Genomic DNA, 72,089 nt, shown 5'->3' on the forward strand with positions numbered 1-72,089 from the left:
CATATAATAATCAATAGATGGAAGTGATTATTGTAATTATTAATATTATGTTATGGGTTCTATTTGTCCTATTACCAAGCATCAACCAGGCACTTACAGACCCTGGAGAGAGAAAAGATGTGTATATAAGTTTTATCACACAACAGGGCTTGAATGGAAGGCCCATTTTTGTTTAAAAGTTCATTACAGCACCAAAAATAGACCCAGAAAGTCACAAAACACAAATGTTCAGCTCAGTGAGTATTAATTAGTGTGTGAACGCTGCTGCACCCCCGCCCGTCAAGACCAGATCCGCGGGCACCACAGAGACCCTCCTGCCAAAATAGCTGTTACCTGACTTTTACGGGCAAAACTGCCTTGTGTTTTTTCTTTTTTTCCAAAGTTCATTTTATGTCTTTTAAGTCTCTTTTATTTGACACAGTCCCTATTCGACCATTCTTCTCTATTGAAGAATCCAGACTATTTGACCTGTAGAATTTTGCAGAGAAACCACCTCTGCATTCTCTACAAATTGGAAGCTAGCCTCATATTTGATACCTTTTTTGCCAAATTATCGTTTTCTTTTGTTGGGAGGCCTGTCGTGTCTGGCTAGCAGCTGTTGAAGTGCAATGCCTAGATCCATCATTCCATCTGAGGTTGATAGATGCTGATATCCTAACTCTTTCTCAGTGATTAGCAAATGTGAAGAGAAAATTCCACTAATCTGTTATTTGCTCACCCACTGGTAGTGCGCTTGTGTAGGAAAGAGAACAAATGCTTGATTCCTTCCCTTTCTTCACCAGTTTTCAAGAGAAATAATTAGTTCTTAATAATATCTCAAATTAGTCTTTAAAAATATTATTAAGAATTTATCCATTAAACCTGTTTGATGGGCCTCAACAAATTTTAATTATTATCCCTTTTGAGGATTAAATTATTCCAACTTTGCCAGTGGGTTCTTCAAGGTATGAATTCATTATTGCAAATTGACCCCCAGGTGACACACAGAAGGAGGAAAATTGGCATTGGAATTTATTTTTGAAAAAGAAACAAGTATCATGTGAATCATCAAAATACCCTGTTAACTGTTTCTACTATGTGGTATGTGTGCATGTGTGTGCACGCACACTTTTTTGTGGGTCCGTGTGAGCACATATACTTGCATGTGGGTTTTGTGTAAGGGAGGAACTCCGGGGCACTCTTCCCACAATGATGCACCACGTGACCTCAGAGAGCTTTGTTAGCATTTTCTTCCCTTGTGCTTTAAAAATTCATTCCATTTTCTTCTGACCTAAACCATCACTACTAAAAACAACTGGTAATTTATTTTTTTCATTTATAAATAATCAGCTATGTCAGCTAGTGACGTAAAAAAAATTATTTTACATTCTAGCACTTTGTAGTTAGTAATGATTTCCTGAGTTACTCTTATCAAGCACATGGTGTGCTCAGACTATATATACATTCAATTTTTGTAAGAAAACCTTAAAACGTTCCGTTTAGTTCTAGTCTGTTCTATTTCATTTTTTTTCTTCAGGGACTCCCATTATCCATATGTTGGATATATTTTCCTGTCCTTATTTTTATCAGTTTCTCTCAAGTCATTTTTTTTTAAAATCTTTTTCTTGTTTTCTCTTTAGTTTTGGTCCTTATTATCTTATCTCCTATTCTTCTGAAGGCATGATGAGCTATGTTTATGTTTTTTTATTATTTGTAATGTGTCTTTGATTTGTTCTGAAACAAGAATTGTGGTCTGGATGTGTTCCCTGGGCATGTCTCCCTGGTATGCTTCTATTTTCTGAATTATCTTTTTCTTGCAATGATCGGATACTGTATTTAATTTCCGTGTTGCCATTTTCGTTTGCAATTTACTTTTCTGAACGTCTAGGAAAAGCTGTGATTTGGAGTAACTCTCCTCACAGAGCTCCCTCTTCTGTTTCCTTGTGATATGAAGAGACGTGGTATCCTGCCTGGGGACTATCACTGCTCTGCCCCTGGTTTTCCCCGAGCTTCTGTTTCCATCATTTCCTTCCCACACCAGCAATGTGATCCCACCCCCAACATCTCAGTCTCCCAGACCTCAGACCCTGGGCTGGAAAGGAGCTGATGGAATCACTCCCTCCCCAGAGAGGCAGCACTCCTACCCCCCTGTTCTGGCTGACTTTCCTAGACTACTCGTGGAAACTTCTAGAACTGGCCTGCAGGCAGCCTGCAGTCTCAGGATCTCAGGACCCCCAGACGCCCTGTGGTTCCCTTGGGCTTGTCTCCTGCAGATGCAGAGACTATGCTACCTTTGTAGCATTGGTGTTCGTACTTTGGAGCTTGTGGCTTGCTCTGTCATAACTGCTATCCATTTTTAAAATATTTCTTTTTTAGGGACTCCTGGGTGACTCAGTGGTTGTGCATCTGCCTTTGGCTCAGGTCGTGATTCCAGGGTCCTGAGATCAAGTCTCACATTGGGCTCCCTGCAGGGATCCTGCTTCTCCCCCTGCCTGTGTCTCTGCCTCTCTCTTTTTATCTCTCATAAATAGATAAATAAAATATTTAAAAAATATTTCTTTTTAGGATTTTTCTGTATTTATTTCAGAAAGAGAGAGAGAGAGAGAGAAAGCAGGAGCAGAGGGAGAGAGAAAAGCAGACACTCCACTGAGCAGGGAGCCCAATGCAGGACTCGATCCCAGGACCCTGAGATCACGGCCTGAGCCAAAGGCAGACGTTTAATCAATGGAGCCACCTAGGTACTCCATTTGTTTTATTTCCAATGCCCAAATGTCTTATCTAGATATTCTGTGTGATGTAAAATCCTCCTGTCACCATCTTCTGTCTTGTAAGTGTATTACTAATAATTAGCAAATACCTGGCATAGTACTTGGCTTATAAAGACTTAATGAAATACTTATTAAATCCACAGTTTAATTGATTTATGAATTCTATCATATACAAATAGATGTTTAAGTATTTGGTTTCAGTACTTTATCATTTCCAGTACCTAAATAGGAGATGGTGAGTCTTACCTTCTCAGATTGATGTATCTAAGATGACTATGCAATTTGTCTTCCAAACCAAATGTATTTAAGTGTGAAAGGAAATATTTTTAGGGATCTCTGGGTGGCGCAGCGGTTTGGCACCTGCCTTTGGCCCAGGGCGTGATCCTGGAGACCCGGGATCGAATCCCACATCGGGCTCTCGGTGCATGGAGCCTGCTTCTCCCTCTGCCTGTGTCTCTGCCTCTCTCTCTCTCTGTGTGACTATCATAAATAAATAAAAATTTAAAAAAAAGGAAATATTTTTAGTAATCATGCTGGCTTAACAGATGGAAATAAAAAATAGGGGTCCATGGTCCTCATCTATACATTAGGTTGTTTATAACGGTCCCCTATTTACACATAAATAAGCACTTCACCTGTTCCAAGAGGGTAATACATCTTTCCAAAATCACAACCATCACCTTCCCACATTTGCTGCTTTGAAATCTTGTCTAAAAAAACTGTAACAAAATCATTCAAAAAAATATGCATTAAATTCAGAAGTACAGGAAACAATGAATTTCCAAGTGTGATCCTAAGATATCTTAATAGACATAGATTATATTAAATTTCAAGATTTAAATTTAATTTCAAGTTCTGTAACATTGAAGAGTAAATATTGAAGGAAATACTATAAAAGAAATACATCAACCTGAAAAAGAATAAGAAATGGCTCCTATGAATAGTGTCTCTTGTTGCTGGGATACCTTGGGCAAAGTGGAGTTAAGACAAGACTGGCAAAGACTGTATACTTATAATTCTGTCAAAGAGCTAATTATGCTCTGATGTCTATGCTATCGACAAAGAAATGCCTAGTGGAGCTACAGTACAACAAATGCCTGTACTGATCAATTGATTAGCATAAATGTTGTAGATGTCGTTGACTATGCAAAAATATACAGCATCAAAAATCAGTATGGCATCTGGAGGGCCTGTCGCCTCATAGGAACATTTATGTTCTTCTAACCATGTTTCTGTACTCGTTAGCTCAGAAAAGCTACTGTTATATGCTTAGGTTTTAGCTCTAAGGAAATATTTAATACTTGGTAACAATGAAATTTAACGACTAATTTTCAGGGAATATAATTTAAATTTGCCTGTATATTTTAATGGTACAAATCCTACCTTTATTTAAAGTCCTAGGATCCTGAGTGTTAATTTAGAGCAAGATACTTATGATTTATGTGGAATGGGAAATCCTCTCTAGAATTTATAATAATAGCTACTGCCTCGACATTTAGGTTTTCTTGGAGTTAAAATCTAGACAAATATTAGAATAGTAGGCCATCCCTGATTTTTATCTTAGATACTATTCCATAATATATTTTTCCTTTTTATCTTAGACTACTTAGGTATTCTCTCAGAGTCTATTTTTTGGATAATAATTAGGCCCTCTTTTTCTTACAGGAAAAAGAGAAGAACATACCCTACTGGCATAATTATGTCAAAATTTCGAAGATTACAAGAATTTTAAAAATATGGGGTTTCCTGGACCCTGACACTTTTCCCCTTGGTAAACATAGCTGCATTCAATCTGGCTCCCTTCGTCTGGCAGCCCTGGAGTACAGGTGGCTGCTGTGCCTTTGCTTTGCCCTTTCCAGTGTCACTAGACCAAAACTCAGTGCTTTGCTTTTTTTTTTTTTTTTTTTTTAAGATTGATTTATTTATTCATGAGAGACAGAGAGAGACAGAGACACAGACAGAGGGAGAAGCAGGCTCCAAGCAGGTAGCCCGACATGGGACTTGATCCTGGGTCTCCAGGATCACACCCTAGGCCGAAGGCAGCGCTAAACCACTGAGCCACCCGGGCTACCCAGTGCTTTGCTTTTTATTCATCCTACTGACATAGTCAAATGCTCCCAGATGCGCTCCTGAGTGGGATCAAAATGCTGTGGCGCTCAGCCAGGAGCAAGCCACCTGCACGTGGGCACCCTACCCCCTCATGCCCACAGACAGCCTACCACCCCGTTCAGGGATTTTTGACCATGTTCACAAGCCACCCATGTCCTGTGGGTGGGGGTGTCTAAGGGTATCTAGAAGGAGATGTCTTATGGAAAACAACATGTCAAAACTCACGAATGATTCTCTGAACCACCTTTCAGGGAATGCTCAGCATCATTGGGTCTGAGCTCCTTAAAATGGATTTAAGATTGCTTCTACAGACAGAGGTCCATTGTTCACCTTGTAGCCAAATGCTGTAGGGACTTCGTCTGAGCTCAGGATTTCAGGGAATGGCTTGATAAGAAAGTGGGTTAGGAAGACGGTCTCAGGGAAGAGCTGCCGCGTAATTTCCCAGCTTCCCATGGCCACTCTCAGGATGTCAGCTTTCCACAGGTCAAAAGTGAAGTAATTTGTTTGAACCAAATGTTTAAAACCTTGAACTTGAAAACTTAGTGCATATATCCTATTTCTCTTCGAAGAAAGAAAAACACTGTTCTGTTCAGATAGCGTTTTTACCGGAAAATCTCTGAAATAAGAAAAAGTACTAAATTGACATCACACTTAAACTATACTATGTAAGAGGGCTATTGTGGCGTCAGCAAGAGCAATCTAAGCAATTAAAAAGTATTAAATTTAGAGATGCCGTTTTAAGCTCCGTGTACCCAAGAAAGAACTCAATCAAAGCTGTGGCCCTGCTGGAAAAAAAAAAAGTCAAGGAGAGCATGCAGGGCACATGGCACCCAGGCAAGGCTCTGCTGATGACAAAGCTGCATTATCACTCAATACACTTCAGTTCTCCATTTTTGAGGTAGGATTTCCAGTTCCTTCTGACCTCCTCACAGAATGTTTCTACATATCAGATGAAATCAAAGTATGTCATGGATTTAAACAGGTGATGGGGATGAAGGAGGGAGCTTGTTGTGGTGAGCAGGGGGTGACATACTGTTGAATCACTACACTGTGCACCTGATGCTAACATGACACTGGATTTAACTATCTGGAATTTAAATAAAGTCTTAAAAAAGAAACCTAATGAAACAACAGCAACAACAGCAACAACCCAAAAGTGTGTCATGGGGAAATGCTCACAATAAGATAAGTAAGAACAAAAAGGTAGGATATAAAATGATAAAATTGTATTTACAAAGCATATTCAATCTTATAGAAATAGAAGGTATATATCTGAAAATCTGCATTTAAGTAAGAGCAAATATATGAGTGACATTTATTTTTTGTTTGTACATGTCAATATTTCTGAAATCACCGCTGAAATCAATGTTTAGTCATGATGCTGCTAAGACTGTATTTTAAAAGTTAGGAGTATTATGTGAAAGGAAATGCATTGTTACCATGAGGCAAGAAGTAGATTATAGTGAAAGCACAAGATTTAACCTCACGTACATTGGTTCAAATCCTAGGTCCGTCCTGTCTTCACCGTGTGCCCCGGAACTCCTCTCAACCAGTTTCATCATCTACAAAATGGCAACAAAAATGTTGATTCATTGATTATGAATCCATTACTGTAAACGATAATCAATAGATTGATAATCCCCAAGTACTATTCTTTACTAGTTTTATGTCTCAGATTTCCAAGGAAGGATTCAATTTCAACACAGAAGTTCCAAACCCATTTCAATGAAATGTAGTTAAGAAAACAGATGCTTTCTCTCATTGATTCGGTTGAATTTACCATGTGAGTCCTTTTGTCTACGCAATGATATTTTAAATTTTGTTTACCTGATATAATGCTTAATGTTGTTCTCTGAGATGCGGGTGATGTTGTTCTCGCTCATGTAGGTATTAGGAAAACAAAATCGAATGAGACACCGTATGTAACATATCTGACTTGAAGCAGGCACTCTTGTTACAGAGGAAGGGTCAAGACAGATCCGGACAACTCATGGAGGTGACCCCACCAAGGGTCGCCCAAAATGCCCATCTCAGCCCGACTCAGCAATCAGGTAGGAAACGACCAGATCCAGGAGCTACTCAGGCAACTTGCTGAGTGTATCTGCACTGAGTAAAGAAAGAACTTCTTAGATTTTCTTTCAATGCTTCAGTGCAGTGTCCACACGGGCTTATAAAACATCCCTAAAGAAAGTAAATCTTTGGGATCCCTGGGTGGCGCAGGGTTTGGCGCCTGCCTTTGGCCCAGGGCGCGAGCCTGGAGACCCGGGATCAAATCCCACATCGGGCTCCAGGTGCATGGAGCCTGCTTCTCCCTCTGCCTATGTCTCTGCCTCTCTCTCTCTCTCTGTGACTATCATAAATAAATAAAAATTAAAAAAAATAGAAGGTAAATCTTTATTAATTATGAAATGATTTTCTCCTTTTCAGTTCAATGAGGACATAGACTTCAGAGATGTACGGTAAACGATCTTTGGAAATATCTAAAGCAAGCTACCTTTCCCAGCAATAATAGCTTTATCAAAATTTGCCTGAAAGTGGAGCCTGAATTCTGTAAAATGAAAGCACATTATGAAACAAGGTACTTGCCTAACACTACCGACTATCTACTGCTCTTGTTTTCCTCTGGAGATAAAACATAAAACAGTGTCTGATGGGCTATTGTACGCTCGTTCAATTATGAAAGCGTTAAAAATCAGAATGCGGAGAACCAGCGCGCAATCCCTGATCATCCGCCCTCGCGTGCCCACCATATGCTGGGCCCCTGCAAACTCAGCAATTCTCAGAAGGCCCTACCTCCCTCTTCTGTTTTTGAGTTTGCCTAAAAAGCCCAACAACTAAACTCTGAAATTGAAATCCGGCCCATAGTTTACATGAGCTTGGCTCTCTTTCCAATAGAACAGCCTCAAAGATGGGGAAACTTTCTCAATGCACTAGGTTTTCCTATCCATAGCCATCCTTGGAAAATACACCGTGGACGATGAAGAGTAGAGACTCGGTGTTCTTATCTGCTCTTCATCGCCGTCGATGACTGTTTGCTTAAATGCATCCCATTAAATGACGTTTCAACAGAGTTATGATAAAATGGACTGATGTCCATTCAATAGCATAACCAAATCAATGTCCTTAAAATTAACCAAATGAGCCTGCTACCTGTCCCTCTGGTCCATCTACCTGTCCATTTACTTAAAGGGGATGGAGCACAGTTGAAAAACTGAGTCAGGCTGAAGGTCCCGCCATCCTTCCTTTACTGCTCTCTCCTCCCCAGCATGCGTGAATGGGTTTAGTTCAACCAGACCAAATATTTGCAGTGTGCCTTATAGCCCCTCCATGTTATGCTAGGTGCTGAAGGGGATTCAAGGATGAGTGGGTCTCAGGACCTCGCCTCATCGATTTATGAGGATTAGAGAAAAACAGAAATATCAGAATATGAGTGTAAGAAAATTACTGTATAAGTGTATGGAGAGGTCAGTCAGGATCCAGAAGGAGAGAAGCCAAATCTGTTAAGGATAAGAACATTTGGGGGATCCCTGGGTGGCTCAGCAGTTCAGTGTCTGCCTTCGGCCCAGGGCTTGATCCTGGAGACCCAGGATCGAGTCCCGTGCCAGGCTCCCTGCATGGAGCCTGCTTCTCCCTCTGCCTGTCTCTCTCTCTCTCTCTCTCTGTGTCTCATGAATAAATAAATAAAATCCTCAAAAAAAAAAGGTCCTGAAACTGTGTGGTACAGATGCTTTGCTGAGGCTGAACACACCGGCCACAGGTGAACATCTTGAGAACAGGACCAGGGAGGAGTGTTGGGACACAGGGCAGTGGCGTCCTGGACCTTTGATAGCATGATGGAAAACAAGAATAAAAACTTCTATCTCAGAGATATAGGAGAGCCTCTTACAGTTCTGTTCCCAGGGCACCGACAGCGACAGCCAGCCCTGGCCAGGGCCTGCAGTGATGCCCATCACCCATGTCTGCACATTTCTGTAGCACCCGTCCATCCCAGCCACTTGGTCTGTGAGGCCAGCAGAACACGGAAGGTGGACGCACACCTTCCAAGCACTGGCTGCACAAAATGCTGCGGCTCCTGTCTTGTCCTTCCATCCCTTTGTCCCCCTTTCCTATCACCCGTTCTCAGGGAAGCCATGCCACGAGAAGTCCTACAGGGGATACATGGAGAAGAACGGAACATTCCCGCCAGTGACTACAGGAGTGAGTGTGGAAATAGGTCCTCCCTCTACAGCCAGGGAATCCCACCCACTGCCCCGCTCAGCAGCCACAGGATAAACCCTGATCCCAACCTTGGAGCATCTTCCTCCAGGCCCATGACCTCAGACATGCTGTTGGTACCAAGGCTGCCGTGTTTAAGGCAGCACGTTTGGGACTATTTGTTATGCAGCTGTAGACAGCTACTACAGTTACTGCTGGGCGTGGTGATGGACTCTTAGTCACGTGGCAATAAAATTCAGGTATATTAGAATTTAGTAACTTATTGTTACTCCTGCCATGTGCTTTTTAGGTATTTCCTCATTAAGTGACCCAGGTATTCCTTAAAGAGCAGTACCACTTGTATTTTTATTTTATAGAAACTTAAACCACCAAGCAGCCTGGTCTAGAGCTAGTACGTGATGAGCCAAAATCCAAACCCTTACTTGTTTACACAAGTAAATGTTGGTTGAACGACTGCACAAACACGTGGGTACACACTTCATGTGCTCTTCTGAGGTCCTGCTAATATGTTTCTCTTGTCTTCAGGAAAATTTAGAAAGATTCTGAATTAATCCTATGGACATTTTTTTGTAGTTCCTCCATAAATGGAATCAAAGAAAGATTTTCAAGTAAATTCATGGTTTGGCATACTTCACTGGCTCAAATGTAGTTAAAGATTTCGCAGTGCAAATTTTTGCAAAAACCATCTTTAAAGTACCTTCTCGGGCCCTTTATGTATGAGTAATTTCTGGGAAGTGCTTGCTTATGACCTCTTTTGAGGTTTCAAGTGATAATAACAAAAAAAAGAAAAAAGAAAAAAGAAAAACCACTCCAGAAGAAAGTTTGAACTCCTGAAATAGGAGTCATTTTGACACAGTTAAAAGAAGTTTTCATGTGAGATCCAAGCAAAGGTCAAATAAACACTCAAATGGAGGAATTGGAGGGGTTGGAGAGGAGCAGCAAGCAAGTAACAGCAGCATTTAAAGAACTCAACAAATAAACATGCAGCTAAAAATACTGAGATCAACATTAATACTTAGTGTAAAACCCCAACAACAAATTGTCTTAAAGATATATTTTAAGAGGCGATGCAGCACAGATGCCCAAACTAGCTAGCCTGCCTGGGTTTAGGTCACAACCCCACACTTTATGGAACAAGTGACTTTAGGAAGTTACTTGCCCTGAGCTCATCTTGAAAAGAGGTTAATAATTGTGCTTAACTCACAGGGTTGTTGTGAAATTAAATGAGACAAAATACGCATGGTGTTCTCAAGAGTGACTAGGATGGATTATCTGTTCCATATCTATCCTGATGGGTCTGGGGAGTTAGGGGGTGGCATTTTCAGGACAACCCTGTTGCTTCTTACCTCCAGTAACATGTGTAACCCATGTATGTTTGTGACGCTTGATGATGCTTACAGGCAAATTCTGGTATCATGCATGCAGCCAAAGCTTGAAAGAGATGCATTTTTTAATGTGAAAGATTTTATTTAATTCATTAATTAGGGGATCCCTGGGTGGCTCAGTGGTTTGACGCCTGCCTTTGGCTCAGGGCACGATCCTGGAGTCCCGGGTTCGAGTCCCGCATCTGGCTCCCGGCATGGAGCCTGCTTGTGTCTTTGCCTCTCTCTCTCTCTCTCTATCATGAATAAATAAATAAAAAATCTTTAAAAAATAATTCATTAATTAGTGCAGTAACCGATCATGTATCACCAGATAGAAGGGAATTTCAAGTCACCACACATATGGAGTCAAATAAGGGATGACAAAATGAATTACAGGCTGATCAAAAACGTGTCGATATCCATAGGACAATAACGGATGAGAGGCTTCTTCACATAAATTACATTTCAATGGACAAGAATAATTTGTGTTACTCGTAGCTTTCTACAAAATTGTAAAATTTTGTACACAGTCATACAAAATTTCTACACAGTCATAAAATAGCTACAAGACAATGAAACACTTGTAATCTGAAAACTATAGGATACTGGTGGGAAGAACTGAAAATAAATGGAAAGAGATGCCAATATGAATATTCATTTGATCTGTTCTAAGCAGAGTTCTCCCTCTCTCCTATAGTTTTTCCATCAGCATTTCTCTGCAGAAATTTTGGCTAATGAGGAATATCCATTTTTAACTTGAAAATAAATGTCTATCTTTAAAAAAAATCAGAGATCACCAGACTGGAATGTGTCTTTTAATTAATGTAAATAGTATTGTGTTCATAGTTAAAGCACACAATACAGTGAGGCTCAAACACTTCTAGTAGGAAACACCTTTTGAAGTACCATCCAGTGCAAAGGAGCTTACAAAACTCAATGGTTCTCCAGTGGATAACGAGAAACTTAACATATATGTGGGAGGGAGGGAGGGAGGCAACTGTTGAAGTCCAATGGGGAGAAACTTTCTGAAAATGGAGTCATTCAGAAAGAAGAATACAATTAGTGAGCTTTTACCAAGCAGACACCACATGCCAAATACCGTGTTCAGAACTTTATTATTGCTGTTTAACTGTACAAAAACCTGTAGGGTAACAACATAATTTTCATCTACATATGAAATAGCTGAGGCTTAGAGAGAGTGATGTGTGTCAGTGGCTAAGTTTTGCTGTAGTTACTACTTGAACACGGATGTCACCAAAGCCACTGAAACAATGCACAAGTCTTCCTCTAAGAGCGTGGACTACTGCATTAGGCTCATAGGTGTGAGGGGTGGGGAGGCCACTGGAGAGTAAGTGGGACTCTGAAAGACCAGAGTATAGGAATGATGGAAAGAAAGAAATCTTGGGGTCGGGCTGACTGTTCCTAAGGTCACTGAATGACGAAAGGAAAAGATGAATGAGAAATAGTACACCACCTCCTATGCTTTGATTTCTATGACTGAAGTGTCAATAGCCAGCACCAGGTGAGGGACTCTGTGGCCATGGCGCCATGTTAAGTATTTCACATACATATCTCCAAACATCTTACACTACCCGGGGGGGGGGGGGTATCAAAGGTCACCTCACTTTGAAAAGTGAAGGAACTAAGATTTCAAGACTGTGGATACCACCCCCAGCTGCACAGCCAGTGAGGAAGTCTGGGCTGACGCTGGGTCTATGGGAATGCAGGTCCCATCTAGTCAACCCCCCAGCTGTGTTCATCCCATTATTTTATATTCATGCATTCTTTTGAGTCTCATGACAGCCTTATAAAGGTGACTAAAGTAAAAACTGAAACTTAGAAATGTTATGGGACAACCCCAGGTCATACAGCCAATAGTCAATCCCACACCGATCGTTTTGATGGCTAAAGGGATATGAAACATTGAACTAAAAATCAAGTACTTTCAAAGCAAATAATTTCCCAGGAAAATGTCTCAGTCTTGCTTTGCTGAAAGATTATTCCTAATTACAGACCAAATAAAATGTTCTTTTGGAATGTCTGCAGTTGTTTGTTTCTCACTAAGATCATTTTTATTTATCATTTGAGAGCTTGCAGGTACTGCTCATTGCTGTTCATTGTTCCATTGAAGAGTAGCATCTATGAATTATAGAATTAATCAGCATTTTGTTGTTTGTTATTCCAAAAGAAAAAAAAATAATCAAAAAGCATGCATAGCAAATTATAATGCCTTTTTCAAACTGATTTAATATTAATTGCATTAATGATTTCTATGTAAGGGCCTATAAAAGGCTATATTGGCTTTGCATGGGTTTATACTGCCTATCAAACGTTGATCAATGTAACACGAATACAAAATTCTATAGCAAGACCTGGCATTAGTCCTAACGAAGGTATTCAGGGAGAATGAAAATAAGGACATGAAACATCACTCCCCAAGATGAGAAGATTTGGTTGATATCAGCAGGGGTAGGTCCACGGTAGGAGAAGGCAGATAGCATTCGCTTCTCCTTCATTGTGGTGAGGATTCTCCTTGTGCCCACTGAATGGATATTTCTTTCTTTTTCTGGGCGTGAAAGAATGAGGAAGTCTGAAGGGCACTCTGCCATCATTGATGGACCAGTCCATCCAGATTCACTTCCTTCCCCAGGAGAATGGCTGTGGTTGGCACTCTTGGCTAACAGCAGTGAGCATGACCACAGATCTATCCAGACGCTTGACCCAAGGTTTTCTTGATTTCAACTTTGCTACCAGGGTAACGTTTTTCCCTTTGCTTTTTTTTACAGTTGAATTCAAATTTTAAAACACATTACAGGATGAGCACATATATTACAGCATACCACTTCAAAGTCAATTAAAGAATATCAGAGGAATGTCTGCAACAAAAGTGACAACAAACGGACTCTCTGTATAAGTTAATATGATCACATTCCAAGTGTCTTTGAGAAATGTAATGTGTTCACATTGTCTTTCCCCCTCCTACAACCATGACACACATAATAGATTTTATTTTTCTACCCATTTTCCTTTTGGCCTGGGTAGTCATTCCCAAACATCTAATGTTGGCCATTTCCTGTCCCTGCTCTAGGCCATGCTAACACGTGATGGGCAAAGATGTAACTGGCCTGACGTAATTGCAAAGCAAACCTTTGGGTTGAGAAGTCCTCAGATAAAAACCAGATTATCAGTGAAGTTTGGGAATTGCATTGAATTGATCATTTTTTATGTCAACTCAGTAGTTCTTTTCTTTATACCAAATGAAGGAAGTCTCTCTGCTGTTGAATCACAGTTACAGACAGATGGACAGACAGACAGGGCATCCAAGCTGGCTACATCAAACCTTCTGCAAAGTGTGGATATTGCACATCCTAGAGGCTTTACTGACGAGGTTTCCAGTGCTTGCTTCTGGGGCTGCGGGGATATTTGAGAAGCTGTATTGTCCACAGAAATCAATTAAAAATGATCAATACTAAAAACAAGTACATTTACAAAGTGTAGGGCTCTGTAATAATTGCCTGGAGCAAGATGGACTTTGAGAAATCACCTGGCAAGCATTCAAACTATTACTCCTGCTGGACTAGTTGAGGAAAATTAAGCCTAATGGCAATAAAAACAGGTACTGATATCAGAAATGCTAAATTAAAAAAAAATACATTATTTAGCTTAATCTAAAAGGGTACATTCAACCTTTTAAGCAATTTTAACATTTTTTTCTCTTTAATTTCCTGAGTTATGAAAGCTCCTGAAAGTGATGGCCTTCATCTCGCTGTTTGAGAGTCACGATTCTGGGGTTTGGGCTGAGCGAGTGTGAGCCATTCCCTATGAATAATTCTGCATCTTTGAGGGCTTATCTCCCACAAGTGCCTGTGGAGCTGGAATTGGTATAAGCAGCTGATAGGAAGGAAATCAGAAAGAGAAATCTGACAAGGGAAATCTCAGTTTTGAGCAAATGCATGGTCTGCTGTGTCTCTACAGTTCCTGGTACGAGAAAAGTGCACTGGTTTCTTCTTCTCTGTGTTAATTGAGGAAGTACTTAGCACTGGCAGGCAATGAGTACTGACTCTGGACAACACCCTGAATCCTAATGTCTCTTCATAACTATGGTTTTAGGAAAACTATCCACCTCTTCTGATCTTCAGTATTCTCGTTTTTGAAGTGGCAGGAATAATGACACGGTCCTGGGGAGGCTGATAGGGGCTTAGATGAGGTTAGTAGAGGGAGTACTTCACACTCAGGGAGGGGAGGCTAGTTTCTGCTACCAGTAAGCATCATGTAAAACGTGCACCAGGCTCCTCAGCCAGACTCCGGCATTCTTCTGGTTTGTGCTTTGTCTGCACATTTGATCCCTCCTCTGGTCATAACTCATCCCCAAGGGAGCAATAGCACATGTGCCCTGGTCCCTCTGCTGCAGGAACAGCACCTTCTTTCTCTCCCTACTCGTGTGAGCAGCATGTGGCCCTGGGTGTGCAGCCTACTAGCTCAGGGGCCAGGACCCAGGTAAGCATATGGATAGAACCATCTAGAAGAGGGATGTGGATCCTGGACATAACCAAGTTCACCAAAGAAAAAGAAAATGCTTTATTTCCTTATGCTATAACAACAACCCCAACGAAATCCAAAGCTAATGTGGGAAATGTTAATTTATTTTTTGTTCAGACTTAGTAGCCACCTGAGGTGTCAGAGGGCTTTGATTGACTTTTTTTTTTTTTTTTTTAATATGAGATCCAGGCTGATGAAACATCCACATTTGGAACTTCATCTGTTAGCACATGCAGAGTCAAGGAACTGTCATCACAGAGAAGTCACAGCAGATACTTGGGCTCCCATTTCATTCACAGGGGCAGGGCATGTGTCCCTCGCTTCATGGCCAGGGGCCCAGTAGTCCCGTCGTACTATTTGTCTCAAATATTAGTGAGCAGAACCGATGAGAACAAAACTGTAAACCAATATAATAGACTGTGAACTCCTGACAGCATAAAATGTATTTCATGAATCTTCATATTCACCTCGTCGAATGAAAACCTTGCCCATCGTAACGATACAGTAAATGCATTTGTAATGAGCAAATAAATGGTCTCATATATCGTATTATAAAACTGAATCCCAATGTTGATTATGCTAATGGATGCAATACATAATGCTAATAGAACTAACAGTCCCTGAGAAGTAATTTACCTAGAATGTTTATTCACACGGTGCTTTTGTTTTTAATGTTTTTTGATTAAAATTCTTCCATCCCAACCTTGAGAATATTGAAGTTCTCTCTGACATCTTCTACTGACACAATGTGATGTAAAACCCTCTTGAGACTTTGCCAATGCTTGCCATTGGGATCTTCTGAAATTGCTCTAGATTTAAATTGCTGAGCGTGGTCTAGGAGAACGCTGATATTCCAAGCTGTTAATCATGCACACTGTAGGATCATGAAGATGTTTAATGGTTTTCCCCATGGATTATTGGTGTCCTGATTGCACATCGTGATCATTACTTTGAGTGCACGTTTTAATACTCTTCTCTCCCCACCAATGCACACCTCCTTCTAGCCTTGTAACCTCCATGTGCCTCTTTCATTTTCTGAGGAAACTGCTGCATAGTACAAATAAGGAATTTCTTCAAGGTTTCATTCCAGTGAGTTTCAGGCTCACATGCTTGACTGATTGAATGTGTCATGAATGGATGGAAATGTACCAAACGGGCTATGAGTGGATGTTGCAAGCTATTAAGACTAAGTATTGATGAAGAACAAAAGTTTCTTGAGTTAGGAATCCTGAATATTTCTAAGTTATGAGAAAAGATGGATTATGATGAAAGAGGAAGAAAATCAAGACATCTTTCTTAAATGTTAATGTTATATTAACAAAACCAGTTTTACAATAGAAAATGTTTAAATGAACACTTTCATAAATGTAGACTTTTCTATGATAGTCTATATCCCAACACTATTTTGTTGACTTCATAATTACGTCACTTAATTTCTTAGTCTCTCCTCTGAGTAATCCGCCTTCTAACAGAGTGACCTAAGGCTTGCAGAATACTTATATATTTTTTCTCTTTATAAGTCTAGAGGTAAGGAATGGACAATTTATCACAGGGCAAGATGGAAAATAAAATGTTCCCCTTTTCCTCACTGAGTCCTCTTTACCATTTATCAAATACCAGGTCCTTTCTTTTTATTTACTTTGGAGTCCTGCTCTATTTTCACTTCTGTGAAGAACGACTGTGTCCTCATTAAAACTTCCATGATTTGTTTTCCTTCTTCCTCTCCCTGCAGATTCTATTTCCCAAATGTGTCTGAAAACTCAAATTGCGACATATTGATGAATAGTACTGCCTTTTGTTATTCTTTCCATACATAAATTTTACTAGGAACATTTGGAATTGTAGTCTAACCATGACAGGGATAAAAAGATGTTCGATGGTGCATGTTCATAATTCTAGGATTTCTAAGGAGGATGCTTCTTGCTCCCAGGTTAAGGCCCCCCAAATTTTTGTGATTCTGGGATACCTGGGAACAAGGGGAAAGGAATAGATCGGTATAGTAAAGAGCTAAACCAGGGAGGGCAGAGACAGTAGACAGGAGACTCTGTAAAGGTTAGAGTGGAGCAGGTGCTGACAAATAATGGAGGAGAGAGCTACAGGAAGAAGGAGAGGAAGAAGGAGAGGGAGGAAAAGGAGGATCAAGAAGAGAGGGGAGAAAAAAAAAAAGAAGAGAGGGGAGGAGGGAGGAAGGGGAAACCATCAGGAATCAAAGATGGGACATCACAACAGACCCTGAGGACATTAAAAGATGATGGTGAAAAACTGTGACCAACGTTATGGCAATAATTTTGGCGTCTGAGTATCTGTGGAAACATACTTGGTGGTAGAAAGCTGAGCCATGTTTTCAGCTTCATGAGGGAGATTAGGGGGCCCCAGATAAGTTTCCTGAGGGGACCCACCAGGAAGGGCACACCCAGCTGCATGTGACAGCCCCCTGTGCTCCACATCCCAGCCCAAACTGAGTGTGTCAGAGCCGAGCACCTGCTCTGAGGGTGTGTGCACGGGGAGGACTGCGACTCTGCCCTGTGCCTCCCTGAGCTGTTGAGGTTAAGCACCTGCACATGCGTGTCCTGCTGCTTAAGCTCTCCTTGTCAACAGCGTTAATCCTCATCTCTTGCCCATTGTCTAGCACATTGTCTGTCTCCTTACTGATATGCACAAGTCTTTTCCACATAATTGACACAAGTCCTTTGTGAATCTTTTCAAACTCTGCAGATTGGTTTTTTCAGACCCTAAATCATATCTTCTGGTGAATTGATATACTAATTTTAATGTTGTTTATTTTATCAGTCATTTTATATGTAATTATTGCTGTTTTGTATCTTGTTTGGGAAATCTTGGCCTATCTCAAGGTTATGAAACTTCATTTTTTAAAATTTAAATCTTAAAAACTACATAGAAATGGTTTTTGTTTATGATATAGAGAAGGGTGTTAATGGTTCATACAGAACTTAGACTGCCCTTACCGACTGGGTTCTTCAGGACGACCATGATGAGAAATCACATGCTCCCTATACACAACATCATTTCTGGACTCTCTTCTATCCCACTGTCTATATTTCTATCTAGTGCAAATGATGGGGAGCAAAAGACTAGCTGAGGACAAAGCACAGCCCACACCCTGCAACCCTCTCTCCTGGGTGGGATCTGTGTGATGAACTCCCACTTGTCTCCATGTGGATACCTTGCTGGAGGGAAAAATCACCTCAGCTTGACAATGGCCAGGCCTCCAGCAGCCTGTGTGTGCTCTTTAGCATAAGAAAGTCCTTTTAGAACCTCCCTGTGTCCTCACCTCCCCCAGCTCCCAGGTATGTAATCAGCCTCCCCTTATAGGCCCTGGGCAGCAGCTCTTTCTGCCCATGGGTTCTGTCCTCCTGTTTTAATAAACCACTATTTTGCACCAAGGACCTCTCCAGAACTCTTTCTTGGTCATAGGCTCTGGACCTCACCCCATCAACCTCACCTACATTCCTAAACTACATCACAATTACCATAGCTCTTGTATTACCATAGGTTTATCATAAAACTTTATATTGGGTATTTCAAGTGCTACAATTTTTTTTCTTCTTCAAAATTACCTTAATTATTATTTCTTTATTTTGTATAAATCTAAGATTTAGCCTTTCAATCTTTGTGGGGAAAAAAAACAAAACAAAACATGAGATTCTGCTTGGAATTCCATCTTGTTAACAGATCAAATTTGGGAGAATTTTTTTGATGCTCTGAAATATTTTGCTCCTGTAACATTATATTTATCTCCATGTATTTAGTTCTCTCTAATTAAATGTTTCATAACCATGGTCTGACACCACTCTGCTATCTGGGTGAATCATTCCAGGCAGTGAATCAGGATTCCTGTGAACTCCCCCAGTGGGGGCTGAATTATTGCTGAGGCAGAAAGCTTGAGTAGAGTCAGTAAGTCAGTGGGACAAGGGGTTGGGGAGGAGACTGGGGGAGGGCTGGAGCTCCTAGGGGTGGGGGAGGGGAACTGAGAGGAGGGCTAGAGTCCCTGGGGGTAGGGGAGGGGACTTGAGGGGAGGGCTAGAGCCCCAGGGGTGGGAGAGGAGACCTAGGGGAGGGCTGAAGCCCCTGGGGGTGGGGGAGGGGAACTGGGGGAGGGCTAGAGCCCCAGGGGTGGGGGAGGGGACCTGGGGGAGGGCTGGTGCCCCTGGGGGTGGGGGAAGGGACCTGGGGGAGGGCTGGAGCTCCTGGGGCAGGGGACCTGGGGGAGGGCTGGAGCCCCTGGCACCACTTGAGGAGGACTAGGGGAGGCCATCTCAGAAACTGGAGGAGCTTTAGTGTGTGACTCAAAAGTGTTGCTGTAGGATGTACTAATTTATGCTATTTGGATATAATTATTCAAACTTTCATGATGATTGCTTATCATGGAACAGTTGTAATAGACAGCATAATGATAATCTATATTTTTCTCAATGTCCAAATTATTCTGTGTAAGATATTATTGCTAGGGATCTATTTAGGCATTTTTTTTTGTATTATAAAAAAAAAAGAAAGAATGTATTGCCATTTTGCTGAGTTAAACAGAAACTTCTTGAGCCCTGATATAGTCAATGTATTTTTCTAAGCACTTAATTTCCCAAGAGAGAGATTTTAGTCCTCGTGATAACAGACTCTCTAACTTAATATCATATAGTTTGTATATATGTAGCACTCAAAAAGATAAAATATATATAAAGATAAGCTGCATTAATTAAAACAGAATTTTAAGTCTTGAAGCCAGGCTCATAACCACTGACTTCTTCATTACTCTGAACGAGAAGAAGCAATGGTTTTCTGCCAAATAAGAGCAGGGGATAAAGGAAGTAGATGTGGGTCCAGGAGGCTAAGAATGATGCCCTGAAGGACTTGACATCCTGGCAAACAGTCCACATCTTGCGTCTGCAGTGGGACACCAGACCATGGCAGGAGCCAAAATCACAGCAAGGACAGGGGGCATGAGGAGGGGCCCGGGTCCTCAGGGTGATGAAAGCTATGACAGCAGGAACGCAAGGCTGAGAGAGTTGTGGTTAGGTGTTCTAGACTAGGAAAACTTGCAAAAAAATGGTAAGTAATAAAACATAGTTTGCTGTCTAGATGCAGAGTGGAACAGAGAACGTCCTGGCACTGTGCTTATGGTATGTGGCTGCTGCCATGAGAACAACCACTTATTATGTGGGGTAAGCACCTGGTATTGCCATAGAAGGTTCTGTGACGTATATGAGGGGTCCCTGGTTTGGACTCATGTAGGTCAGTAGTCACGGAGGGGCAGCACGGCTGTTCCAGGCCTTCGAGTCATGGTGCCAGCTGGTGGTCTGTTTTCATGCAGCTCTCTGGGCAGGTGCATACAAGGAGGTGGACCTGGGGTCGGGCTGTGGGCTCCAGGGCCTGCTTGGCCCCGTGGTAGCTCATTGGCCTGAGGCATGTGGACTTTCTGCACCCTTTCTTTTTTTTTGTTGTTGTTTTTTTTGTTTTGTTTTCTGCACCCTTTCTTAAGGGTGACATGAGGCAGTTTCTCATGAGTTTCTAAGTGCATAATTAAAGTGCCAGGATGGAACTGTATTTACTTGTCCTGGTAATGCAAGTACAATCTGCTGGGCCCAGGTGCAGGGACGATGTGAGGCCGCCCTCCCTACAGCGCTCCTAGAGGCCCTCTCTCCCCCAAGGATAGCACTGGGGGTCAATGAGAGAACCACACATGTCAGAGCAGAAGCTGCCTCCCTGAGAACAATTGTCACCTGTGTCACCCGACAACTCGGCTTCAAAATCCTGTCTCATCATCGGAAAGCTGGAGTTCTTAGCTCGCTGTCCTTTGAGCCCCACTCAAATTTATCACTCAAAAAGGCTACAAATGGATGGTCCACGCAGGACCTGCTTCCCTCTGTGTAGGAGCCAGGCGCACCGGGTGTAGACAGGGCCCGAGCCTGCTGGAGCCCGAAGACCTTCCTGGGACAGGGAGTGACACTGTCTTCAGCCGCCAGCCCGTCTTTCACAAGAGACACGAGCTGATTTAATGTTGACCCCATGTTACTTGTAATCATTTCTCCTCCTACCAGCTGCACTTTCCAGGCAAACCAACTTCACCGCCTGGAAATAACAGTTAAGAACCGACCAGAGCCGTGCGCTTTCGCAGGACGTGAGTGCTGGGGTAGAGTGGGCTGCGTTACCCTGCTGCGGCGCCGCCCGCTCGGTACTGAGCCCTTGTCAGAGAAGCACAGAAACAGTCTGGAAAGGTCTCCAGAAATCAAACTGCGGAGTGCAGAAAATAAATCACAAGAGTATTCACCAAAATGAAGAGAATGACATGAAAAGGCACGTGGCATCATGCCCAGGCGAGGCGGGCAGTGGATGTCACACTTATTTCAGAAGCACTAATGCACGGTTGTCTATTCGATGTTCAGGAATTATTTGCATTTCTCTATAAAAAAAAAAAAAATATATATATATATATATCCATTATTTTCAATTATGCACCTAGATTTATCAACTATATTGTTGGAGTTACTGAAATAATCTGTCTTGGAAAAACATAATCAGATACACTTCAAATTTTAGCTGCCTCAGGCTCACTTACCTCCCTCCATGACCTTGGCTTTCCCCTTGGGACCACTCCCCCACCGCCGCCCCCCCCTTCCACCTCCCAGACTCTGGGACATGGCCCTCGGCTGCAAGGTCAATCTTCCACTTTCTACTCCAGGAAATGAGGAAAATGTGGACCAGCATGAATGGACAAAAGTGTTTGACACAGTCCTTTACATAATCAAAAAAAATCTAGAATGAGATGATACATAGTATTCAGCACACAAATCCTATGTTAGTGAAAAAAAAGTCACCATTGCATTATATTTTTAAAGAATTTTTAATGGCACTAGAAATTGTTACTACACCTTGAAACAGTAGCGTAATTTATGAACCTATTTTCATGATAATGCATATAAATTCTCTTTATGTAACAGGACACTTTTAAAAATAAAAAATTAATACAAATATTAACAGTTGTATTATGCTTTGATTTATAAATGATTTGGAGTCTTTTATTATTATATATTGCAACTTTTTTATATTTCTATAATTTTATATATTAATTTTAGAATTAATTTTTTTTTTTTTTTTACAAAAAGGGATAGGATACGACCATGTTTTTCAGGCCTCTGCCAAGTTCATTAAGTTTTCTAAGAAAAACTACGTCGGGACACCTGGGTGGCTCAGTGTTTGAGCGTCTGCCTTTGGCTCAGGGCGTGATCCCGGAGTTCTAGAATCTAGTCCTGCATCGAGCTCCCTGCATGGAGCCTGCTTCTCCCTCTGCCTATGTCTCTCTCTCTGTCTTTTGTGAATAAATAAATAAAAATTTTAAAATAAATAAATAAATAAATAAATAATCCTCATTGGCTTCTGGAAAGTTTTTTTTTTTTTTAATTCAAATTTCAAGACCCCACTACAAATCCATTTTTAATAACGGATCCTGGCAGCTAATAAGGTTGCAAGAGCATCATGGAGATTATGGGAATAAACCAGAATTAGGGGCCTGAGTCTAGGTAGCAAAGGCAAATGCTGCCACTGAACAGCATCGCTGGCGACCTTTAGACACCTTTTACCAGAAATGCTGTGTTCTGTCCAGGCCTGAGACCAGCACCAAAGATGCAGCTGTGGATGTCGACCAGCGGCAGCCCTGGCACCCTGACCCGGGGACACGGTCCGGCCCCCATGACTCTGCTTCCAAACCCCAAGCCCTCAGTGCTCAGGCCCTCTCACAGGTCCTGGAAAATTTGGCTTTTTGTTCTTGCCACAGTTGGCCTCGACTCCATGATGCGGATGGACAAAGTCATCAACTCCCGGCATGGTGAGCAGCCAACAGACAACGACAGCTCTTAGAATCACTGCCTACTTGAGTCAAATCCAAAGGCTGCAAGGACTATGGAGTCTTTTTTCCTGCTGTGGAAGAAAAGACTATGGGATTAAACAGACTGAGACGCTGTGAAAAGTAGAATGTCAAATGATAGGAAATTCACTTGTGTTTAATGTAGTATTCACGCATACTTCGGGAGGTGAAAAGTGAATTGAAGGCCTGAATAATTAAATATGCAAGTCTTTGTTCACTTTTTAAAATATTTCTTAAAAATAAATAAATAAATAAATAAATAAAAATAAATATAAGTAAAACCTTTTTTAAATAATGTTTTCCATTTGTAATTGGTATTAAACAGAACAACATGAACATAATGAATTGACAGGCTGAAGGAAAGACAAAATTTTTGAGAGAGGAGATGCCTACAGTGAATTTTGAATTAAATTTCTTTTCGGGGGGTGGGGCATCAGGGTGGCTCAGTGGTTGAGCCTCTGCCTTTGGCTCAGGGCGTGATCCCAGAGTCCCGGGATCGAGTCCCACATCCGACTTCCTGCATGGAGCCTGCTTCTCCCTCTGCCTGTGTCTCTGCCTCTCTCTCTGTGTGTCTCATGAATAAATAAATAAAATCTATAAAAAGTAAATAAATAAATTTCTTTTGACAAACAGTATCGTTTTTGTATTTTCATTTTGAGCTTTATTTTTCTGGTCCTAAAGGAAGGCATGCCATGTGCTCTGTGCTGCAAGCAGGGGCTCTGTTTTGAGATACCACCTCTGCCCTAGGCCGAGGAGGGGGACGCCCGGACTGAAAGGTCCCTCGACACATGGCCTGCTCTGTTCTCCAGCTTTAGGCAAAGATGTATTTTACTAATTCTGCAGATGAGAACGCCGGAATTTAGAAAAAGAGAGGGAATCTCTTAACTAAATTAATGCATGCATGAAGGGGCCTTGAACCCATGCTTCCTGGCTTCTCCCACCTGATGTTTGTCGATAGAGCTTTGAGGAACAAGAACAAATCCAGACACATAGAGGTTGACAGTACTGGGAATATTATGCCAGAGAACAGAGGCTCCAGATGAAATCATAAATGGCTCGACTCAAAAAAAATAAATAAATAAAAATAAATAAATAGATAAATAGATAAATAGATAGATAGATAAATAAATAAATAAATAAATAAATAAATAAATAAATAGTTCGAATCCCACCTCTCCCACCAGTGCACCTGTGAACAGGTGTAGGGAGCAGGGCTGGCAGGCCTCTCCTGAGTCTCCTTGGTGGTTCTGCAGGGACCTGTGGGGACAATGAGGATGCCCTGAAAACAGGAGCAGCAGCAAATTAATGCGCTCCCTGGGCTCCCAAGCAGGGCCAGGGCGATGGAGGAGGGAAGCTGAGGCAGGACGAGAAAGCCGCACAGGGATTGAACTCGCACTAATAGGAGAGCATAATGAGGGATCTCTGCTCAGAGTTTTAATCAAATTTATTTTACGGGTCCTCACATTATGTAAGGCTCGTGGCCTTCTAGAACCAGAATCCCCTTCTGACACGGGTGCTCCCATGTAAGGGGTGGAGCGTGTGAAGGAAGGGGGCCCGTCCAACTGGGGATCGGCAAAGTAGAATCACAGAAGCAAAGATTTAAAGTTTCTAATACATTCAAAAGATATCAGGTCCCTAAGGAAAGAAAAAAAAAAAGGAGAGATGGAGAGGGAGATATTGTATTAAATATGAATATATGTGCATTTGTACAAATATCTCTTAATAATGCATCTCTAATTGATGCCCATATACTGATTAAATATTTTGTAAGTTCCATTTATAATACACGACACAGATTAACTATGCAAAAGAAAGCTGACAATATCCTTCTGTTTGTGGAAGTTAGTCTAGAAAGAATGACAGGTTGTCCACAGATCTCATAATCCCGGGGAAATACAATTAGAGCAACGAAGGCCACGCACTGCTCCTGTGAGGAATGCTGCAGACAGCACTGGAGCGACTTCAGTTAAATCCGAACGGGCAGGTGGGGTGTAGACCTCAGAGGATAACTCAAGGCGAGTTCAAGCAGACAAAGGCAGGAGTAAACGTGCGCCGGCAATTAGGTTACGCGTCACCTCCACGCTGGAATTTGTTAGCTGACGTTCAAACTGGAAATAATGCCATTTCTCTCATAGTTGCATGTAGCATAAACTATTATATTGCGAGTTTAATGATGTGGAATCATCTTTACTCTCCTCAGATAGACTATTTTGACTGTGGCTACCTTTGAATAAGCTGTGAAAAAAAATTGGTAAAAAAATGTCCCAATAACAACACAAATCATAAAAAATAAGTGTAAATGATTTCACAAGGGAGAAGCAGGGCCCCTATTTTTTAAATGGTCGTTTTTTTTTTTTAAAGATTTTATTTATTTATTCATAAGAGACAGAGAGAGAGAGAGAGAGAGGCAGAGACACAGGCAGAGGGAGAAGCAGGCTCCCTGCTGGGAGCCCGATGTGGGCCTCCGTCCCGGCACCCTGGGATCACGCCCTGAGCCGAAGGTAGATGCTCAACCACTGGGCCACCCAGGCGTCCCTAAAATGGTCATTTTAAATAAAAATTTTATTAGTACTGTTTCACATTTATATGAAACTGTAAAAGTGATACAGGGAGTGTGTATATTTTTTAGTTAGTTTCCCCTAAATGTAACATCTTGCAAAACTATGCTGGGATAACACAGCCAGATGTTGCTGCAGACACAATCTACCAATATTGCCCAGATTACCGCAGTTTTACATATATTTAGTGTGTGTGTTTAGCTCTACATCCTTTTGTCCCGTGTGCCCACGGGTCCGTGTATTCAGCACGACATAGAGAGAACTCTTCCGTCACCATGAAAGGCTGATGTCCCAGGTCAAGGGGTCGCTGGGTTCGAGTGGCCCAGGGACCTCATTGTCCTGGCATCGTCTCCTCTTTGAAACCCCCCTGGTGTCTCCTCGTGGGTCCACACTGCCACGCGGCCAGGGATTCTTGCCGTAGGAATGTCCAGGGGACACAGTTCGGCCCACAACCGGGTCAGGTCATGTCAATAACGTGGTATAAAGAGAATCACCCGTGATGTCATCTTTTGGGACTGCTTCTTTTTCTTTTCTTTTCTTTTTTTCTTTTCTTTTCTTTTCTTTCTTTTCTTTTCTTTTTTCTTTTCTTTTTTCTTTTCTTTTCTTTTCTTTTCTTTTCTTCTTTTCTTTCCCTTTCTTTCTTTCTTTCTTTCTTTCTTCTTTCTTTCTTTCTTTCTTTCTTTCTTTCTTTCTTCTTTCTTTCTTTCCTTTCTTTCAATATTTAATTTATTTATTCATGAGAATAAATAAATAGGCTCCAAGCAGGGATCCTGATGTGGGACTCGAACCCTGACCTCTGGGATCACATCCAGAGCCGAAGGCAGACGCTCAACTGCTGAGCCACTCAGGCGTCCCATCTTTCCTTTCTTCCTTTCTTTCTTTTTCTTTCTTTCTTTCTTTCTTTCTTTCTTTCTTTCTTTCTTTCTTTCTTCCTTCCTTCCTTCCTTCCTTCCTTTCTTTCTTTTCTTTCTTTCTTTCTTTCTTTCTTTCTTTCTTTCTTTCTTTCTTTCTTTTTTCTTTCTTTCTTTTCTTTCTTTCTTTCTTTCTTTCTTTCTTTCTTTCTTTCTTTCTTTCTTTCTTTCTCTCTTTCTCTCTTCCTTCCTTCCTTCCTTCCTTCCTTCCTTCCTTCCTTCCTTCCTTTCCTTTCCTTTCCTTTCCTTTCCTTTCCTTTCCTTTCCTTTCCTTTCCTTTCCTTTCCTTTCCTTTCCTTTCCTTTCCCCATTCAACATAGTTCTCAGGAGTTTCATCCCAGTTTTTGTGCATATCAATCCTTTGTTTGTCTTCACTGCTGCGAAGTATTTCATGGTAAGAATATGTTACAGAATACTGAACTGTTCATCCTTTGAAGAGTGTCTAGATTGTTTTATGTTTTCGGCTGTTATGAACACAGCTGCTATTGACCTTGCGTAGAGATTTTTTACAGGATCACATGTTTTTATGAGTGTTTCAGCTCTTCTACACCCGCACCAGTATTCAGTGTTGTCACATTTTTATTGTAGTTGTTCTGATAAATGTGCAGTGATGTCGCCTTGTGGTTTCAACTTGCATTTCCCCAATGGCTGATTACGTGGAGAATCCTTCCGTGGGCTTCTTTGCCATCTATATATGTTCTAAGGGAAATGTACATTCATTCCTGTTGCTCATTTTCAAATAGAAATAGATGTCTGAGTCTCATTTTTATCATTGAGTCCTGAAAGTTCTTTATATATATAGATACTAGTCCTATGTTGGGTGGCACGTGGTTGGCAAATATTCCTCCAAGTCTGAAGTTTGTCTTTTTATCTTTTTCACATGGTCCTTCTCCCTCAGAGGGACTCCCTTCAGTTGGAGCCTCTGCCATGCTGGCTGGGCTCTGACGATCCAGGTCTATAGAGACTCAGTCATGTCCCACAAGGTGACTGTTACAGAGAGGTTTATAAATTACACATGATAGAAATAGTCTTTCCATTTTCTGGAGATGTTCACAGAAAAGCACATATCTATTCACTTGTGATAACAGCTAATATTTGTAGAGAATTTAGCAAGTTCTAAGTACCGTCCTGAGCACGGTTTTTCATGCATTTATTCATATAATCCTTCTGACTCTATTGTGTACTTATACATTATTCATGGAAACAGAGGCCTAGAACGATTAACTTTTCCAAACCTTAAATCCCTTTACCAGAACATAAAAGGGATTCAGGGAAACAAGGAAGTACGAGGAGTATTTTGCTGCTTTGGACCTGAAAGTTCATTTTCAGCTGACCTGGTGAAAATTCAGTGTCTGATAAGTTGGAATTTTAAAAGTTAATGAGATATTTCACAAATGCAGGATTATTTCACTTGTTCACCTGTAAGCATATGGATTTCCTTTATTGTGTGCATTACACTAGTTTCTTGACCTTCTTACTCAACTCACATGTACTTTCAGAAGGACTCTGCATTCATTCTTCCTCTACTTTATTGGCCACAGAACCATCAGACTAGTCCTTAAATGTTCATTGGTGAAAGATCCCTTTAAAAATAGGCATCAAGCGATGGAAAGCTTCGAACGGTCTTCATGTATAAGCCCAATCACACTCTTGGGTGCACTGTTACAGGTTCAGACGGTCGCTGGCCACGCTCCCCCCACGCTATCTCCAGGCTAAATAACTCAATTTTTTCTTTTAGGGTCTAATTTTCTTGATAAACTGTGTAAGCTGAAGCCACCAAACTGGTACATTCCCACCAAAATACCTCACCATGATCCCTCGGCATCTAATCTGTTACCTCTCTGATGTGGATAAAATGACGAAAGCTGTAAATTCCCTATTTGGTCATCTTAACTGGTTTCTACAATGACCTTGGCAGTTAAGAGTTGAGAGTCATTGTTTCATTGTTTTATTTAATGATAATATTATTCTCTTTACTTTATAGACTTCAATACATGTGTCTTCTGCAATATTGACACAAATGCATTTGGGATAATACTTATGAGCAAAACTTTTCAATGCTGCCTTCAAGCAAAAAGAGTTTTTTTTTTTCCCCACTAAAATGGTTCTTTTTATTTTTTTATTTATTTTTTTAAATTTTTATTTATTTATGATAGTCACACACACAGAGAAAGAGAGAGAGAGAGGCAGAGACACAGGCAGAGGGAGAAGCAGGCTCCATGCACCGGGAGCCCAATGTGGGATTCGATCCCGGGTCTCCAGGATTGCGCCCTGGGCCAAAGGCAGGGGCTAAACCGCTGTGCCACCCAGGGATCCCCCAAAATGGTTCTAAAACAGGACTTTTATGGTACCTCTGTGAAGGATGCTGATGAGGGCAGAGAAGACCCGGGTGGGAGGAGAACAGATATGGCTCAAGGACCAAGAGCTGATGCTTCTTGCAGGCATTTCTGAGATCAGTAGGGAAGCAAGCTGCCAGCATTTTTGAAAAATCTATTGAAGGAAGGCAATTCTTGCTCAGAAATCAATTTTAAAAGACACTGTACTAAAACCCTTATATTTGTCTTCTGAAGTATGACACATTATCAGTGTCTGTGAATATCTAGCCAAATTCTTCAATATAACAGTTATGTTCCGCCTCTAATGAGAACCAAGGAAAAAGAATCAGATGCATAGGATGGTACTAAATATAACACTGTGGGCTGCACAAGAGGAGAGCTGTGATAACACATCAGGTCAGAACTGCTGCCCCGGTCAGTAGGTCAAGTGTTATCACAAAATCCTTGGACAGGAGGAATGGAACAGTGACACCAGAATCTGCTACATATCCTTGTGGGTCGGTGTAAATGAGATTTTATTTTTAATGATATATTATTATCAGCACCCTCTCCATAAATTATTTTCATATATTCTCAATATCCAAAATGAAAGAATCATTTTAACATCCTGTCATTTGTAGAGGACAGCACCATGTCATCATGGAGTCCAGTGTCCAAATAAGGCAAAATTAGGTCAACAACTCTTCCCATGAAACAAGACTTCATTCTCTCTGCTTTGCTATATTTTAAAGCCTGTCTGTGCTGTGTGTTCAGTGTTATGTATGGTGGGTGCTCCCTTCCATTCATGCTAAGTCTTTACCATACAAAACACTGGGTATGAAGACACACAAAAACATTTTCAATTTTTCTACAAATATACGTTAAGTAGAAACACACACAAACGCATATGCAATTGTAATGTGTTTGAAAGTCTTTGATTTATACAAATGTGCACTAATTTTCTCCTGCCCATTACAAGTACACTATTATTTAGTATGATTATGTCAACCAGCCTTCAAACATACCACTTAATCCTTTTTTTTGGAATTAGAACCCTACTTGGAATAGAATATCAACAACAACAACAAAAAAATCAAGAATTAACAATGACAAAAACAAAGCAGGAAAGACATCCCACATAATGAATAGCTGTCTAAAGGATCTACATATAAATATTTTCATTTTTAAGAGAAATGGGTTTATATAAAGTCAATGTGGCATTTATTTATTTATTTATTTATTTATTTATTTATTTATTTATTTATGATTTTATTTATTTATCCATGAAAGACACATGGAGAGAGGCAGAGACACAGGCAGAGGGAGAAGCAGGCTCCCTGCAGGGACCCGGAAGTGGGACTCCATCCCAAGACCCTGGGGTCACCTGAGCCAAAGACAGACACTCATCTGCTGAGCCACCCAGGTTCCCCAGTCAATGTGATTTTAATGGTCTTATTCTTAAAACAATTTTCCTCCAAATTTATCTCCATCTTCCAAAAAAAATTATTCCCCTTCCCACCCCCTGTCTCAAAATAAATCCCTTGTATTTGCATCGTGGCAGACTATGGCTGGATTGATGTGTGTAGTAGCAGTAGGATCTCAGCTCCCTGGGCCACTGTGAAAATCGGATCAAGCTTCAGTGCAGCAATCAGGCTCTATTGCTGTTGTGCTTTCACACATTCCCAGGTGCACCGTTATTCCAACTGGGTCTAAAATGCGGGAGAAAGAAACTCACGTTTTGTGCCAATACATTAGCGGGTAGACAAAAGCAGAAGCATCGTTTTGTAGGCTTAAGAGTTCAATACGCTCATTTCCTAGTTATGCTTCTTACTATTGAAGATGGCACGATAACTTCAGTTAACTAAGGTCACTTTTCCTATTGTCCGACTCTTTGTTACTTTTGATTTTCCTCTTTTAAACCTAAAATAAAACACGTGCCCTTTGGTACAATGGTTGACCAGTTCACTCTGTGTTATACAATCTCACAACCAGCTGGGTTAAGTAGTCCAGCCACCTCCATTCCGAGATAAAGCATCTGTTGCTATGTAAATCGTTTCTTTGCAGATTGAATTTTTTTTTTTTTTTTGCAGATTGAATTTTAACAACAGCCTAACAGTAATGAGAATGATAGTAATTGCAGTAAGACAGCATATACGATCCTTAATATATATTAATATTCAGTACACGCCAGGTGCCGTTATAAGCACTGCATCAATGCAGTTGATTATGAACATAATCCTCACAACAATTCTGTAACAGAATCACAGCATTATAATCTTACAGGTGAGAACACTGAGGGGCAAAGAGACAAAATGATTTGCCCCAAAGAAAATACCTCCTAAAAAATCAGATGCAGCAATTAAACCTGGGGGTTCCAATCTTTTTCTAGAATAAGATGTGTTTGTTCAGGTCCTTTATCCATTGAGAGTTAGTTCTGTATTGCTCTGGTAAAACGATGCTAGCCAGTGTGACTTGAGCCATTATATCCATAAGAAATTCTCAAGAAGAAATAACAAGAGAACTAAGCGAGCAAATCTCCTTTGATATCAACTTTACTTCAAAGGTTTTAAAATACATATTTTGTAAATATTGTATTTATTTATTCATGAGAGACACAGAGAGAGGGGCAGAGACACAGGCAGAGGGAGAAGCAGGCTCCATGCAGGGAGCCCGATGTGGGACTCCATCCCGGGTCTCCAGGGTCATGCCCTGGGTTGAAGGCGATGCTAAACCCCTGAGCCACCCAGGCTGCCCCAAATATTTTTTTGTAAAAGGTAATTAGAGAAGTGAAGTTACTTTACGTGTCATGTCACAGAGTGGGAAAATGTGACAGCGACTGGCTCTGTGAGGAGGGTTAAGTGTGTTTGCACATATTGAAGTGGGTGGATTTCAAGGATGGAGGAAGAAGAGGAGAAGAAGAAAAGTTAAGGAAGCTTCACATCGGCAAATCCTGGGATGGGGTCCCGGGACAACCCGAGCTGGGTGGCAGGGTGGTGACATTCCTGCCATGTGTCTCAGCTCGGACACCAGGACTGAACACTATCGTCCTCTGGGGCTGTGTTGGGAACAAATGGAAGACTGTAATAAACACAAACCCCTTGGACATACTCTTAATATGACTAAATGAAGTATTTGATTTCTATATTTTATTTTCGGGTCCATAAGGTCTTCTCTTCAAAATAAAATTAAGGCAATATTTTTTGGTGAATCCTGTAGGCCTTCTAATAGCATCCCCCCCACCCCCCGCCCCGCCTCCTGAGGACATGGTTCTTGTCCAGGCTGAGGGATTCTCACTTCTGGGTGTGAGCCTGAGCACAGGCACATTCTTAGTTGGGACAGTTGGGGCTCAGCACGTGGGCCCGTGGACTTGTGTCTGGACTGTGCTCAGTGCCCGTCTTGTCCTCTCGTTGGGAGCCAGTCCAGCATCAAGGACAGCATCAAGGCTCCCTGAATCCCCACCCACCCGCACACCCACACACACCTTCTATGGGAACCACGGCCCTTCATCCTAGCGGAGCCCCTGACTTCAGTGTCACGCCGGGCAGCCAGGGTGGACGGTCCCCAGGCCTGGGTCTCGACACCAGTGGGGCCGAGCACTGCCTACCTTCTGTTTCTGACACCTTTTGGGGGAAGAAGATTTTTCTCTTCTCTGAGACTGTGGCACTGACATGATGCAAACCTGAAGTCCAAAACCGAGGCCATTCCCCCCTCCTTCCCATTCACATACCATTCAGGACCCAGGGAGAGACCGCACAATACTCGTTTCCCTAATCCTGGTCGTTCGGAGTTACACGCATTAATAAATTCCCATTCAGTCTCCAGTGGGTCTGTGGGTTTATGCCACTTTTATTTATCTTTCTTTTCATTTTTTAAATTTTTTTTGCCACTTTTAAATAAAAAGGAGAAAAAGGAGGAGGTCTGAACTCCAAATCACAGGTGTTTCTAACTCCCCTGGGCAATGGTGGCATTTTAATGACTTTTCACGATCATCTCCTGCCCAGCGTACAAACAGTTGGGACAGTAATGACGTTTGGGAGATATAGTAGCTCCACATTTAAAACTGCAACAAAAGCCAGCTCCGAGGACTACCCCTCACCGTAACAATACAGAAGAGCTAACTATCACTCTTACTTACCTGCACGATTTCATGTATTCCAGCCCCACCAAGTCGAGACTCCGTAAATCCTGGGGAATCTCCTACAGCTGCTACCACTCAGCAAACAGTGGGAGTGAGATGGGAAGAGAGGGTTAGGGGTGCTCCTTACCCTCTGTTTGCATCATTCCTTCGGAGAGTGAGGTTTGAGTAGAGCACCTTGCTACTCACAGCTGTGGAGCTGGAAAGGGCTCAAGGGATCTTGGAGCCAATCTGGCTGGAACCCCTTCAAACACAATATCCAGACTTAATGAGGCATGTCCTCCAGAAATCCCCTGAAAGGGAACTGGCAATTCAGCAGTACTCAGGACTCACTCCAGGCCTCGGTTCGGGGGCACCGCACTCAGGCTTGTGCATTTTGATAAAGTTCCCTGTGTAATTCTGATATTCACCCCTGATTAAGAACACCTGCCAGGACTCCTGGGTGTCTTGGTGGTTGAGCATCGGAGTGATCTCAGGGTCCCGGGATCGGGTCCCCATCGGGCTCCCTGCAGGGAGCTTGCTTCTCCTTCTGCCTGTGTCTCTGCCTCTCTCTGTGTGTCTCTCATGAATAAATAAATAAAATGTTAAAAAAAAAAACACCTGCCAATTCTTGGTGCTCTGTGTTTGCGTGCCTCAGTCCACAGACGATCCTCTAGGACTAGGGACCCTTTGCAACTCACTATAGATAATATGGGTCGGGCACAGTTGGAAGCACTCAATAAACTGTCGTATCATAACTAAATTAAGCTGGTTTGGATTCTTTATTAATTTCTCTACCACACATGAAAAAAAAATCTGAATTTCCAGTGGAATGATTTTTTTTTTCTGTAAAACGAAGCACTGTTCCTAAGAAAATGTATCTTCTTTTCACTCTCTACTTTTATTGAGAGCATGCTAAAATCTAAGAACAGATATGCACCGTTCCAAAGGCTTATGATGGTCACTCTTTGCCTACAACCGGATGAGACATTGGGCAAGAAGCTGGTAAATGGTGCAGGGTGGACAAGGATAAGAAGTCCCAGCATTTAGTAAACGTGGAACCCTGAATTTGCCATCATTGCTGGTGTCCTACGTAAGCAGACACATATAGCTCGGTCTCCAGATACTCTGTAGGGCAAAGTAGAAAAGGAATATCTCTTAACCACAGCCTCAGTGCTTAGAGGCAGTGGGTGAGGGGGAATCACGCCCAAGATGAGAACGTTGCGTTTGTCCCGAGCTGGAGAGATGTGTGCTAAATATTTAGAATAAATAGGAAGGAAAATGTAGGGCCGTAAAACTGATAAAGCGTGGAAATGCCTATTTTCCCCCTAAAATATAACCGATTAATATAGGTGTTGATTTGTTTCATCCATGGAAAAATAACACTTCTAATGACACAAACTCCACCCCACTTAGTTGTACACTTTTTTAACTTGAACAAAGTTAAAAAGTACGACCAGTGTTTCATTTCCCAGCATCCATCCTCTTCCCCATTCTTACTCCTTCAGGGAGGCACCCACTCTCCCACTGTCTGGCTACGTCTTTGGGTGAGAAATAATCAGTTTATGGCTCCAAGGATGAGCACACAATGATAAGCCTGGCATATTAACATGTTCTCTATTCCTGACCACAACGTTTGGTTCAGAAATGAGCATCTGACCCACATCATCATCACTATAAGAATCAGGCCGCCCCGGAACATTTGCTGGTACCAGTGGTAAAGAAGGGTATAGTTGGTTTACGCTAAGCCTGGAGGTGCTTGTTGGTCTCCACAGTAAATGAGACTACTTGAAAGGCATACGGAAGAAAAGAAGGAGCAAATAAGAGAGAGAGAGAGAGAGAGAGAGAGAGAGAGAGAGAGAGATGGAAAGAGGGAGAGAGAGGCAGGAAATAAATGGACTAAGGACCTTGTTGGAGGCTCTGGTTCCCAAGTGCCCCCCCACCCCCACCCCCAGACTACTTCCTTTGAGCTTCTCAGTTATGCGATGTTTAATTCCTCTGTTGGTTTAAATTGGTTTAAGAGAGCCCAATTTTGTGAGTTGCAAAAATAAAAATTCTACGTAAAACGTATATGCCAGGTGTTCTAAGATTCAGATCAAGCACCATGGAAAGGGTTTAGGGGTTTGACTGGGACTAGGAGGGCCCAAGGTGCCTCCATCCCTCTTGGGGTTGTGAGATCATGACATTCACAAACTCTCGAGGGAGGAAACTGTACATGTGTGCGTGTATGTGTGTTGCACACATGCCCAGTGATGTCTGAATTTCCTCTAAAGAAAGAAGGTCCTTCCAGCCAATCAGTGACATTTCAGATCAACACCTTGTGAGCTCCAGGGTGGGAGCCCATGGCTTCGGCTTGGCTTTCCAGAAGCTCCGAGGAAGGCTGACTTTGTAAACGAAGACATGTTGAGAGTCAAAGATCACATCAGGGCTTTCCCAGGGAAATCAAGACACTTATTTTACATTAAAGGAGTGAATTTGAAAAGTGAAAACAACAATTTCTTTTGGCTCAAAAATCTCCATTCAAGTCTTCTCCCTGTGTGTGCTCCTCAGCAAGTTAGTTTCACGCTCAGAAGTTTTAACTTAAAAGTGGGTTAAATCTATTATCACAAACCATTTTGAAATTCAAATGTTGTTATGGACATATATATAGTTAAAAAATACCCAGTTTTCTTTCCGTGTTATAGAAATCTGATCTTCATAGAAGAAAAAGACCAGCAAGGCCTGTAGAGCTGAAGGGAGACAGAAAGCAAAGGTCATAGGATGAGGGGTGGCCAGGAGCAGCCGTGTCCATCCTGCGTGGACTCTCGGTTCAGTGCCCGGGGTCAGCTGAGGGCTTTCTAGGAGGCTGAGGGCACCACCTGGGGGTCACAGGGACGCATGAGCACACATTAGCACAGTGTCCGAGGGACAGTAGTAAGAGCAATTTTGTGAACATTTCCATCAAGAGAACTGATCATCAGGGGTCTGGCAGCCTGCCCAGCTTATTATCCAGAGTAAACTCTGGCCCTATCTGATCTATTTAAATATTATGTCACCTTCCCAAAAATTGTCTCAAGTAAACCATCAAGTCATTCTCCTGGGACTAGCCGGGCCCCCAAAGTCACCCTCCCGAAGACTCAGGGGAGGTTCCTCGGAAGTCCTGTTAGAAAGACCATCAAGACAGGAGATGGTTACACAGATTTACATCTCGAGGGGGCAGAGGAAGAGGGGACAGTGACTCGTTTTCTAAAGTCGAGAGTGTAAGGGAAGGGAGGTCAGAGAGCAGACAAGAAGCCAAAAATTCAGTGCAGCAGAGGGACGTTACAGCTGCCCTCGTCACTGTCAGCCGTTGGACACACGCCACCCCTTCTGTCTGTCCGTCTCTGACAGTGGGAGGGTCCCCGGGGTCATCAGAAGTCAGCGTTTCAGCCTGAGCTCCGCACACGCGGTGGACACGCCGAGCATCACGTTCGCACAGAAGGTGATAGGAAGTGTGCTTTCTGCCATGTAGGGTAGGTTTTCTTTCCAACACTTTATGTTAGAATTTTCTTCAGATACTTATGTGATGTTTGAGTCATGGCACAACGGTTATCGTTTTCATGTTCCTTTGAAACACATGCATCTGTGGCGTGTCACGATGATTGTTTCGCCGTGTCTGGGTCTCTGCGGAAAGGGCGGCTGCTTCTCTTGGCATCTTGCACAGAACACCTACACAAGCACGTGTAGCTCCTTTTGTGCATGCAACCAAGTTCTCACAACTGTCCGTGGTCTGTGGCTGCACCCGGAGACCATCTCCCCTCGTGGGCACTGCTCCTGGGGCTTCCCGGCCATCGGTCGTCCCCATGCCCACCTGGTGCCTGAAGCAGTTGGGAAGTGTGTTCTCCCGCCAGCGACCTTGGTGCAGAGGTGATCTCTTGCCAGCGACTGTCTACTCTAGTGACAGTTAAGAAGGTGATACGCTCCACTTCAACGATTAAAGGGACTGCGCCCCAGGTATTTTTTTTCCCTGGTGTCCCAAGTAAGGACACTGGGAGAAAAGAAGTGTCACAAGAGACAAATAAGAGCATGAAGTGTGAAGCTTCATCCACAAAGGGGAGAAACGTACCCGTTCTTTACGGCCTGCTCTTCAGATTACGTTGTTGTCACTTCCAAGCAAAGGAAGACGGCTCGCCGTGCAAATGCTAGCTTCCACAGGATGGAGTAAAAACCCTCCAGGAACACTAGGGTTCCCCAGAAACTGCTGAGATGAAAAGCACGTAGAAGCTGATGGGGATCGGCTCTTAAAGGGAATGTCTAAAGGACGGAGGGGACAGGGTGGAGCAGAAGGGGGACCAGGGGAAGGTCTGCCCTTGACTGGCCTGCACACTGGCCCTAGGCCTTGGCCAGAGGTCCTGGGTTTGGTGCCCCCATGCTGATCAATGCCGAGTGCTGACTGCCTGGGCGAGTGGGGTGGCCTGGACCCCGGGGCCCCTGCTCCTTGGAGCTGAGCCTGTAGGAAGGACATGTGGTGACCACAGTGGTCCCCGCCACTGTGTCAGTGACTCTCAGCATTGTAGGAGTCTGGGTGACCCACCGCAGGACAGCCTGTAGCGCATCTTTCGTGCAGCCCCGATCGACACGCTGTAGGTAACAAAGTCACCCCAGGGGCACAGCTTTGCTGAAATTCTGATTGGTCTCTATCCTGGGCAAACGTGTACGTGGAAGGTAAGCAGGGCAAAGCCCCACTGCAGACGCCAGAACGGTGCTCCTCCTCAGTCTCCTCTGGCGCCCATTCTCGATTCCCGTCACCCTCAGGCAATGATTCTGCTAATAGAGGGGCCTACCCCATGGCCCCTAGCATGTCTGAACCCCCATTGCCACTCATTTATTTTTGAAAGTAGTGAGGGGACTGTCAGAAGATAACCCCCGACCCTCCGTGCCCCATGTCCTCATCACCCTGTCTCCGCATCCGTCAACAACCTATCTCCTAATGTTCTCTGGGCATGGTGAGCACCAGGTGGCTGGGCAGCAGGCCTACCATGGATGGGGCCCCTGCTGTGTCCCTGGTATGATGAGTTCCCTGTGGAACTGGGACCATCCCGAGTGGGAGCAGTACAGAGGCACTAAGTGCAGAGCGCAGACTGATGACAGGCCTTCCGCTCCTACTGCTGCTCTTCATCACTGGACCCAACTGCCTACCCTATCTGCTTATACCAAAGCCCTGTGGCCATTATCCAGAGGCATATCATGTGCTGAGATGGCACTTCAGCCTTCCGGGACATCATCTTGCATTTAAAAAGTTGACCCATCTATGAGGGTAGTAGCTCTGATTCATATCATGTGTGATAGGATGAGGGGACCCTATGATTAGGTGCCTTCTTTTCTACCTACTTTGGTGGAAAATGGACACCATGCTCTGGTGCGATATTTTGTAGAATGTAGGGTTATTGGAGCAAATACTCTGCATGCACTCGGGTACAGAGGACCCGCAAGAGGCAAATCCCTACTCAGAATAGGTCAATCTTGGGATGCCTGGGTGGCTCAGTGGTTGAACATCTGCCTTTGACTCAGGGTGTGATCCTGGGTTCCTTGGATTTAGTCTCATATTGGCCTCCCGGCAAGGAGCCTACTTCTCCCTCTACCTGTGCCTCTGCCTCTCTCTGTGTGTCTCATGAATAAATAAATAACATCTTAAAAAAAAAAAAAAAGATAGATTAGTCTCAGTGATGGTGGACTTTTGTGTCTTCCACCAAATGCATGGTCCCCACAATAGATGGGGTCATATCAGAGGCACAGCCTGGGAGATGTTCCCAGCAGAAGTGTGAACTGGGTATGCTGTGGTGAGGGGGAGCCCATGCTCCCAGGTTCACAGATAGCTTCCTTCCCTGTTCCATGATTGTCCCATTCAAGGCCCGTCCCTCCAGGCCTGGGTCCTGGCTGATGTCACCGGGATGAGCCGCTCAGCCTGAGTGGTTGCTGCGGCCTCCTCCATGACTGAGCTCATTGAACATGGACATGCCAAACAATGATTTTCACACTTTTAACTTATATTCCCAGACTTCTTTGTCCCTGATTTTCCAACTTTTGATTTTACGTTGATTAACTTTTGTGGTTGCAGAAGAGCCAATGAGAAACAGTTTTAGGGCAGCCTGGGTGGCTCAGTGGTTATGCGCCGCCTTCAGCCCAGGGCGTGATCCTGGAGACTCGGGATTGAGTCCCACGTCGGGCTCCCTGCATGGGGCCTGCTTCTCCCTCTGCCTGTGTGTCTCTGCCTCTCTCTCTCTCTCTTTCTCTCATGAATAAATAAATAAAATCTTTAAAAAAAAACAGTTTTATCTTCCAGTCCAGCACATCTGTCTCCTCTATATGTTCTCTAATCTTTTGCTTACAAAGTGAATCATTTTCTTTTTTCCTGTATGTTAGAAATACATAGTTAAATATAGTCAAACAAGCAAAAAAAGTTATTTCTATGATCTAATATTTCTTTTTTTTAGAAGATTTACTTATTTGGGGAGGGGCAGAGGGAGAATCTCAAGCAGACTCTGTGCTGAACGTAGAGCCAGAGGTGGGGCTTGATCCCACAACGCTGAGATTATGACCTGAGCTGGAAACCAGAGGCGGAGAGTTAACTGACAGAGCCATCCAGGTATCCCTATGACCTAAGATTTCTATGGAAATCTTAAATCCATAATTTCTTAGGCACATTTTCAAACTCAAGTTACTTGCCATCGTCTTGCCATTTGTTTAGCCTGATGTGAACCTGGGTCCCTCTCCTCCAGCGTCATAACCATTACCTGAAGGTCCATAGGCTCCAATAATTCTAATAATAGGCTTTTTCTTACCATCTTTCTAATCTCTACCCACTGCTCTGTTCCAAAGCCAATGCCATATATTTTAGTACTATTAGTACACGTTTATATATGTTATCTACGGTCATTTAACAAATGAGCCCAAAACTTAGCACAAGTACAAATGAAATGTTATTTCTCTTGATTTAATGGTAGTTGGGTACTTTGTTGATTTTTTCCTGGGCATGTTCATGCACATTCCATGGGCTGGCAGGTAGGTGGGAAAGCTGGGGCAGGTAGGTCTTTCTCTCCGTGAGATCTTTCATCCAAGCTTCTTCTTCTTCTTCTTTTTTTTTTCATCCAGGCTTCTATATAACATGGTCTTAGTGTGATGTCCCAAAGGGCTATGGCAGGAGTTGCAAGGCCTCTTGAGGTGTGCGTTCCAGAAGCGCCAGCACATCACTTCTGCTATGTTCTTCACCAGGGCCTGTCCTCAAGCCACCCCATGCTCCCTGGGACGTAAACTAGATGCCACCCCTTGGTAATGAGAGAAGTACGAAGCCATATAGCTGAGGGGAGGGGTTGCAGTAGTCACCTTTCCAACAACATGCCACACTTGCCCTTCTGAGGACATGGATGACCTGAGGAAGGACCAGTCATTGGAAGAGAGCTGCTGGCCACAGGGAGACACAACCACAGCACAAGTAGCTCTTCTTGCCTACAAGGAATTTCCATACAGAGACTCAGATTTGAGTCATCAGAAGCCAAAAGTCCTAGAAGTTGAGTAAGATGTGTCTCAGGGCTGAGCTGGCATCTGGGAATCACAGAGTCATGACACAGAAAACACGCTGATTTGTGCATTGCACATGCATGGTGCATGCCCAAGCATCATCACTGCATTGGTGAATCAATGGTTGGCCTCCATTTTCTGGCACACAATGACACGTCACCTGCCTGGAACTTGAGTGACCGTTCCTTTGACCTAGTGCCTGTCTTGTCTGTGAGCAGGACTTCCCAGCTCACTGCAGATGAGAACCCAGCTCTACCCATGCATTCACTCCTTCCAGCAGCAACGGAACCACTCACTCGTGTCCCTCTGAGTGGGGTACCAGCTATGGACCTCATGTCTGCTTACTGGTGCCTCCAATCTTTAGATGATAAACTCTTGGGTGGAACGTGCATTGTCTTACTCATGTTTCCTAATCCAAGGGTTTGGCGCAGTGCTTGTTACAGAGCTGGTGGGGTGGGCACACCCTAAGGAGGCCCCCGCTGGTGTCTGTTCTCTAGTACTCATGTCTGGTGTGAGCTCTCCCTGGAGGGTGGGCAGGGAATGCCATCCACATCCAACAGATAAAACAGGGCAAGGATGCCATGACAGGACGCTCGAGACTGTGTCCTGGTTTATGGCAAATGGGGACAGATTTTGCACATGTGATTCAGGTTGACTCTGAATTGGCTGAGTTACTCAAAAGGGAGAATTTCTTGGGTGGGCCTGATCCAATCAGGTGAGCCCACAAAAGAGCTCCCAGAGCTTTCTCGGAGGCAGAGATGTGAGGAGGCAGGGACTTTGCCTCTCAACCATGGACTTTGAAGAGGAAAGCTGTCATAAACTCGATAGCCACGAGGAAATCCACTTGCCAGCAGCCCGAGGGGCTCAGAGTGGACACTTCCTTCACTGAAGTGTCCAGCCCGGAACACAGCCTGGCCAAGTACTGGATCTCAGCCTCATGAGACCTAGAGCAGAGAACCCAGCGAAGTCGGGCCCTGGCCCTGACCCATGGAGATAGTGACATAATAAATGCATATGGTTTTATGTCACAGAAGTTATGGTCATCTGCTGTAGCAGCGGAGCACAAGTGCAGCTGGTACCCGGGTCTATAGGATAAATGTACATGATGCATGTACCTACAAATTCACCGCAATGGACCGTGTAGTAGACAGCATAAATATTACTTTAAGATGCTGATAGTTGATGAAACTTGCAAGAGGGTATGATTTATTTAGTGCAGCCTCTTAACCCCCCCACATAAAGCAATTATGGTTGGGAAAACGCAGGTGAACTATCTACAGACAAATTATTGATACGGTTAGGATTCGAGCCCTGATCCATTCATGATTATTTCATGTCTGCCTATAACATCATGTCCCTTCCTCTGTGAGAATATACAGGAGTTATCTTTAAAATGGTAGTAAAACTGTGGGGCTCTTGATTGGCTCCGTTGGTGAAACATCTGCCTTCAGCTCAGGTCATGGTCTCAGGGTCCTGGGATCGAGTCCTGCATCGGGCTCCCTGCTCAGTGGGGCATCTGCTTCTCCCTTTCTGTCTTTCCCCTCTGTGCTCAGTGTCTCATGTAAATAATAAAATCTTTTTTTTTTTAATGGTTAAACCAGGAAAATTCTTGTATGTGTGCTGAGAGGCAGGCCCGTGGAATGAACTCCATGAAGTAGACGAAGATATGCAAGTCCCACTTCCGGAAAGGTGTAAATTGACTCTTGTTGGGTGAGAATCCTGCCTTGTGACTTGGTTTCTCTTGTCTGTCTCACCACCACTAAGGGATTGTGAAGGGCCATTTGGGCATCTCTCCTTATAGGGACCCCATCCTGAGCACCCATGGTCACTCCCGTAAGCATGTTAGAAGAGGCTCCTCATCACTGCATCTGGGGTTGCCTGCTGCCGCTAGAAAAGTGGTTTCCTTCTTTAAGCAAATAGAAATACTTGACAACACTTTTTACTTTCGGAGTGTTTTTTTTTTTTTTTTTTAATTTTCTTGCCCCAGTAAATGTCTCCCTCTCCCCTCCATGATTGTTCTCTCATAGAGTTAGTGGGCAAATTTGTCATTCTAAATATCATTAAAATTGCTGTTATTTTGTGCTCTAATGTTGCAAGTTTGGTATAGAAATATTTATCAGATCATATTTATGATGGACGGTGATATGTTTAATTTACATGCACATTTTGTCGTAAAATTTCCTTGCCTCTGTTTTGGTCGTATTAGGTCAAACAAGCAGATAGTATTTTCTTATTAATCATGGCCCTTTTAAAAGAAACAAGTTTTTTCAGGCCACTAAAGGTACAAACCTTTATTTGCATGATTAACAGGCACAAGGACACTAAGAGATGCAAGATGTGACCTAGGAGAACACGGTGGACGTGATGCAAGAAAGAACAGAAATACGTGCAGCATGTATCTCACCGACTTAGTGAGATGAGCGAGGCTGATAAGAAGTTTCTTCTTAATTAGTGGGAAATACAGGTCTAATTGAAACAGAAGAAAATTCTAAGCCAGTTCAGGTGAGATTATGAGCATTCCTTGCCCACCTACCAGGCCCCACCCTTACTGCATATATATATCATGAACTCAATGGCTCCTTATTGGAAAAATGAAGGCGCACGAAATCCTGTCACTGCTCCTAAAGAAACGGTATTTAATTAAATCCACATTTCATATCCTCTATTCATGTATCAGGTATTTAAGATATCACCTTCCAGATCATATTGTAGAATAGTAGACAAACTAGATGAATATACTGGAAATTATCAGTATAATGAAATTCTAAACAAATCCTATCTGAGGAGCTGATGCTGATAATTCCTTTCAATGCAATGAGGTGCCTGTGGTGATATCAGCAGGTGGGGATTTTGAACAGCATAGAAATATCGGTACTAATGTCACCAAAGTGGGGGGAGCGAGCCAGGACACATCCGGGGAGAAGTGCAAAGATGAGATAAACCTCCACTCCGGATGCCCTGACCCCCCTCCTGATGAGGAGCTACTCTGGGAGCAGCACAGGGTCCCCAGGACCTGCGAGGACAGCAGCCTGGCTGGGGACAGCTCCCCGAAGCAGGTGGGGTGCACCGAGCTGCTCTGCACCCACCGCAGGTGCCCCAGGCAGGAAGGCCCTTCCTTTGAGGTGGGAAAATCAGAAGCATGCTTGAATTATGCCAAGAAATAAAGCAGCATAGCTTCAATAAAATAGTTTATTATCAGCTTGTTACCATGGGAACACAAAGATTGGAGGGGATACTACTTTACCTTTTTGTATGAAACCACTCTAAGGGGAAACATGATATAAAAATTAATAAACAAGAGTGGATATTTTTTGACATCAGTTGTTTATGAGGCCTGTACATTTTACCTTAAAGAAAAACAAAACTGTTTAACAATATTCAGATTGGGGAACACAGTCTTCATAAAAAAAGAAAACCGAATAAGTCAGTTTTATTTTGTTATCTAGGATAAAATTAACACTGAAAATGAAAAATTACAATAATTTTTTTACTTTATTTTCCATTCCATTAAGCAATAATATTTGTCAAGTTGAATTCCATCCTTCTGTTACTTCTCAAAGGCTAATATTTTCAAACACATTCTTCAACCAATTTGAACCAAAAATAGAAGCAGCAAGGTACTCTGTAACACATGGCATTTATTGTCCAAAAATAGATTTCTCTGAATCTGTTCCCTTATCTGTAGCGTTAATATGTAGATTAAAAGTTAGTCATTTTTTTGCAATAAAACTGTATGAGTCTATTCGAGTTGTAATACTCTATTTTAATATTTATCCGAATTATAAATTTCACCAAGAGCTCTCATCCTTAGGAATTTGGTTGGCATATATTTTGCTAATTGAAATATATTTGATATTCAACATTGTGTGTACTTAAAGCGTACATGTTGATGGGTACGTTTCTATATTGTAATATGACTGCCATTGCAGCACTAATTAGCACCTCTATCATCACATAATTATAATTTGCTTTTAGTGGTTGGAATAATTAAGATATAGTCTCTTAGCAAGTTTAATGATTGTAATACAATATTGTTGTCTGTGTTCTCCGCACTGTGCCTTAGATCTCTAGGAATTATTCACTGTTCATTGCAAGTTTGTCCCCATGAACAACATCTGGTTGGTCTCAAAAAACACCATCAAATGGAGGGCCTGCTCCTTAAAACCAGCTATTACAAACCAACAGATTCAAAATTAAAAAGTGTTAATATTACATAGATGACAGTCTTCGAAGTTGTCAGGACGAAGCCACAGTGTCCCTCAAAGAAATTGAAGAAACTTCCTAAATGTTTTCCAGACAGGCCAGCAGTGGAAGCATCTGTGAAACAACACAGGACTTGTCAGGGTTTCCATGCGATGAAAACTCTCTTGATCAATAATTACTGGGAAAAAAACCTGATTTTTAGAAAAAATCCAAAAAGTGTAAGATTTCTACAGTTTTCTATATATTTGAAACTACTCGGTCAGCTCAATACCAAGTAGGACCGGAGTCCTCAGTGGAGTCTTCACCACACCTGTTGAACGTGTGTTCATTGCCCATGGAGCCCCATGGGCGACTGTGCAGGTAGTAAGACGGCACGGCCCGCTCCCTTTTTCAGCGTTGGGAGCAGGTGTCCACACCGGCACACTATTGCAACTTCCTCCTTAACTACATGGAAACCATTGGTGTTTACTTTGGAAAGAGGAGATTCCTTTCCATCCATTGTCTGTAGGAACAGCAAACTAAGTCTGGAGTAGGTAAGATATGCTTTCTGGCTGCAGAAGATGCCCCGTGCACCTGTCTCCTAGTCTGTTCCCCATCACGTGACCCTCCTGCCACCTCAAGCCCTCTTGCTCCACCACGCCCCCCATCCATTCTCTCCTCCGTTGTAGCATCACACGGAAGTATCATTCTATCAACACTTCCCTTTATTCATTTTATCTCAGCTCTTTGAGGGCAGAAATTATCTTTCTTAATCCATTTGAGCCAAGTTTATAAACTAGAATTTAATGACTGATGGGTCAATATCTATCGAATTCATTGAGAAAACGATGAGCTCTCTAAATGTTGCATTTTATTTGGTGTCATACAATAAACCCACGGCAATTTTGCCAATAGAACAGCAGGAAATGCAACAAGTGTTGACTTAAATTAAAAAAAAAAAAACAAAAACAAAAAAAATAACTGCACTAGAAGTCTAAGGGGAGAATCATACCATACAATTCCCCTTAGTATTATAATTGTATTTCAGCACATACGTGCACATTGTTGATGCAAAACCATTAGCTGTTTTTCAGTAGATACAGTGATTACATCTGCATAATATTGAGGTTGCATTTGCTTTTGCAAGAGCAGTGATGTGATCACTATTTAGAAAGGAGTATTACTAACATGAACCACATGGTAGAAAGCTTTCTTAAGATGGGATTGAGTTTCATAAATGTATTATATGAATTTAAGACATTAAAGTATAGTTTCAAAATGTTCTGCTTTTTTAATAGAAATGCAGTGTCAGACCACAACGCGATTTTTTCACGTTGTAATTTGCTTTGTAAACTTTTTACAAGAGTCTATAAAATTTATAAAAGGGTTAAGTGACACAAACATACTGACGTCATATTAAATTGCTTTTGCTGTAACGTATTTTTATCTTGTTGCTGAACATCTATTTTTATATTTAAGAACTATATATTTCATGGGCATCCCTCCTAACATGAGGAAAGGGTTTTCCCCAATGAACATTTTCCAGCATTAGTCTGAGTGAGAGCTTGATGTAAGTAAACAAGAAGACCCTTTTATATTTTTTTCAAACTTCCATTAGCAATTATATTTATATCATATATATCATATTAGAGATAAGCCACGATATATCAATTCCGTCACAAGGAACAAAAATAAATCCAACATAAAAAATGTTCACCTGTGATTACACTTTAAAGTGGCCCTGGGGGTCCCAGGAGGGCTCAGGGGTTGAGCGTCTGTCTTTGGCTCAGGTCATGATCCTGGGGTCCTGGGATCGAGTTCCGCATCAGGCTCCCTGCATGGAGCCTGCTTCTCCCTCTGCCTGTGTCTCTGTCTCTCTCTGTGTTTCTTGTGAATAAATAAAATCTTAAAAAAAAAGTGGCTCTGGGGACTCTGGGCTTTGCAACGAAACTGAAAACACAAGCAGTTCAACTGAGCAATTGCCAGACTGGTAGCAATAAAAGCAAGAAAAGAACATGTTCTTTGGGAATCCTTACAGATTTGCCAATATTCAAGCAATATCCAAGCTGTATATATGGCAGGTCTGTCCTCCTTGGTTTAAAACATGACTATTCCTTTTCCAAATGTGCAAGTTCTGTGAAAATAGTGGGGTGTCAGTAAAGTTGCAGCAATTGCACAGAGCCCAGCTGCCTGTGACGTCCAACATCTTTCCTGGAGTTTTGTCTCCTGGAGATTGCATGTAGTTCCAAACTCCCCAGCCTCACTCCCCTTCGCTCTATCGATCTCTCTTTCTCTCTCTCTTTCCCACTTTCACCTGAGTTTTCCACTTAACATTAGCCCTGACGGATGACCCAGAAGAACCTCAATGTAGGGATGCCCTGGGCGGCTCTGGTTGGACTCTATCGGTACATGAGGACATCTGTTTCCCAGCAGGGCCAGATCTTTGGAGTATGTCCCTCTTGAAATAAGGAAAACAAATGGACAAAACCCAAGCAAAATGTTTTCCCCTCAGAAATGCCCAGACCAAAAATGCGTGTGGATAATTTGAGGGAATGAAATATTTCAAATAGGAGTCAACGTAATGCAGTGACAAAGAGATAGAGACTTTGGAATCAGATATGCTTGTGGGTTTTGGTTCTTCCTGCTAATTTGACATCAGCCCTGCCACTGACTTCTCCAAGTCTCAGCTCTATCCCTACAAATGGAAAAGCATTGCCTCCTTCAACCAACAATTATAAATATTAAGTAGTCAAGGTACAGTACTATACAGCCCAGTATATTATATCCTTATGTGTGATGTATAATATTAACCTAAATATATGTTACAGTATAAAATATAAAATATATGTAATATGTTTTACAAGTATAATTTAAACTCACAAATAATTGGTAAGTACCTTGAGCTACTTCTGCTCACCCAGCATGACCAATGCCATGCCTGTGAGCACGTTTCACCTGTAGGCTCGTGTCCCGAGATGCTCGCACCTTCACTCCCATCACTACTTCTCTGTCCTCAGTTTATTTATTTATTTATTTATTTTTTAAATTTAATTCATGAGAGACAGAGAGAGAGGCAGAGACACAGCAGAGGGACAAGCAGGCCCCATGCAGGGAGCCCGACATGGGACTCGATCCTGGGACTCCAAGATTATGCCCTGGGCCCAAGGCAGGCGCTTAACCGCTGAGCCACTCAGGCGTCCCATCTGTCCTCAGTTTAGATCAGCTGCCCGTGTTGATCATTACAACATTCAAGTACCTGCAATTGTACCAGTTATCTGCTGCCGTGAGAATGTGACGTAACAACTCAAAACGCTGGTGGCATAAAAAAACACGTCTTCATTGGGTTCATGAATTTGTGGGGTTTAGCTGTCAGCCTGGGTGGCTTGCTGGCTCATTCACCCATTTGCAGCTGTTATGGCTTCTGAGGGGCTGGTTGACTGGCAACTGATCTAAAGGAGCTGCAGGTGGCATAATCTGGGCAACTCAGCTTTGCCCCATGTTTTTTTTATTATTTTTATTTTTTTTTTAAGTTCTGGTAAAACATTTATTTTGAAAATTCATTTGGTGCTTGGATGATAAACAGAAAACAGGAGCCAGTATCTTTTATTTTATTGCTTTACTCTTTAGCCCTATTTAAGTTCTGAAAAACCAAAATAGGATGTGATCTCCGTAGAGATGAGCACCGAGCACTTGCTCAGTACCTCAGGTGAGAGCCCACGAGGGGTCCCCACTCATGAGGTGTGTCAGAGCCACCTGTCCAACTTCGGACCCGGGGCCAGACGCCAGCGAGGACCCTGTGTGTTGGGCCGTGTGTGCACTGGCTCCCCGTCGGGGTCACACTCCCCCCACCCAGAGGTCATTTGCTGGATGCATGAGTCCCACCAAAGGAGCGTCCCTGCGTCAACACTCTGCCCTGGGGTCGGGCGTGGATCAGAGCTTTGGGTTCTGGAGGGAAGGATAAATCCCCTTGTTGTTAAGGGATGACAGAGCCGGGGATTTCCTAGGAGGGGAAACAAATTGTCCCTGATTGATAGGAAACCATCACTGCCGTCTGTGGCATTTATTGGCTCCTGAGGTCCCAGGATTGAGTCATTTTAGGACAGAAATACTGTCAGGCCGCTCTAGGCCAGAGAATAAGCTTCTTCTCTACCGGACCTGCAGGCATCCAGAGAAGGTGAATTCACATAATTTAATGGCTGGTTTTGGCTCATTAGTAAAACGATTTCTTTCCAACAAACGAAGCCAATGCAGAAGTGGAGAACTCATTTATGGTAATTCTCTATTCAGCAATTTAGGGACGCCCTTTCGGAGATTGCTTCCTAAAAGATTTTCAGAAGAAAGGAATCGATGTGGCTAAAAACTCTGTCCCTCAAAGCCTCACGGAGAACTGGGCTCCTTGGTGGTCCTCAGGGGAGGTTAGCTGGAAAATGTCACAAGAGGGGTGACTGCAGGTGGCAGGTACAGGCTGGGTTGGGACAACCCCATCCTCCTGGTCGTGGCGTAGAGAAGAGGCCCTGCACAGGGCCAGCTGGCCGTCCTCGGGTGGACGCGTGATCAGGATCCTTCAACAGCTCTGCCTCCATGACTTGACCCAGAGGAGTCGCTGGGGAACTTCATTGTCTGGCTCTCAGGCTGCTGAGCTAACAGGCAGCGGAGATGGATGGGCCCCACCATGACTAGGGTGATGATCTGAGTTTGTGCCCCAAACTGGGCACAGTTGAGGGTGAAAGGCAGTACTCTGACAAGCACCCTGGGACCACAAGGGTAAGTGGTCTGCTCCTGGCAAAGCTGCTGTGGATGGTGGTACCCAGACTGGGTGGACTCTGGAGGCCCCGTTGGATGGCTGTGGTCGGCCTCCTCTAGGGCTGGTCGGGGGGCAAGAGTAGCTGCTGATCCCACGTGAGATGGCCCCCGTGCTGCAGTCGTCTGCCAGAAGCACCGTCTCCTTCAGTTCAGGGATATCTGGTCCCTTCACTAGTAGGACACGGGTCCTCCTGATGTCTGGATGGCGTGCTTGTGGACCTGCAGCTGGGTGGCCAGCCTCGCCTCTGTGGGGCCTGGAGCATCCCTGACCTGAAGCTCTTGATTTCTTAAATTCACATTTTCAGTCATACATTCCCCACGTCTCTGTTCTTTACCCGACCGCTGTTCAATTCACCCACCAATCCATTTATTGAGATTTCACATTTGATTTTTATTTGTCTGTCCCCCATTTTTATTTCGAGACTATGTTCTTTGATGTTCATTTTATGTAGCAGCCTGTTCCTCCTTAACAGACTCTTTTCTCCTCTGCTGATATTACTGACATATATTTTTAGTTTCTTCTCTTTCCTCCAAGTGGGCTTTTAGTCTGTTCGTCTGTTTAGTCTCTGATTTTGATTTTGTGATTTAATCGAGTATAGGGTGATCTCTATCTGCCCGCTCTTATGTAAGTTAGAGGCTGATCCGTGGGTGGGCTTGTGGACTGGGATGCACTGGGATTGTTCGTTCATGGAGGGAATCTCATCTTAGCACATGTAAGTGTTTTTCCTTTTGGATGGTGATGTTCCAGCTGCACCCCAATCCACACCAGAGCATTCTCTTCCTGGTTGCTACCATTGGGCCACCATCATCCCAGGAACCAAGCAGGAGGAAAGGGTGGGGACTCAGTATCCACCAAGTAAATCTCAATCCAGGGCCCTGTTTTAATTACACTGCTTCTTTTGTGCCTTCTGTTCCCCATTCTGCTTAATGTTTTCCAGAAAACACCTCCAATGTTCTGTCACACGAGAGAGGAGTAGCCATCTGGATTCTCAAAGTAAAGAAGCTATAGGGGGTCTTAGCATTTTTTTTTTAAAAAGAACCTAGAGTAAAAAAAAAAAAAAAAAAAAGAACCTAGAGTAAGCATTCAGCTTTAGCCCCAAGTTCGCCCATCAATGTGTCCTAGATGCGGCCAATCTCTGAGCCTTTGGGGGATGTGGTCGGGTAATTTGTTCAGCGTGATCCACTGCTGACATAGGCTTCCCAGCTGCTGGGTTAATTACCGCCAGTTATCTGTTTCTCACTCTTCAAAATGCTTCTTGTCCCTTCTGTTCTCTTTTTTCCCTGAGATAATATGTCTTTTGAAAAGTCCCTTCCTATCACCAGTGGGATTCAATGGAAGTGTCAACTCAATCCGCCATATTGATGTAGAAATCGGAACCCAACAAGAGCAAGACATGTACCATTAAAGACGCTTTTTGGGGGGTACACTGTTGATGTTATAACAGTGTGCCCCAGAAGGACTTTAGAATGGCACCCCAACATTCACCACAGTGCTAAGCTGGAAGATGAAATAAGAAGATAGGGATCCCTGGGTGGCGCAGTGGTTTGGCACCTGCCTTTGGCCCAGGGCGTGATCCTGGAGACCCAGGATCGAATCCCACATCAGGCTCCCGGTGCATGGAGCCTGCTTCTCTCTCTGCCTGTGTCTCTGCCTCTCTCTCTCTCTCTCTCTCTCTCTCTCTCTCCTTGTGTGACTATCATAAATAAATAAAAATTAAAAAAAATAAAATAAAATAACCCAAGTATGAATCATTAAAAAAAAAAAAGAAATAAGAAGATATGATCAGTTCAAGATGCGTGCTTCAATGAAAACCCTAAGAATAGGGTCAGTGTGTTAGTCTGTGGGTTTCCCAGAGTCCTGAGCAAAAACAAATAGAACACAGAATTTTTTTTTTTTTTAAACACAGGGATTTTCACACCTAAAAGAGTAAGCTCAGTAGAGGGGGATATATTCAGTTTTTGAATGGTGATTAAATCCCACACCATTTGAAAATGGAGCTCATGGGGCACCAGCTGTTGACTCCAGTTTTTTTTTTCTAATAAATGGAGGAGTGTACATTAACATCTCAGCCATATGAAATGCACCCAAAAGTAGAGCGGAACTGTCATCAAGTAAATTTACATGAGTTTGAGTTATTTTTTATGCAGCGCATTCAGACACTTTCTGTGAATTATGTTTGACACAATTTTTTTTAGTAACTTGATGTCTTGGTCAATATCAATGTTTTGAAGGTATGCGTTTTAAATTCTAAAATATAGTACAGCTAAGTTTTCTTGCCACAGGAAGGAAAATGTGACACTGGCTTTTAGTGGTTTGCATTTAAACAAAAACTATATATATTTAGTTCATTGTTCTGATTTTTATGGCAGCATAACTCACTTGTCGAATCCTTAGGCTACACATATCATATATTTCAAATTACATTTTTCTCTACTGTCTGTCATTTTGACCAATATTCCAAGTGGGACCAGTAATGCAGTAGAGGTGTGCCACAGTTCTCGCTCCTACTTGGTGGTGGGTTCTATACCGTCATAGTGACAATAGAAAAAAGTTGTGGCTGAGCAACACTATTTCCATTGGTTTCATAGACAGAGTCACAAACTTGGGAAATCTCCATAAATTGAAAGCCTGGAGCTTGCCATTGGCATTAATAATGCTGACATTAGTTGCATTAATCTAAGAACCTTTGATGAGACTGCAGGGGCCAATCACAGAACGGTTTCAGTAGGATCCTTCTGTGTTTTCCTTGGAGCACGAACGTAACATAAATGCATTTTATTTCACTTAACAAGTAAATGAATCAAATATTAAGAAGTCACATGAGCTACAAATGTAAAACATGCCCTTTGAAAGTTATGTCATCCATCACAACTACAAAAGTGAGCAGGCTTTAAAAAAATTTAGAATATCAGTTCAGCTGAATTTATCCTTAATCAAGATGGGAACTATTGTGTGTTTTGTTTTAATGGTTCCTTTGCTATCTCCAAGTGCTAAGTGATATTCCTATTGTTTCTCATCTATGTACATACAGGGAGGTAGCACCTGCCCCTTAGAAAACGTGACATACCCAGTTTCTAGCAGCAGTACGTGAAAATCTTTAATAATTAAAAAACCCAAGAAGAATAGGCTTAGAAAAGTTCTCTGCAAAAAGTGATAATATTACTGCAAAGAGCTTCAGAGGAATCCAGCAGTTGATTTACTTTAATAATTTAGAGTCAGCTAATTCTTTCTTTTCACATAAATATAATGACGATATATTTTTCTTTATCACATTTAAATTATTTCTAACTTTAATATGACTATTCTTTTTTTATGGAACTATATTAACTGATTAAGATTTGAGGGATAATTCTTGTTCTGTGTTACAACAGGCCACTTCATTATCTTTTTTCAAATTTCTCCATGTCAAAAAAACATATTTTTTAAGCTTCATAAAATTAAATTTACATTTAAATACAATCCATTCTGCTGAAAAAAAAAATCCTTGAATGAAGAGTGGTTTTGTCATAGCTATAAATGTGGAGCTTTAGGATTATGTCAACCACATAAATTGAAGTATTTAAATGAAATGAAATAAAATTCTGCATAATACTATCCATGTGCTTATTAGAGAGAGATCACCTTTAATATATGATTTACCAAAGTAAGCCCAATTAGTGTTCCGAAATGTCTCAGCGCCAACAATCTGGGGAAAAATGAAAAAAGTATAGTCTTTCAGAATAGATTATATTTCACAGATGTCCAGAAGATGCTGAGATATGGCTTTTGGAGGGAATGATAAATTGTGTGCTATTACTACTGCAAATTTACTTATATCAGTTTTGATTTTGTGTGCAAATAAATAATTTAAAACAATATATTGTCCTGGCATTGATGTAATTGACTTAATTCTGCTTCCTTACAACAAATTATATGAAATAAAATGATAACATTTGTTTAATTTGTCAAGGAAATTGAGCCACAGACAATGAACCCCAAACAAAGATGAAGCTCAGTTTTATGCATTGTACATTTATTATGTTAATTTGATCATGATAACAAAAACCTTTGCAAACAACTGACAATGCAAACAATACTAACAAGCAGAAAAATTCAAGCTAATAAATTACCCCCAAAGTATTTTTTGGCCACCTCCAGAACAGAGAAATAAACATCTGCTATTTGACAAAGACCCAGTCTATGAGATTTTGGCACAGCAGCCTGAGCTGACCTTGACAGACATAAGAGACCATCCGTTTTGAGTGGGGCTCAGAATATGGAAGGGCTCTGAGGTCCAGGTGGTCATTCGGGCAGCCCTGTCATTGGAACAACACAACTCAACGGACATCAGGGGTCTCCCTGCAGTTGGAAAATACCCGGGCATCCCCAGGATGAAGCTCTCAAAGAAGTCAGGGTAATGGACTCAGTTTTGGACATCGTAGCACATTGCCGTACTCTGTACAAAAATAGCTCTCAAGAGCTACGGACCTGGTAGTGATGGAGAGTCAAACTGGACACATCAAGTGACCATGTGATCAGAACGGCTCTTTCATAGTCCAGGTTCTGTGAATGCCAACAAGTCAAAGGTAGGGGTGGCCCAGCTGACACCTATCCTGAGGTAGAGATAGTACATTCCAGACCAGACACGCACAGAAGGAGAGGACACAAACAAGCTCCATGCGTAGGCAACCTCCTGTCACCAAGAATGCCACATGGTAGTTTCCTCCTTGGCTCAAATTTAAGTCCACTTTGGGGTTGTTTTCTGACTCACTAACGGAGGAGGAAATCGGCAAAGCTGCCTACTAGCTGCATTGCTCAGGACAGCATGCTAGTTAACGCTGGAGGAGGGCTCCACCAAAGCCCAACTCAAGAGTATCCTGAAGAATCGCAGGGGGGAAGCATCATCCCAATGGACACTGTTCACCCACCTTGTGTAGAAAGAATATCCAGGGTAGGAATATAGTCTGATTCATGGGAATGATGGCTAGCTCAGCTGGTTGGTCGTGGATAAAGAAAGATTAGAACACTGGACTTGAGGAAGAGTCAAGTTGGCCGACTTGAGAAGTGAAGACCTTCGCTCTCACACTCACGCAACAGCATTCATCTAGAGATTCTCTACCTCAGGCTTCCAGAGTATTTAACCAATGGACACAGGGGTCTGGACTGCAAACACACTCCACTAGAGACCTGCTGAAGCTCTGGATACATCATGGAACCCAGTGAATGGGTATCTGGGAATAACAGTAGCAGGACCTTCCCTCTCAAGAGGGGCACAGGCCTCGCTCAGCACCAGGACCTCGGTGGCAGGGCTGTGGGGTGGTCTCACCATAGCCTCTCCTTGGAGATTCTGGGTACCTGGTCCTTAGTACGAGGGCTACCCGTATCATCCAGAAGTTGTCGCTCTTTTCTGTTACATGGAATCATTATCATTTCCATGTGTTTTTTCTTCTCTGTAGATAAATTGCTTCTCATAAACTTCTTGTAGAGCCTGTGGGCCTCCTCCGCATGTGCTCAGACTTACCTGGACGCTAAGGATATGCAGGATTAGCTCGAGTGTCCCCCTGAGCCATGCCTGTTCACAGATGTAGCCTCACACTTGTCATCTGCGACCAAAGTGTGCCTGCATCTGGTGGGCATTAGTTTTAAGGCATGTTGACCATAGAGCAGATGCTGGTAGAGTGATAAGACTGAAGATATTTGATTTTCAGTTGGATAAAACACTGATAATGTGTGTGTGTGTGTGAGTGTGTGTGTGTGTGTATAAAATGAACAGACGAACCAATATAACCATTCAATACTTCCTATCTCAAACTTCTGTTTCTTGAGTCCAAATTGAAAAAAATAAACCTTATAGATTTGAGTTAGAGATTAAAAAGAATATGTGATTCTCTTCAAAAGCTGCTTCCCTTCCTGGAGGGGACTAGGATGAGAACATAAATCACTTAGGACACTAGTACATCCCATCAAGGCAAATCAAGATAAGTGTTTATTACACCCCATCTCCTCCCCCCTTCAAAATTTATACTGTAGAACAAACACTGAAATGTCTGATGGAAAGCTGAAAATTGAATCTTCATCATCCGATGTTGCTGAAGTTCCCCCAATCTCCCATCAGGAGAAAGCCCTTGGGAAGATAATATAAGTGTGATAGACATACAGAGGAAATTAAGGTGCTAAGATACTGCACGTCTCTCTGGCTCCGAGAGTCACCAGAGCAAGGTTTCTGAATCACTGAGAACCCGGCTTCATCCCAATAAAAATCTCTCTCCCTCATTTAGTATTATTTATTTTTTAAAAGGTCTTATTTATCTATTCATGAGAGACACAGAGAGAGAGGCAGAAACACAGGCAGAGGGAGAAGCAGACTCCCTAGAGGGAGCCTGATGAGAGACTTGGTCCTAGGACCCCGGGATCATGACCTGAGCTGAAGGAGACGCACAACCCCTGAGCCACCCAGGTGCCACCAATGGCACCTTTTTCTATACTTGCTTGCATTTTTGCTTTAATGTCTTCTGCAGAACCAGGTCCTTTTGGTGTTTTGGGCATCTTTTCCTATTTTTTTTTTTTTTTGGAAGGATTCCTGGCCTTTTTGTCCTTGGTGTTGATGTGTTGATGGTTTTGAATCTTTTCCATTCTGGTTTTATTTTTGTGCCTTTTTGGCTGGAGTATCTCGTATAGATTTTTTTTTCCTGGAGGCTTGTCTTCAGCCTCCTCCTCCTCACCATCATCATCATCACCACCACCACCACCATCATCATCATCTTCTTCATCTTCATCAGCAGTAAGTTTTACTTTTTTTCCTGTGGAAACCTGTTACCACTTGTCGGGGCAGCGCATGTTCCAGATATGTTAAGGAGCTCACATGGTCCTCTGACTCTGCATCTCCTGCCGTCCACCTGTGTCACAGGTTCTGAACCACATTTCCTCCATGGGACCACAGGTGGTTTATTTCCAGGCCCTCAAGGGAGACCATTGGTCTTCAAAGTTGCCAGAGCAACATTAATTGGATTGCCTTGGTCCATTGCCTCTGCTTCCACGATGTGCGATTATCCATCCTTTGCACTAGCCGCTAAACTGACCGTTCTTAAAGATAATTGGTATTTGTTTCATCATTATCCACCTTAGAGTGCTCATCTTTGTCACCCTTTAGTTCATCTGCAAAGATAGTTCTGGGCCTCATGTCCACGTCCATCGAACCTTCCATGGGGTGGTGGCGTGCATGTAGGCGGGAGAGAAGGTGGACAAAGATAAACAGCTACCATCCCAGCGAACAGCCATGCGGGAAGGAACCAGGCTAGGGGGTAAATGAAATAATTTAAACTGGAAGGGATAGTTGTGTAAACTCCATCATTTTAGGGAGGGAAAAAAAAAGGTCACGTGTCTATATTATTTGACCAGATCCCTGGATTATACAAAGAAATAAATTTTGAGTTTTTTTTTTAATTCCTTGTCCCATATTCACTTGACTATGATGGCCTATAGACCCTTATGATCTAGGGTAATTTATCTGTCTCCACTGGCTAATGCTGAGACTCCCATTAATTGCACACATTTTTAAGTCAACTTTACATAAAATTTGAAGTGCCTATTTTTTCATTCCCTTTCTCTTCTAAAACTATTTATTAATTAGTTCTTACGTACCAACTTAAGTTAAGCTGTCACTGATTAGGACCACTTATCTTGCTCAAATAAAGATCACAAAATAAAGGTTACAATTAAAGTAACCTATGAACTATTGCATCAAAACTATGGGAGAATTCACTACTTTTTAATTTTTGTTCTTGTGAAATAACTTGGCAGAGTATGCAAACACAGTCATTATTTTGTGGTTTTTCAGTTATATCACAGTCATGCTTCATTAGTATCATGAACGACTACTTCCGAAAGTTGCACAGATGCGATTTTTTAAAATGTCATTCTTTCATCTGTAGTTTGCAAAAGGGACAACTATGTGCACTGGTAAATTTCCATTTAGCTCTTAAGTATATAGAATTGCTAATTCCTTCAAGACATAAAACCAGCATAAAGTGACCTTGAAAAATGAGAGAAGCTCCTTAAAATTACTGGCAAGCTTTCTTTAGTAGAGTCCTTTAGTTAGAAGTCATCCAAGATGCCCGGGGACCAGTACCCAGCTTCCAGAGAGATGGGTGTCTAAATGCCACAGTGAAGTCAATCCTGTGAGGTATGTCCCATAACATATATTACATTAATGGCATTGTATTTTATTTTTTTATGTGAACATCCAATTATTAAGAGATGCTTCCCCCCAAATGTTTCATACCCATGGATGGTGACTATTTCCATTTGTCCTTGTAGGTCCACCTCACTTTGTAACCCTGTGTGGCCTGGGGGCCCCTGCCCTCTCGGCCTTGCATTAGTGGGAGGAGATGGACACCAGACTGAGAGGGAGGGTGGGGTGTTCATTCTCCTGATTCCCTCCTCACTGGTTTGCTCTCCCACCCAAGCTGCTGCTCTGGAAGGAGGCTGGGTCTTCTCTGGGCTCTGAGGCCACCCTAGCCCATGGCTCATGTCCTTGTCCCTGCTTCCACTATGTCCTGTGGTTCCCCAAATAGGCCTCACAAAACCTAACTGAGGGTCTGTTTTCTTCCAGAACATTGCTATGTAAACACTCTCAACACTCCATGGTAAAATGAGTTCACCCCAATACAAGTAACTAGTGGTGACATAGGAAATTTTCACCTTTCAATGATAGTGGGCTCTGCTCCTGGGCGCCAGGGAGCCTATGGTGTAATATTTACCAAGGTCTGAATGACTCTACAAAACTGTAAAATCGTGGGCTCCATTTCTGCCCCGAGCACACATCATATGGCCACTGTTTTAAAACAAAACAAACAAACAAAAAACAACCACAAAAAAAAACCCAAAAGGCGCATTCCAAACATAAAGATAAGAAAAAAAAAAAAAAAAACCCTCGCTGGTTCATGTAAGACTAAAGTCATACAGTCTGGCATGTATTAAAAACATAAGTCTGTAATTTTCTGGAATGTCCTTCCTTAGGACGATATGCAACTCTTTATGTAAAAAAATTCATGCAGCTCTGCCCCAAATGCTCCTTCCCTAGAGCATTTGCCTTGGTGGAGAAGACTGTGTATCCTGGGCATCTGTCTTGACGTGGGCTCCAGTAGAACTCTTTTCTCATCTCTTTAAATTTTTTAAAAACAGTTTGTTCATTTTGCATCGACAAGAGTAACATTTAATAAAGAAATTACTCACCATTCCCTTAGTAATGGATATAACCTTAACACATTATTTATATTACTAAAATACCCTCTATAAATTAAAAAATAATCATTTTAATATTATTGCTTTGTTATCATACTATGGCTTTTTAAAGACACCACAGATTCATAAGTAGCACATCATTAATGATGTTTCGCTGTTCAATAATTTAAGAAGTATTTGTATATATCCTATCAGAGCAAAGATCTAGTTAATACAATTTGCAGCTTAAAAATTATGTTGCTGAAAATATACATCTCTACACACTGTGAAGCAAGAACCCAGGAGGTTAAGCATATTAAGTAAACAACAATTATTTGTGTAGGGACGCCTGGATGGCTTAGTGGTTGAGCATCTGCCTTCAGCTCAGGGCGTGATCCCTGGGTCCTGGGATCGAGTCCTACATCGGTCTCCCCGCAGGGAGCCTGCTGCTCCCTCTGCCTGTGTCTCTGCCTCTCTCTCTCCGTGTATCTCATGAATAAATAAATAAAATCTTAAAAACAAAAACAAAAGCAAAAACAAAACAAAAAAAACTTATTTGTGTAAAAGAGATAAACAACAATTGAAATAATAATCACATCAGCTTCAATAATGCGACGAAAACAAAGCACAAAATCAAAAGTGTAGAGGTTGCAAATACATAGATACGAAGGTCTCACAGCATATTATTGCAACCAGATTTCTTATGAACAAGTCCCTAAGAATCCTAATCAGATAGTACTCATAATTTATTCATATCATATTTTAATTATCTTTACGAATTCACTTGTTAAGTAATTAGCAAACAGCTTTGCAACACATTTAAATGAAATTCTGTAGTAGTGCATGTTACGTATCAGAAGACAGAAGTATGGCCTAGTGCTATGCATTTTCAACAACCATCCCAGGTGATTTTGATAGATTATACTTAGAAAAACACTGAGTTAGTATTTGATTTCTAATTTTTTTAAAAGAGTTTATTTATTTATTTGAGAGAGAGAGGAGGAGAAGGAGAGAGAGAGAGAGAGAGAGGTCACAAGCAGAGGGAGGGGCAGAGGGAGAAGCAGACTTCTTGTTGAGCAGGGAGCCCGACATGGGGCTCCATCCTGGGACCCGGGATCACGACCTGAGCGGAAGGCAGACATTTCACCAACGAAGCCACCCAGGTGCCCCTTATCTCTAATTTAATACTTAAGTATTTCCTGTGGAATTTCAAAAATCATGAGCTTATCACATGGATGGCAGTAATATCATACCTCAGTCTCATGAAGAGTTAATTTACACCAAATATAATGAGGACCAGAGTGGTTTTGGCATATACATAAATAATGTTTTAAAGTTAATCTAGCAGAGCCCTCTGTATTTATATTTATTTTATATTTATATTTGAGTGTACATGATAATGAGAATCATTGCTGTGCAGTCGTTGACTAACACAGATATCTATGAAACAAAATAAATACGGTGATAGAAAACGTAGGGGGTCATTTTATTTGCTTACCTGGGGTGACAAGATGTAGAATTTTGTTAGAAATCAAATCCCAAAATCTTATTTTTCCTTTTCCCTTATAAAGGAAGAAATCACTTGCAGGGACCACTGATACTCCTTTCCTTAAAGGAAAATTACAATTTCCTCTCTAAACCGTTGACATCAACTTGCTTGAGGATCAAGCTCTATATCAGAGTGCACTAGTGAGCTTCCTAAGAAAAAATCATCTGGGCTGGAAGCCCCAAGCTTCAGGGTGCCTGGTGGCTCAGTGGGTGAGCCCCCGACTCTTGGTTTCAGCTCAGGGTCTTGGTTTCAGCTTCATGATCTCAGGGTCTTGGGTTTGAGCCCATGTTGGGCTCCGTGCTGGGCATGGAGCCTGCTTGGGACTCTCTCTCTCTCTCCCCTTCCCTCTCCCTCTGCCCTTCCTGCTCTCTTTCCCTCTCTAAATGATTATATTATAGTAATAATAATAAAGCCTCCAGCACCTAGGACAGATGTGCTGGGGGTTACCTCTCAGAACACTTAGAGGCTTATTGGCAGGCCAGTGAGAGCTCCTGACCGCATGTTTGGAGGAGGAGAAATGTTGCCCTGAGTCAGAGGAGTTTCAAAGCAACCTGGTGGGGTCGGGGGTGAAACAGAGCCCCGTCAGTGCTGTGTGGGAACGGGGCCTGCGGTGACCCTTCCAATGGCTGCTGAAGACCTTCTGTTCCCTTTTAGGTTTGACATAATGTTAACTGGAACCACCTGCCACCTGGCCTTTAGTTCTTGACCAACCTTTCTGCATCTAAAACACTGAGCTATCCCGGGAGTCTTTAATTTTAATATTTTTGACTCTAGTACTTAATGTAGACAAGAGACAAAATCTAGGAAGGCCACCATGTGTCCTGTGTGTCCTTGGTCTCTTGTTTCCATCAGAAATCTTTTTTTTTTTTAATTTTGCTTTTAAAGATTGTATTTATTTATTCATAAGAGAGAGAGAGAGGCAGAGACACAGGCAGAGGGAGAAGCAGGCTCCATGCAGGGAGCCCGATGTGGGACTGGATCCTGGGACCTCCGGAGTCACGCCCTGAGCCAAAAGCAGATGCTCAGCCACAGAGCCACCCAGGCATCCCCACCCCGTAAGAGGTATTTAATGTGAAATACTGTAGTAAGTAAATCCTATGAAAGGACAGCATGAAGGAAGTATGTTTTTATAGTCTCCAGGGATTTATGCAGTGATGGCTAACTTGGTGTGAGACTGACTTCCTTGCCCCTGACGATGAGTGATGCCTCTCAATCAATTGATCGATCAATCAATCAATCAATCCTAAATAATGGCAGAAGGGGTAAAAGGGAGCTCAGTTGTGGTTTCAGGAATTGAGTCAAGGTTTTATTCTCTGTCTATTTCTTTTCCAAGCAACCATGATCCTGCTACGTAAAATTAGTTTTATTGATGGATTACATCTAAGAAAGATAAAAAATAAATAAGTAAGTAAGTAAATAAATAAATAAATAAATAAGGAAAGGAAAAGAATGGAAAGTTAGCCAAAGTTTTCATTCTCAACTAGATCAATAAACTCCCAAGCCTGAGGAATAACGGTCTGTAATAAAGATGTGCACATGCTTATCTTCCTGCATCAATACAATAAGTAACCAGGCTAAGGAACTTCTCTGTGTGCTCCCATCTGCCAGCCTAGCTCCAGCACAGGTCTCATCCCCTGAGCTCAGGTTTTGGGGTCTTTCCTCGCTCCCATATCCTGAGTTCTAGCTCATGCACTGAAGGATGGGTGTTCCAGGTAGGCATAGACGTGACCACTCACAGGTAGGTGTAGATGTGACCACTTACAGGTAGGCATAGACATGACCACTTATGGGTAGGCATGGATGTGACCACTCACAAGTAAGTGTAGATGTGACCACTCACAGGTAGGCATTGAAGTGACCACTCACAGGTAGGCATGGGCATGACCACTCACAAGTAGGTGTAGACATGACCACTTACAGGTAGGCATGGATGTGATCACTCATATGTAGGTGTAGACATGACCACTCACAGGTAGTGAAGACATGACCACTCACAGGTAGGCACAGACATGACCACTATGGGTAGGTGTAAATGTGAACACTTATGGGTAGGCATAGACGTGACCACTTACAGGGGTTGAGGAGGGAGGTTCCTCTACATAAACTGCAACTCTTACCTGATGGGACTTTGATTCAGGAAGACGTGACAGTCACAACTGGTGGAAACATTGTCTCCTTCCTCACTGGACTCTCCTTCATCGGCACTCTGTCCATTCTCCTCATACAAAGGGTCATGACAGGAGTACTTTGCTCCACTCCTCCTCCCTTCGAAGTCTTGCTGGAGGGGAAGGACCACCTGGTGAGTAGGAACTCACCAGCATCTACCAATAGGTCCCTGCAGTAAGTCAGGCCTCAGAGGATTTTCTCTCTCTTTCCGACTCCTCCTGCACCTCCCCCGGCCATCCATCCTCCTGGGTGGGTGTGCTCACCTGGGGCCTGGCCTCTTCACTCCCAGGCGCACCCACCTATGTCTTCCTGTGGATTCTGAATGCAGAAGACAGACCAAGAACAAGTTAGTCTCAAATCAAAACTATGATTTTCAAGAGTCTTTCCAGAAGTATTAGACATTTGATCAACCCTCAGCATTTCGTTACTGTCTGGCTTCCCCGGAGGGAAGGAGGAATGAGTGACAACAGTTAGTCCTCACACTGATAACTGTAGTTAAATTGTATTAGCTTCCATTTAAATAACACAAAATGGCAATAGAATAAATTAAAAATGACAGTCCGGGGTGCCTGTGTGACAGATGGCACAGGTCACTGTTCTAGAAAGCATTTTTCTACTTCTGTGTTCCCTGGAGCCCCCCATCTATGTCTGTGATCCCTGTGACCCCAGATTCCAACAGTGTCCCTGTGACACACCGAATGAATCATTCCAGGCTCCTGGCCAAATCTACGCCTGGCTACTTCCCGGGAAGAGACGCGTCTAAGCTGTTCAAACGAGAGTGAATGGGAGGATCCGGTGGGAATCCTGTGCAGAGATTTCTGTGTCCAGAGCTCAAGTTTTAGTGCAGCTGATGGGGCTCCCGGCCTGGGCCGCACCTGTTCGGCCTGCCCTGCACTGATGCTGACCTTGCAGGGGCAGAGGCAGGGCACAGAGCACTGGGCTCCCAGGGATTCCCAAGCCTTTGAGGCCGCCACAGATGCCCCTGACCTTTCCGGGATGCCGCGTCTCTATCTCTGTCTGTCATACATGCCAGTTTGAGCCAATTGTTCGGTTATTGTACCCAGTGCTGTGTGATGTAACTGACCCAGGCTTCAGGGAACAATGCTGATGACACTTTCAGAAAGACGAGACGCAAGCAATGTCTCTGACACTGTTGTCCCAGCACCTGTCCCTTCTCCAAAAATGACCCTGAACTACTCGTGTCTGTATTGCTGCCCGTGTGCTCCCACCTGGTCCTGGGAGAGCTGCTGAGCGAGGCTGAGGCCTCTGAGCCCTCTTTGTCTTTAAAGAAAGATCCTGGATGCTGTGCACTGTGACCCTTGAGGGCCCCTGGTGACTGTGTCCCCTGCACGTGGATGGAACCGCTCATAGGGTGAACGGGCAAAAAGCTAAGTGCAAACCTGGGGTGGGGAGGGCATGGGTGGGCCCTAGCCTGGGTGTGCTCTGTCCCTGAGGTCTGGTGACCCCACCGCCCTCCACAGCGATGGGAGGGAGCGACCCTCACCCTGGAGCCACGTCTCCAGCCGTTGAAACCACAGACACAATTTTAAGTATACAGAGGATAATTTTATTCACTGTTGCTCCTTTCAAGACACAGAAAGGTGATTATATAGGTTTTAAAATTTACAGGAGAAATGCTTTTCCTTCCTTTTAGTACAAATATTTAAATATTCGAATGACAACTGTTAATGTACATATGTGGTGTTTTACCCTTACATTTGGGGGGAGCATATAAGTTTGTATAAAGCAAATATTCCAGTGCTCTAAATTTAGGGTCGGGATTTTAAAACCAGCCCAAAAGCACTCAACGATGTTCTTATTATTTATAATTCAGCCGAAAACTTTGAAGTGGATTCTGGCCTTGTGGGTGCAATAAGACCATCAGTTACTATTCTGTTTATAAATATCAAGTGTTTACCAAGTAGCAGGTGAAAGCTTTTTTTTAATAAAGCTGTCCATATACGAGAATGTTTTGCTGTGTGCATTGCAGACAACAGCAGGAATAGCTTGCTTAAAACCACAGAACATAAAGCCAAAAGTCACAAAAATAGAAAAGTTTTTAGGGAGTGGATATTTATTTACTTAATTCAGTCCCCCTCACTCTGCAGAGTAAAAAAACGAATAACCTTGGAAATAACATCTGATAAGCAGAGAAGTATTAAGCAAGGCGAGTGATTCTTACTCCGTCAAGTGCAGAGAGTAGTTCATCCTAGTTTAGGATTTCTCTCTTTTTGTAAGTGCATGGCTTTTGACTAAATATTTATACCGCAATCTGCTCTTTCTTTATCTGCTCACCCTGAGAAGATGGTTCACTAGACTGATTTTCCAATAAATGTTTTACCGTAACACTCATTAAACAATGCAGTAAGCAAAGTAAAAATTGTTCTAGGATTCAGTAAATGAGATACAACAGCTTATTCCTCGGGGGGGGGGGGGAAAGGTGACTTTTAATGGAGAATTTGTAAGAAGAAAAATCTGAATTAATGCCAAGCTTGCCCTTTTGCATAACTCGGAAACTGAAGTCAACGTTATTTCCTGTGTCTGTGCTGGACGATGTGTGGACAGACCATACTTCTCTATCTGTTAAATCATATTGAAAATAAGAAAAATCAAGGAAGCTCCCAGACCCAGAAAGTACTTGCTCCTGAAAGGGAAGAGTGAAACAACAGAAGCAGCTTATTTACCAGGACTAATTGTTTGCTTCTCAAGAACTGCTTCAAAATACTTGCTCATGGTGCCCTCTAATCCAATACTAGTATAAACCATGCAGTCCTAACCCATTCTCTGTCTTAAAACAGCTTCCTGAAAATCACCAAGCTTTGGCTCTGCAATGTTATCAATAGCCTTCCCGGAGGTTTTCTCTCTGGGATCCTGGTAAGACCCTGTCAAGGTGATTTCTCCTACGGCAGGAACCCAGTAAGGCTGGTGAATTCGGCTTTGCTTGTTCGTAGCTTTCTTCTTCCTCATCCTCTCTGCTGCTCAGCTGCCCTGCTGCCCTAAGCTTGTGTCCACGAGCTTGGCGTGGCCGGGATGCAGGGCTGTGCGGGGCAGTGGCAGCCCTTCTGTGCACAGAGGGCACCTGCACCACCGCCCCGGCCTCTGCACTTTGTGTTTCGCCACAGACTTTGAGTTGTGTTGTGCAAATGACGAAAAGTATCCACCAAAAAAGGGGACATTCCTATTTCCCAAAGCACAGAATCACTTCCATTAATGGAGACAGTTTGAAAGAGAGAGAGAGAGAGAGAGAACACTGCTAAACATTTTCCTACTTCTACAGGATATTTAGAAAGTGTCCAGTGAGACAGGAAGTGCTGGCTGGATAGGCTGCAGGTCAGAGCTGCCTATCGTCCTTCTACTTGTCCAACGTGCCAGAACTAAACCACAGATTTCAGACCATTTCTTCCTGGACAGAGAAATTATTCTGAATTCCTCGGTGCTTGCAAGCTGCTTAAAATTTTCCCTAAGTACAATTTAAATAAGGTAAATTTAAGCAAATTGCAAAGTAAAAAAAATTCACTTTTTTGGTAATTTTTTCTAACTATATTCTATAGTTGGAATAGTAAAGAAAGAAAGTTGATAACACGAGTTTAAGAGTATAACCTAGCCCTTTGTGAATACTTTATGCAACACATAGTATTTTGACTAGACTCACTTCTTATTATTTGTGATAATTATATTTTATAAAGTCACCACAGACACTGAATCAGTGAACACTGAACCATTGTTTTCAGGAGAAATACGGGGTTGGTTTTCTGTTAGCCTTAAGTTACATTTTGGCGAACTGATCAATATATAACCATGTTTTATAGATGTTTCTGTTTAAAGACAACTTATTTCATATGGTTGTTGATTCATTGACATTGAACTCATGGCCAGTGGGCGATCACTTTCATCTGAACAAAGCTTGTCCAACATATGCACTATCTTCTCAACTAACTCTGCAGCCTTCTGGCACTTAGCAACACTCGCCTACATTACCCTCAGGGGTGATACTAAACAGAGAAGCCACCTGCCAAAAGAACAAAACTGTGAAAAACACAGCATAGTACAGACCATGAAAGGACACTTGCTTACAGTGCACGTGCTAAAAAAAGGAGGATCACCTGGTTCTACCTCCGCTGGGAGTATTTCACTGCTCACACCCGTCTGCAAACAACCAAAAGAGCACCGTGAGTGTAATTTTGGGGTCACAAATAAATTGTAGTGAGTGCGCCATTTTGGCAAATATGGAATTTGTGAGTAACAAGGATGGAATGTTACAAATTATCATTTAGTTCAAGTAATGAAACCAGAGGTAACATCCACTGAAGACTTTTCTCTGGTACACTTGGCCCACATGAATTAATAATGATGTATTTTATTGGTTTTATCTGTTAAAATAGGGTTGAGAAGAGTGTTCTCAGAATTAATCCAGAGGAGCCCATCTGCATTCTTCAAGAGCCCTGAGCATCTGCAGGAAGTTCTTTCAGATTGCTCTATTTCTCACTGACCAAGGCCAGATATCGTGGTCCACTTGGTGCTTATTCATTGCCTTGTATTATTCTTGATTTCACTGAACCTTATGTCTCCTTTACTAAGTATCTTGAGATAATGTAGTGACTTTTAAAATAAGTGTTTGGCTGAACTGTTCATTGGTTTCTCCAGGTGGTGCCATATCCCATTGTCTCCAACCTCTGCCTAACCATCTCAATATGTCTTTTAAATTTTTTTTAAAAGGATTTATTTATTTATTTATTTATTTATTTATTTATTTATGATAAAGAGAGAGAATGGTAGGAGGAGGGGCAGGGGAAGAGGGAGAGAAAGAGAATCTCAAGCAGACTTGACACTGAGCATGAAACCCAAGCCCAGGCTTCATCTCATAGACCCTGAGATCATGACCTGAGCTGAAACCAAGAGTCAGACACTTAATGGACTGAGCCACCCAGGCGCCCCTTCGACATTTCTAAAATTACATTTATCCTTCAAGATCCGAGTGAAAGTCCAAGTGAAATGTTGTCACTGGTGTCCCCAAGACCACCCTCAGGTTCAGAGATGCACTAGACAGACTCACAGAACTCAGAATTTCTGTTATGCCCATGAGTACAGTTTTTTTGAAATGAAAGGGTACAGAGGAAAATCTACAAAGAAAGGGTCTAGGAGAGAATAATCGGTTCCTAGCTTTCCCTTCCAGTGGAGTCACATGGACAGCACTGAATCCTCTCAGCTGTTGGTCCCAGGTTCTGATCCCAGAACCCTAACCACTAATAACACCAAGCCCCACACCAGACTATTAGTTGCCAAAAACTTTGTGCTCATTAAAAATCTGCTGGAAAGTTGATATTTGCGTTGAGGCCTTTACTCCACAATATTTTCACATTATAGACAGACTATCTGGCTAGAAGGGTGGCAGTTTCGACTCAAAGTCAGAATATGTATTGTCTTTGTTAGAGTTTGAATTTCAGCTTCAACAAATAGAACACATTCATCCTCATGTTGTCATCAACAAGAGGACAAAATGAGCAGTGAAAACTGTTTCATAATTTACTGTTCAGTCCAAACAAGCTTCACAAAAACCACCATTTTCGTAAATACTGTCAATACTAACACAGAAGCCACAGTGAGTAATTTGATGCACTGGAGAGCAGTTGGTGGTAGACTCTGAAACAAAGGAAATAGGTGTAAATTATCTTCTTCCTTTTACAGTTGTCACCCACTTAACTATTTCTGAGAAATAAAAGACCAGAGCAGAATGTACCCAACAGACAAAAGAAATCAATTCAAGAATGTAATGAAGCAAATAGAGGGAAAGCAAAACAACTGGTAAGAACCAGAGAAGATTTGTTTTAAGTCTGCAGGACCAAAGTAATCAAAAAGAAGATAGCTCAGCTGAAAACAAAGGCCTGTTGTTTTCCCTGATTGGATTATCTAGTCAATAAGAGATGTAGAAAAAGAAAGGAGGCCAAACATCTCATCTTGTCCCACTTTGGTAAGGTATGTATCCATATGAAAATTATAGCTTCCTAAGAAGATAGGAGAATATAAATAATGTAATTAAATCCTAAGTCCCGAAATCGTAGAACATGGGACTCAAAGTAAAGCCAGGCCTCATTCAGCCCATGCTCTTCTCGTAGCTCTTGGTGTCTTGATCAAATGTTTTCTCAAAGTGAAGGCAGGTTGCTTGGCATTCTCTCCCAATCTCTTGCTTCTACTCCTGCCCCTTAGCAAATGTTATGACTGTATCCCGGAAGAATAGTTTTATTCTGTGATCTAAGGTCAAGATAATAATGATTTCCATGTAATATTTTTCATAAAAATAGTCTCATGTGTTCAGAGGAGAAGTTAATTTGGGTGAGTTCTATCTGTGTCCTTTAAGAAAAGAGCTTACAGAGGATATTACTAGTTATTGACTCGGTGACGTATTATTGCTTCTGCTTCCCTGAAATGACACAAATTCCCACTCAACATTGGCCTGTTCAAACTATGTTGCGGTGCTAAAGACAGAGAGAGAATGCCAAACAGCCTGCCTTCACCTTGAGGGGTCTGCTGGAGAACGTGGACTGGAGGTGGGCCCTCCTCACCAGAGACCCCTGCCTCAGTGAGAGGAACGAGGTGGACTGGCGAGGGCTTCTCCCACCATTCACAGCAGGAGGGGCAGTCGGTGCTCCGGGATTGAGAGCCACTGCCAGGTTTCATGCACGGTCAACCAGTTACCCATCCTGGGTCTTGAATATTCTGTTTCCCCCTTTACATCTGATCACAGAACTCTGCTGTGGGCCTGCATATTGAAATCTTGCCTCCCCCATGGATTGGAAGTCTGGATGCTCAGTCCTAGACTGTAACTGTGACCCTATTGCTATTCATGGTCTCTGCCCAGTGACAATGGTGGATTCACAAAAACAAAAACCAGTTTGCCCGTTAGTCTGAGAAGTTTGCCCTTAAACCTAGGATGTAACCTGGTTCTGATGTAGGCTGTGAGAATAGGGAGCAGCTGTTCCTTCAGTTGTAGTGATGATTAGATGATCCAGTAAATCACAGCAGTGGTTCGGAGCCGAAACCTTGGAGGTACGGAGAGTCAACACAATCACGCAGAGTACTTATTCAAAAGGAAGATGTGTGGGCTTTGACCTGATGCACTGAATCTGGTTGTTCATAGCCATCTCGGAGAATCCACTTCCAATAGGGGCAGCTCATTTTCCGGCCCTGCTGCAAGCAGAGCACAGCAGCTGAGAGATGCCTCGATGGAAAAAATGTTGGCTTCCAGAATTCAGCCAATAAAATCAATGTAGCTATGGTGGTGAGGGGACAGCAGGGACAGTGATGCCTCCAGCTATGAGAAAAATCTGTCAGAGGAACCAGTGCAAGCCCTGGGGTGGACCGCATGGTCAGCAGCGACTGGGACCACGTGGTCAGACTGGCCACCGGAGCGTGTGGTGGCATTGAGGGCGATGGCATTCCTCATTCCTTCAGGCTCTCCATGCCTGAGCTTCGCATCTCTGCAGACCTCCAGTTTTCTCTGCTATCCTTCCAGTCCTGTCAAATACCTTCCTGATCACTAATAGATACCATGGCCGTCTTGAGTCCAGGTGGGAAGTACCCCCGGAAGCATTAAAACCTACACCCTCCTCTGTAGACAAGTTCCCCAGAAGGACCATAACTTGCCTTACACAGCCATCTACACGAATCCACTGCTGGGTCTGACCACCCTGAGTGCACTCATTTCTCATGTGGAAGCATGAGGCTCTGATGTTGGTGGATGGGGAGTGCCACCCCACAGGGTCCATGGCTATTGCAGTGTGAGACTCAACTCATGGGACAGTTGGGTGGGGCACCAACAATTAGTGTTGGGATAAAGGAAGAAAAACAAGCAAATGACATCAGTGAGCCTATTTTTTTCTCATTGAGACAAAATAAATTCCAATGAATTTAGAGATTTATATTTAAAAAAAAACCCTATAACAGGACTATAATAAAATGAACCTGGCAGGAAGAAGTAGGGAAGTAGGGCATGAGGAAAAACACGTGTGGGCTAGAAGTGTTGAAACACTCTTAAGAATGCCTAAAAATAAAAATATATTGAGAGAGAAAGGCTCATCTACTTGATAAGGAACCTAACTTGGTCGTCTATCCTAAATCATCAGCAGGTAGCAGGAACCAATGTTTCGGGTGAGACCTAACCAGAAAAAAACAGTTTAGAAATTAATATTTTTGAGGAAATTTAAGATACCGAAGGTAATTGAGGCTATGTAGTAATGGGGGATACAGTTAGGAGGCCTAACAAGTAAAAGGCGTAAGCCCCAAAACAGTGTTGTGGAAATGTGTGGCCGACTTTATGGGACGCAGACCCCAGATAAATCTATCATTTAAAGAGACAAGAGTCAGATGAGAAAAATATGACTTTCAAAAGGTACAGACCATGAGTCTCTAAAAAGTAGAATGCAGGCATGTGTCAAGGTTTATTTAATTTGTTGAGGGGATCAGCTAGAGGAAAATGCTGGTTCAAGGGAGTGTAGGAAAATAAAATTACCTATTATCATGGAAAGGAAGACCACCGGAGCCAGAGTGACACATGCATTCAAAACTGGGACCATTTTTTTATTTTATTTTTATTTATTTATTTATTTATTTATTTATTTATTTATTTATTTATTTTTGTGCGTGTGTGGCAGTTTTAAGTTATTAGTTTTTAAAATCAGTACTTTTCAATGGAAACAACTTGACCAAAAATCTGTCACAGAATTTTGAGACCCATTAAAACAAAAGTTTAATGAGAAAAAAAAAAAAAAAAAACTGGGTAATGTCCTACAGGGCAATAAAGCTGTGACCTTTGGAAGTATCTTTTCAATGGCTGTAAATCATGGGTCTCTTTAGGTCAAAATCCTTCGATTTGCTATCGTAAAAGATGATTGGCACTACTCTCACTTTTCTAAAAGTTAGAGATGTACCTTTAAAGAGTTGCAAAATATCTGACTCAACCCTAAAAAAAGAAAAAGTGCGTCCTCCTAGAGAGTTGCATGAAATGATGTTTAAGTGGGACCATGAGGCCCACGCAGCCAGTACCCAGAAAAGGGCACATGCTCCTCCTTTTGCTTTTTTCCAAATTTTTGAAATTACTGTTGTTGTTGTTTGTTTGTTTTTTTTAAATAATCTGACCATGCCAAACATGGATAAATGATCTAATAAATGGTTTAGTACTACTTAATATAACTCTTCCTTATACTGCAAGGTCTGAGGTCTTCTCAAAAAAGCAGCATTCGGGTCTGTAAGATTTTAAAATGTTAACTAGCAACACACCCAACGTTGCATTCAGGTACTGAGGCTCCTTCAGAAAACTCTCGTTTCCCAAGATAATTTAAAATTGTGAAAAAAGAGAAGTCATCTGAAAGAGATATTTACATCTCTTTAGCATTTATTATCTTCAATTTTGTACCGAGAACGTCTATTTTTAAAAATATCTTCTTCATAAGATCATAAAAAAAATGTAATAGCATTTTGGAAAAAAATACAAAGCACGCCAAAGTCACAGCCCAAGATTTATTGTCTTTAATGAAAGCGTTAAGTACACTAATAGAATCATATTATCAGTGACTTAATGCATCTCTTATGAGCATCGCACCAAAATTCTTTATACTCAGTGGAATGTTTAAACGCTTTAAGCTCAGGAAAGATATTCAGAATTGTAATGGCCCTCTTAAGAGTCACATTTACAATGGGGGAGAAGGGCCATGGTTGATTATGTGTTATTATTTAGAAATTTCAACTTTCAGCTCAAGACATGACGACGGAGAAAGAATAACAACTTTTAAACAAGTTTGTGGAAGTTAAGACTGACCCAAGTCCTGTATCTCCAGTGAGCCAAGAAGACAGAGAATTCAGATTCCATTGTGAACACCTTCAACTGCTCATGGGGTGAAATCCCATATA

General features: G+C 42.4%; 1 pseudogene; it reads right to left on the minus strand.

Moving 5' to 3' along the window:
- Positions 1 to 37,098: 37,098 nt before the first annotated feature.
- Positions 37,099 to 56,453, minus strand: LOC140619045 (nucleophosmin-like; annotated as a pseudogene).
- Positions 56,454 to 72,089: the final 15,636 nt, after the last annotated feature.

The sequence above is a fragment of the Canis lupus genome, chromosome 27, assembly GCF_048164855.1.
Source record: "Canis lupus baileyi chromosome 27, mCanLup2.hap1, whole genome shotgun sequence".
Lineage (NCBI taxonomy): Eukaryota > Metazoa > Chordata > Mammalia > Carnivora > Canidae > Canis > Canis lupus.